The sequence below is a fragment of the Haemaphysalis longicornis genome, unplaced genomic scaffold (assembly GCF_048455015.1).
Source record: "Haemaphysalis longicornis isolate Haplotype H1 unplaced genomic scaffold, Haemaphysalis longicornis Haplotype H1 scaffold_9, whole genome shotgun sequence".
NCBI lineage: Eukaryota > Metazoa > Arthropoda > Arachnida > Ixodida > Ixodidae > Haemaphysalis > Haemaphysalis longicornis.
The window spans coordinates 168297278-168368874 of NW_027526460.1; the positions used below are offsets into that span (position 1 = coordinate 168297278).

The 71597-nt window shown below is 46.2% G+C and overlaps 2 protein-coding genes and 1 long non-coding RNA gene across 4 annotated transcripts; all 3 read left to right on the forward strand.

The window, feature by feature from the left end:
* The first annotated feature begins 3957 nt into the window (after nt 1-3957).
* LOC144152242 (uncharacterized) lies at nt 3958-21194 on the forward strand. 2 transcript variants are annotated; one of them, XM_077683477.1, is made up of 4 exons: nt 3958-4140; nt 4872-5009; nt 20101-20197; nt 20985-21194. In XM_077683477.1, exons 1-4 carry the CDS (start codon nt 4030-4032, stop codon nt 21020-21022), a joined length of 384 nt encoding a protein of 127 aa, XP_077539603.1. In that variant the 5' UTR covers nt 3958-4029; the 3' UTR covers nt 21023-21194. The 2 variants fall into 2 exon arrangements, with proteins under 2 accessions (XP_077539603.1, XP_077539604.1); XM_077683478.1 differs by lacking the exon at nt 20101-20197.
* Nucleotides 21195-33076: 11882 nt separating this feature from the next.
* Nucleotides 33077-46601, forward strand: LOC144153825 (uncharacterized). The gene is made up of 3 exons (XR_013319387.1): nt 33077-33318; nt 33722-33864; nt 44011-46601. It is a non-coding gene; the product is annotated as an uncharacterized LOC144153825 (long non-coding RNA).
* A 4830-nt stretch (nt 46602-51431) lies between these two features.
* On the forward strand, nt 51432-53334 carry LOC144153560 (uncharacterized). Its single transcript, XM_077685181.1, has 3 exons — nt 51432-51674; nt 51759-51926; nt 53006-53334. Exons 1-3 carry the CDS (start codon nt 51432-51434, stop codon nt 53258-53260), a joined length of 666 nt encoding a protein of 221 aa, XP_077541307.1. The 3' UTR covers nt 53261-53334.
* The last annotated feature ends 18263 nt before the right edge of the window (nt 53335-71597 follow it).

The window sequence follows — 71597 nt, forward strand, 5'->3', positions numbered from 1 at the left end:
AACGCTTCATCTTCGGGCTAGAACAGCAGTGATTGTTCTTGGCTTGCTGAACTAAAGAAGCCACCCACATTTACTTGATTTTAATCGGCTTAAATAAATGTTTTTGCAACAACCGGGTTGGCTGGCCGCAAACTCCATCACTGATATCGTGTGATTTTCACATGTTCCTCAAACCGTTATTTTCTTGTGAATTGCATTATCCTGCTATAGCCTTCTTGTGGGGTTTGTTAGCTTGATGCATGATAAAAGTGGATATTGATGACTGAACTTGGGCAGCGACTCCTACGTAGATTCAATACTCTGAGCTGGGGAGGCACATATTCACAAAACGCTGATGTTGCTCAAGCAGCAAACATCACTGCAACGCACCTACATGAACATCCACGTTTCAATTCGAATCAAGCAAGTAGTTCCCTGTCCGCTAAGTATTTCTGTATTTTATTCTAAATTGCTCGCCATTCTTGTTGCCCTTAGTGCAAAAAAGCTGCCACTAGAGTGTGCAAAGAAAAATACCAGACCAGTAACAAAATGCCTGTACGAAGGCATTTGGTTTTGTTCAAGTACTCCTAAAAGCTCTAATAGCCACATTTGTCAAATAAAGGCAGCAGACTGAAATCACAGAGCTTACACATACTTTTATTATTTCTGTTGCAAAGCCTTGGCCATAAAAATTTAAAAAACACTGGCAAAACAAGAGATCCAAACCTTTCAAAGACAAACACGTTTTGGTTTGCCTATGGACAACAAAACTCTAGAAAATCCAAAATGTCGTATGTTTTTGTTTTTAAAAGTTCTTCGGCTGGTGTCCAACACAGTCCAACAAGAAACACCACTCCAGAAAGGACAAGACCCTGACAACATCCTCCTGCTCGCAATACGATAAAATTATCTCTCCCTTCATCCCGACTACACGGGCTCCTGTCGAATTCTCACTCCAAAGCCTGGGCGAGCAAAGTTTTGTCATGCTTAATTTTATACTCAGGAGCTCTAACTCAAGCTCTTTTTGCTGGTTTATCAGCTGGTCCTCTAGCTGTATTTTCTCAGGTGCACCTCCTTATCAGCAGAAGGTGCAGGTTGTGCTCCTCCTGCAGGAGCTCCACCCTCGTGTTATTGTCAGCCCAGAGCTTTCACTCGAGGAGAGCCATATCACCGTTTGGATGCCCTGCGGCCTCCGTAGCGGGCGCTGCTGCATCACTGCCGCTGCAACTGCCGGCTGCGGAAGCTGTAGCTGCCGCCACCAGACTTGGCTCCCAAAGAGACTCTCGTGGTAGACTGTCGTCTTGCGCTGTCACAGCCCATGTTTCCCCTGGAGATGAGTCTGGCTTGGATGAGTCATTTGAAATGAACAAGCAAACTATATCTGTTGAATGTGAAATCTTATGCGATATGTGAGTGCACGGAAGGGTAGGTGGAGGTGATCTTCCTTTCAAGGCAAAGGTGACGCCACTGCCTATTCCACGATACACAAATTGGCTGCCTTACTCTTTACACAGCCATTTGAGTATGTACGGGGAATTAAAGGGGCCATGTGAGTTACCACTCCGTTTTTTCAGCACATGGCCTGGGGCAAAACTTAGAGTTAGCTTAGAGCGTGCCATGTGACAGGTAAATGTGGTGGCATGCAAGTAAAAAAGGTGCGCACTGTAGCTGCGGAGAACTATGTTTGTGGGGTAGCCGCGGCGTGACGTGTCGCCAGCCTGCTTGTCCAAGTAATTCGCACCAAAAGACAAAAAAATTAAAGTAAAGCAGTGTTTGGGTTTTCAACACTGCGTCCTTGTGTGTGTGCAACGTCTATTAGAGAGCAGTATGCCACACGTGAGGCTGGTGTGAAGGACACGTCACTTCATCGTTACACCGAAGTGCAACTGAGGTGATTACGAGACGCACCGTAGTGGATAGCTAAGACAAAATACACCTTTCTTCTATGTTTATGTATTCACTTGTAACTTCTACTGTTTACCCAACACTTGCTACTGCTATAAAAAGCATGTGAACTAAATGTAAATGCAGAGATCTTGTTCTGCTAGCTTTGTACTTTGCATCGGATTTTGTCGGCCTCAGCGAATTGCAGCGAGCTGCCAATAATACGTCGTCAGTTCAGTGCGGAAAAGTAGCTAGGGTATTGCAAACCCATTATCTGTTTTCCTCATTATTTCATTTATTCGAGTCAAGTCTGTGTTAAAATTTGTGCAGTGTTATTCTAACGAGGCAATCTTTCCAGTCAACCAAACTTTAATTTTGTCTTCACGGCCCCTTTAACATGAGCTGACCTTTCATTTTTCAGCCTCAACCAGAAAACAGGCTGCAGCAGCCTGCATTAAACCTGCATGCTAAAAAATGCGGATCACTGCTTTTTCTTTCTTCTGCGGCAAAATGGATTCACACGTGATTAGGCCCCTGTTTAGAAACCAAAGCTAATTAATTCAACCACGAGCCCTCACTGCACTGCAGCTCAGAGATGTTGGACAGTTTTTTTCCCTAAAGATGGAAAATTTGTACCCACCTGTGGCATAAACACGGTGTCCCTGGTGCTGTCCACCATTGCCTGCACCAACTGTAGGACCAGTCGACTCTGCACAGGCAGCAGGTGGCGTGTTCCGACCAAGTAATCCTTGTTTTCAGGCCGTATGCCAACCATCTCCGTGGTCGGCGACATGGGTCGAGGTAGTGGTCCTCCCCCTAGAAAGCAATGCGTAACACACCGTCAGTAAAAAAAAAAAAAGGCTGGAGTGAATGTGAGCACTGAAATGGCTCTAACAGCAGCATTCCAGTGAAAATAGTCACACGCACACACACATATACCTGTGCTTCTGTGGTCACATTTTGACTTCTCTTTCAAACTATAGTAGACAGTAGTTGAAATGTGAAAATGAAAGCTTCACTTTAAGGCTGCTGTGCTATAGCTAGGGCAGGCCTCCACGTACTGCAGTATGCTGGGGTTTCACAGTACTGCCGATAAGCTCTCAGTACCTAGATGTGGACAGATTATTTGTCAGGGTTCAGAAGCTGAATCTGGCTGGCACACATTTCCTTTGTGCACATGATGCGCGGTACACTACAGGTTCGGTTACTAAATTTTGTATATCCTTGTTGAGGGGAGGTTTTTTATTTTGAAAGGCTTGAGATTCAAAATTCGGCTACGTTGAAACGGATTATTATTGTATCCAAGAACGAAACAGGGATGACATAACATCCGCGGCCCTTAAGAACCGGCAAAGTTCTTTTAACACAGGAAAAAAATCACAGCAGGACGCGTGAAAGAAGCAGCTTTCGAACGTAAGGCGCGACGGCAGTAACATCTATCGGTAGCGCAATGCTAGGGTCTTTCAACGAAATTGCGAACGTGTTACTTACCGGCCTTCAATTCCTCTCGCTTTCCGCGGAACCATTCCTCGTTCCACTTCTGCTTCATGTTGTTCCAGCATTGTTCAGTCCTGCCGCGTCGCGTTTTGTGACACCAAAGACGGAGTTAAAATTCCGTAGCAACATCTCGCCACTGGGAAGCTTTCGCTGCAACGGAAGATACGTCGTCCTTGCGCTATAATTTGCTTCGCCGCGTCTTTAAAACCAACACAAGAAGAGTCTTTTCACCTTCTGTGAACCTTGGTGCAACTTTTCTGCGCATTTCTTGGATCCTTTTGCTGCGCACGCACAAGAATACGAAGAAACGAACATGAAACCAACGAAACGCTGTCGAGAACGCCGACACGCCGACGCGGCTCGGTGGGAGCGGATTTTCGCACTTGATCTCACCCCCACTGATCTCTGCGCATGCGCCGCGTTGCTATGGCAACGGAGGCGCGTTGCCTGCATCGTCTGCTTCCTCTCCGCCGACCTGCCCTTCAGGAGAGGAATTAACCAACCTTTTGGGCGGGTGAGGAGCATCGCTAGGCGGATGTGACGTCACGTTTGCTCGCAGCGTTCCCGCGCGGTATGTTTACATTTGCTGCCTACACGGCGTACGTGCCGTAGCGATTCAAGTAGTCGCGTTCGACTTATGCGGTCGACGCAAGAATTCATAAACTGGCGATGGTTGTCGCCCTGTCAGTCGTGCTTCAACAGCTCCAGCGTCTTCTGGCACAACAGCTTTGCAGTTATCTGTTACCATCGGCCGGTTACCAGTTACCATCGGCCGACCAGGTGAGTGTTTTTTGGCGGGTTTGCAATCAGTTCGCATATCTCCTACTGCAAAGCTTGCTTTCTGCTCGCGGCAGTTATATTAGCGACGTTTACGAAATTCTTGCGCGTTCTCCCCGTCTTGCATTATTGTCGCTGTTTATGCTGCTCGTTCGCGTCTGTCGGCGATCGCGAGCTGTTGACGGTTTGTTGCACGGCGCGGAAACTCGCTCGCATTGCAAACCCGTCTCGCCCATGACGTTTCCTTGTCTCTTTAATGTGGCGTCATTAACATCACTTGTTTTCCTCGATGCTTTTTCTAGACAACGTGCCTTGTGCTAACCGATCTTAATATTGTAACGAAAATGAACTTGCAGTACGATCTGTTGGTGAAGTTAGGAGCGTGACAGGTCCCTGTTGGCAAGGTTTTCGTGTGTGCGTGTGGTTCGTGAGGGCGTTGTAACACGCTACTTTAGCCTGTTGCACTCGTTGCTGCATCCAGCACTTTTGCTGCCAGGAGTGCCTGCCAAGGAATGCTTACGTCGTTATGTGTTTTCATCTTTAATAGTGGGGCCAATCGGCGTTCAATAACCGATGGAAATTCAGCGGGAACGACCCGGATAACGCAGGGCGGGCAAGAGCACTGCTTGTGTGGTCTTCGCTTTCGTTTGCCCTTTTTTTAGTCATCCTAGATTGTTTATTACTGCTGCCTCAACGGTGCTTCATTCCTCATGTTCCATTTCTTTCTCTCGCAGCATCTCCTGACTGCAGTCACAGTGCCCCTAGCCTGCCTGCAGCACTCATCCTGCCATTCTAGTGGGAACTGCCATTCTAGTGCAGGCCACTTGTCACAACCAAACGGGTTCCCGACTTTTCCTGGCTTCTATTTGATGGTATACTTTAGATCCACCAGTGCGTTCTCACTCCGTGTACATTCCCAGCAAACCACTAACATCTCTGCGACGTCCCAAAAAGATCCGAACGTCTATGTCCCAGCAGTATCTCTATTAGACATCCGTACAACGTGGGATATTTTTCTGAAAATTTTTGGATGTTGAGATAACGTTGCTGGTACCTTAATGTGGGACGTTATTTCAACTATGCTGAAGACGTACTCTAGATGTTGCTGCTGCTTCATTTGTGGACGGTATTTAGACATATTTTTCTGACGTTGTTCAGATGTTGCTGGTATGTGTGCTTGTTACTTCGTACATGTCTATCACAGTTACATATTTTTAGCTATATCTGCTATACCTTATTTTGAAACTCTCCGCAGCCGTAACCTTTTCATGTTACCGAGGGTTTTGTATGGGTTTTGTACCGAGGGGTTTTTTGCAAGTTTTTTTATCCACCAATATTGCTTTTACAGAAATATAAATGCGGAGGACATAATAAATAAATTATCTTCAACATATGCCTGAACAAAATTTGATGCCTAAAGGAGTTTTCATTCACTGAAACCACCATTTTACTTGGTCCTTGTGCTCGCTCTCTCCGATGTTTCTTCGCGCGGTTGAGATTTTGTGCTTGTCAGCACTAGATCTCGCGTATGCGCAACTTTTTTCGTAACAAAAGACTTAAAATAGCGTAAACTAGCTCAAGGCGTGATTTTAAGTATAGTTTGTGATACCGCTCCGGAAAAAAACATTGTAGGCGTCGCCCATGCATTGCTGTGAAGCTGGCCCCGTGGGGAGCGCGAAGAGTCTGAGCTAGGCGTCAGCCTCTGTATGCCGCAGTATTTCGAACAAACGTAAAAGCCGGAGGCTGACAACCGACAACAGCGGAAATGGAGGACCAAAACAAATTCCAATCCTTCAGGGCTGTCGGCTTTGGCAGAAGGCATTACGATTCCAGCTAATCGTATATGTAAGGTAAAACAGATTTGGCAACCTTGCCTAAAGCTCGAAATTATTGTATAAAGTCACTTTACGTTGTCACGGCATGAGAGTGTGCCGACGTGCACTATGGGGCACAAATAATGTAGGTTGGTTTCCAAACAACCGGCTGTGTCTATAGGCGCGTGCTGGTTTTATACCAAGGAGTATGCAGGCTTATTGAGTATGCAGTATGCAGGCTTATTGAGCAAGACGAGTAACCGGTATTGCAAACATACAGTAAGGCATTTTTGTTCAAATTTGGAGGGATATTTTGGTACATTTGCCACAGCCATATTATCCCAATATTCAGATAGGCGTTATAGTAGAACTGCACTCAACAGGAGGAGGACCAGCCGGAGGAGAAAACTTTAACAGTAAAATCGAGCTGGTTAGTGGGCAGGCTCCTCAGTCCCAGACGAGAGAGAAAGATTCATTCTTCAATTCACCGAACGTCACCCCGAGTTGCCCAGGATTTGTTCTTTGCGCCTGAAGTGGTTGGAAAACAATAAAAAGCTGCCTGGACATATTCATTGGTTTCGAATTGTGTTATACGGAAAATTGGCATGTACACTATTTATTGCGCTCGTTAGCGAGTATATCAAGTTTTCAACACCGTAATCATGGCATAACTGTTCGGGTTGAGATTGAGTTCGTTACGATAACGATGGTTCGATAGAAATTAGGTGCGCGAAAGCTTTCTTCGAGTACTGTGGACAACATTATCTGCGGCGTAGCACAAATCTCATTGCATTGCATATCCACATGAACTTTGTGAGCCTTAAAAACATCTCCAAACCTCCTGGGACGGTGCAGAAAAATGAATGCGTTGGGCACAGAAAAAAAACCTTTCATCTAACACAAGTCAACAAAAACGAAAGAAATGGAAAACACCCGTTTTATTTCCTGCCGTGCGCCCCGCTGCTTCATACGTAGCATTACACTGTTGAGTCTTCATAAGAGCATCTCAGAAATATTTCGGGGAAGCTTACACATTTTCAATACTTACCAAGGAGCTCTGAGTGCTGAAACTCGCAGATACGCTAGGTAGGACGCGTTACGCACGATCGTCTGAGCGGTGCTCTCTGAAAGACGTTATCGCTCTCCTCGTGTGTGGTAAACTTGTGCGGGATAAAGCTTGAAATTATTCAGAGCTGTCGGAATCTGAATAAAAACATGCTTTGTAAGGCCTCAGAGCATCAAAGCGGGCGATTTCTAGCAAAGGCACTGCTGCCAGTCACAACCGGACTATCGCGGCGCGAATGTAGCTGACGACGGAGGCGCGGGTCCCTCAGACGTCACATCCAGGAGGCGCCACTCAAATATCTCACCGTCATTTCCCGCAGTGCCCAAAGTTGAGTATAAATTCCTCCCGCTAAGATAAAAACTACATAAAATACACTACATGTGTACTAACGCTACAGTTAGAACTATTGAAAAGTTTATTGTTGTATATGCTGTTTTGAGACCGCAAAATAACGACGGTGCTATAAAGCCAGATCATATGAGCCAATCCAATCCACTAGTCATGACCTTCGGCGTTCAACGAGTGCAACGGCCAGACGCGTGCTGCGCCGTTCAGTTTAAACGTGTTACAGGATGAGAGCCTTGAATGTTACTCAAATGTCTACTGTTACTACTGTGAATGAAAGAAGACTGTGTGCAGCCGTGTGAATTGTGTTGTGAAGTCAATTCGTCTGGAAGAGCTCAGCGAGCCGAACGCGCGACGACAGTAGTCACCGATGCAACGCTATTTAGACCGTTGCAGTTGCGACCTTGTTCATCGCCTTCCCCTCGTTAGTATTGTGCATTTCAACGTCATTACTAATGAAATATCACGGTTTATTAGTTTTGCCAGCATGTCTCTGAAAAGGCATATGGGTTGTACGTTGTTGCTGCGTTGTGGGAAACGTGCCTTCGAAATAAAGCGGTGGCGTTACATACGGGGCGGAGCGATAAGCAGATAAACACTTGCGCTTTGTTCACCGCAGAAGCACAACGTCGCATCTCATCGCGAACGCGGCCACAACACACACACACCCACACCACTTCGTTCGCATGCCTGGCTACAAAGCTTTGTTTGGACAGTCAGCGATGTCACGACGATACAGAGCTGTGCGAGGGAGATGTGCCAAGCACTTGGAAAGCAAGGAACTTTCTCCATCGGAGGCAAATTACTGTCGACAGAAAGGCGGAACCGTGAATGCTTGTCGCGCTACTTGCCGCCCGTTAGAAACGCAAGCGGCCTTACGTAGGCACGCTATTTCGCTTCCGTTCGCCAAATGCAGAAGCGGCTTAACGTACGGCGCATGCGCAGTGAGAACGACGCAAAGAATAAGCGTTCGCTAACTTTTTGCATACGGTTGCGTACGTTATTCTAAAACTCTCTAGTTTCCGCCCCGTCCGCTCCGTTGGCCTACGCCTTCCCTCGAACCTACCAGTCGAAGTTCAAACTCCTGTGAAGCGTGCCTCAACAAAAGCAGTTGTTGGTGACGTGATCTTCAATGGATTTACAGCGCACGTAGACGAGAACATAAGAAGAGAAAATAGGACAAAGCGGTGAACTCTGAGTTTTATTGAGACACGAAAGACATAAACCAGGACACATCCGATAGGAATGGCAACACCACCTGACGTAAACATCATCTTGCGCCCTGCCAGCTACACCCGTTGCTCCTACTGGCTCCGCAATGCTGATTTGCCAAAGTGGACTAGCTGTGTGGAGGTTTGGTCCATACTCTTTAGCACAGCCTCGTTTCCCACTCGTGCGTGAAGGCACAACGCCTCAGAAGTGTCATCGGGATTTGTTTGCGTTCGCAGCGTAGAAGGCGCCTTTTGTACAGTCAGTAAAAAAAACAGAACGAGAGATTGTGCACCTGAATGGGAAAACTCTGATGTGCAGCAGTGATGTAATGAACACGAGTGGCAGGAATTTTCATTGTTATATCCTCTGCGTATATATTTCTGCGATTTGGGCAGAGAAACTGTCGAATGACAAAATTTGTGCGATGATACTCAGCACACCATGGAACGGAAGCGCCCAACCACTAAGTGCGCAATTGAACGGAAGACGATAGGTATAACATTAAGCGACAAGAAGAGAACGGAGTGGATCAGGGAACGAGCGCGTGTTAATGACATATTAGTAGAAATTAAGAAATGGAGGTGGGCAAGGCATGTAATGCGAAAGAAAGATAACCGTTGGTCATTAAGCGTAATAGAGTGGATCCCTAGAGAAGGCAAGCGTGGCAGGGGGCGGCAGAAATTAAGTTAGATGGGCAGGTGAGGTGAAGCTTGCGGGGGTAAATTGATCGCAGTTAGCGGAGGACCGGGATAATTGACGATCTATGGGAAAGACCTTTGCCCTGCAGTGAGCGTAGATTGGTGGGTGAAGATGATGACTCATTCCTAAAAGAACGCAAAAAAACTCGGCTCAGCCTCAAAGAATGCAATTGTAACTTTTGTATTTTTAACACGCCGTTCTGCTGAATATAGCAACCTTGTTTTCGCGCAAGTTGGTGTCTCTTTTATATCTAGCGCTGAACTGCAAATGCAACACCAAACTCGTAACAAGACTGACTGCCAACTTTTACTTGGGGGAGGCCTACCCCAATAGCATTGCTATACAGTCAATTCATCCCACCTATGCAACGAACAAAGCCTGCTGTATGCCGTAAAATTGAGCCAGTATCAATTGCATGTATCATGTTTTACTTCACGTGCGTCTTGTTTGCGTCCTGATTATCCCGTCTACCAGTCATGTTTGTTGGTCGCCTAAATGCCACCTAAGTCTTTATATTTTGCATGTGTTTCATTGCTGAGACGAATATTTTTAAACTTGTTTATCTCCTGGTGCAAGCCAATGCCGTCCATGCCCCACCCTTCACTGCATTGTAGGATCGTGCGGTGTGGCCTCATTAACTGTATATTGATGCAAAGTTGAATTGTAAAAATATTCGGCTGGCTTGTGTTCAGGGCATAGTAGGTGCAGTAATAACCAAAGTGAGTGGGGGAATCTATTATTTTGGTTTCATTCCTACCTGTTTTTAAGCAATGCCGCAGCCACCACTGTCACATGTCTGTTGTTTAAACGCTAACGCCACTGAAAGAACATAAGCAAAATGCACTTCATTTAATGAAAGCCTGCCAAAACAACTCACTACAATAGAATTCTAACCTCAGAAATTCGAATACAGTGGCCACTGGAAATTTTACATAGACTTTAAATTAAGGGAAGTCTATGTTTAAATTTGAGTGGGCAGTAACTATTTCTTGCACTACCTTGATGTTTCCTGCTGTACAACATATATTTCAAACAAAAATGTAGGCCTAACAAGACAAGCGAACAGGACAACAGGACGAGTTTTTTAGTGATGTGGTTTTTGAAGATTTAGTTATGCATATATACCAACTAGACACACCTCGCCATTGTGCTGCAGGATGTACGTCCATGGCAGAGACGCTGTCTGGGTTTGTGCATGTTTCCTTTTGCCACATTTTGTGGACATGGCGTCATCGGTGTATATATTGTCACTTCACTCAAAAAAGTGGTTAACATAGACACAGAAAAATATTTTGCAAGTTCAGGTCGGACCCGTAGCTGGGCTAAAATGTCCTCAGAGTCCCGATTCACGAAATATAGTGCGTATAAATAGTGGTACATCACATTAGCAGTCATAATTTTAAGGTTGCCTTAGTAGTGCCAATGCTGGCATTAAATTACATCGACTCCGATCGACTCCGCTCTCTTCCTTTCCCTTAATGTTACACCCATCATCTAACGTTCTACGGCCTGCTAAGTAGTTCCTAATTTCAGTTAGACCCTTTTATTGACCCTGGAAGTATCTGCCCCGTAGGTGAGTACCGGTGCGCTGCAGCTGTCATACACTGTAGTTTTCAAGGACAATGGTAGGCGGCCACTCTGTATTAAACCAGCCTTAAAAGCTGTATTAACAACATAGATTTTCCTGTACCCATGCTTAGATTGAAGAACTGGATTGCAAGGGAGGTGCTACTGCAACAGTCCACAAGGCACCTGCTCGAGCTACTTTTGACGGTCAACTTGGCGCAGGAGTTCTCCTGGTTTGGGAAAAAGAGAAGCACCCTTTTTTCCACCTGCGAACGACATCCTGAATTGTGCGTAACTAGATATCTTCGTGTTGTTACAGACATCAAATTCTTTCATTTGACAATGTATAGGGCCCAGATTTTTATTGTCAGTCACATCCTGCGCAAATATCAACATTTGAATGTGAACATCTTCGACAGAACTCTGTCTGGTTGGGTTAAACTTAAGAGGCAAATACACCAACCAAGGGCGTTTATTCAAAGCGGTCCCAACGTTTCGGAGCCAACTCGGCTCCTTCATCAGGGGTGACTATGTACGACAAGAAGCAGCGGTTATATAGGTGTCTTCTTCTTTTTCTTTTTTCTTACTGTATTCTTTCCCTTGCGCGTCGGAGGCCGTGGGCGTAGATGGTGGGAAGGGCTCCGAGGGATCTGTTCAGGCCTTGCCGGTTCCCTTGTATGTGCCAAGACTCAAGCAATAATCTTTGTGAGTAATTCGTTTCGGTGCCAATCACCTGCGCGCCGTCAAAGTTAATCCGGTGGTCAGCTTTTTCGCAGTGCTCGGCCAATGCACTGCGCTGAGTGTCGGACTTGCGAACGTCTCGCCGTTCGCAAGTCCGACACTCAGCGCAGTGCATTGGCCGAGCACTGCGAAAAAGCTGACCACCGGATTAACTTTGACGGCGCGCAGGTGATTGGCACCGAAACGAATTACTCACAAAGATTATTGCTTGAGTCTTGGCACATACAAGGGAACCGGCAAGGCCTGAACAGATCCCTCGGAGCCCTTCCCACCATCTACGCCCACGGCCTCCGACGCGCAAGGGAAAGAATACAGTAAGAAAAAAGAAAAAGAAGAAGACACCTATATAACCGCTGCTTCTTGTCGTACATAGTCACCCCTGATGAAGGAGCCGAGTTGGCTCCGAAACGTTGGGACCGCTTTGAATAAACGCCCTTGGTTGGTGTATTTGCCTCTTAAATATCAACATTGTCGACAACCTGCGGCTTCTTAGTTTTTATTGCTAGAAAAGGCATTTAATTTCCTTCAGCCTTTGGATCATGAAATTTCTACTCACTTTCCAACCAATCCGGTCCGCAACTATTTTGAGTTTCTGGCACCACAACGAAGAATGAAAACTGTTCAAGAATCCCTACCATAACTGATGATGGAGGCATGCACCATAGAACCACCATTGAATTATTTCCTTGCTTCGATGCATTTTTATTTTGTGTTATTGTTCCTTGAGCGTATCACTTGGTGTGAATCATGTAGTTGTGTATATCTGTCTTGTAAATATTATTCAATCATTTCCGTGTTCCGCGTTTTTTCGTTTGTTGCCAAATCATAACACTTTGTGTGAAATATTGAAATAGTGTAACATTGTATTGTTTTCCTATCCAGACTTGAATAAGTTGTTGCTAAAGTTTTTTGTTGTTTTATTGTTGTCCTGCCATTTCGCTAAGTGTGAATTATTTCATCACGTAAATTACTACTGCTCTTGTAACCGCCGTACACTCATTTCTGTATACTCACCTTTTCTAGTGTCTATAACCATTTCCCTAGATGTTGGTTTGTTTAAAGTATCTCAAATTTGTATGGCACTCACACCCACCACTCAACACCACGTTTGTGTGTCCAAGGTGCTTTTGGTGTATTGTTCCACAAATTGTTCACTAGATTTGAACTATTTAGTTCCGTAAATTTGCTTTGTTTTTGTAACCACAATTCAATCATTTTTTTTGTTTCCACACTGTTTTTTTCCACACTGCCGTTTTTCACCCGTTTCACTTAATGTGAGATACTTCAAGTTGCATAACTATCTTGTGATTGTATGCTGGGTTTACATGTTTGCTTTTTTTCTATTTTTGTCAACCTTTTTGCTGTGTTTGACTTATTTAATTTGTCATGAATATTTTTACTATTCTTGCAAATATACAATGTGTACCCTGTGGGCCAGGGCAAATAGGAATCAACATAAAGTGGTTGTGTTGCGAAAGCATATTACATAATTTTGTGAAGTCAGCATAAACTGTGTTACTGAACTCTTGTGTTTTATGTGTGCATTGAAAGCTTTCTTACTACCCAGCTACACTTACTTACATCTAGGTTGGCAAGACTGTCATTTTATAGTTTAATTTTTTAATTGTTTCCCTGATAGTTTATTTTCAGAAGGCCTGTACAGCCATGCTGGTGGTACAATTCGATGACGCTACTGTTGTTGCCTTAGTGTCAAGGTCACTTGTGCTGATCAGCACTGGTTTGCTGTTACTTACTGCCACTTGTTTTCGATGCGACATTTCTTGTTTAGAGCAGTGCTTCGTGTGCTTCTGCAAGAGTATGTGGTCAGCTTGTTACTTCACATATAAGACTTCATGCAGTATGCAGCATTTCAAAAGTGGAAACATTATTCTAGAAACCAGGTGACAAGTAACAGCAAACAGTGCTGAATAGCTAGTAAGACATGTATTTGAAATATTATTGCCTACAACACGTAGGCAGCCTTGAAAAGGGGGCTGGCCAAACATCCAGATATAGAGTATAAAGAATGTAAATTTCCATTATACAGGTTCATCTCTACAATATCATACTAACGTACACTAGTCATGAATATAACAAACTAATTTTTGTGCCGAAGACAGAAAAAGAATGTAGAACAGACGTCTATAAACGTCTTGCATGCGTACCACTACAATATCCATACGACTTACCACTAAGGTAACGTCTCGCAAACAGCATATAAAAGTACCATGAGACGTCTACAGTACGTGATCCTTCGTGTTATTTGGATGGGTTTTTTGCAGTTGTGGGGACGTTGATTATATGTAACTCTGACCCCAACAGTACGTCTCCTGGACATCTGCAATGTCTATTGCTGACGTCTCCGGGATATCTGCACGACGTAACGTGGTTTACTGGGTTTCAAGCGAGGGTTTACAGTAACACGGTAGTTGATAGCCATGAAGACAGCAGCGTGTGTACTAAAAATCAAGTTTAGTTATTTATGCCAATGTCAAAAAACCAACCTGGTCTATGCATCCATTCCAGCCTGACATTTTCAAATACAAGTCTTTCAGTAGCTAGTGAAACAATGAAGAGGTAGGGATAGCTCATGCACTGCTTAATTACTACCTTCATTTTTTTACTGTTGAAAATTTATGGATGATGCTATATGTACCACCTAGTGAAGTCCCACCAGAAATTGTTATATGCACTACCGATATAGCACAATCTATGAGGTGGGCTGGCGTGACCTTCGTGCAAACAGCACCGTACGTGGTTTCCGTCACGACAAAGTTTGCACTGTAGTCTTGGGCGTGTAATGGGTTATGGCTGACCACAGGGCCGTTTACAGTGCTTTCTAGCTTCCAGTGGAGGCAGGAACACAAATTACGTGGTCGGCCAGGGCACAGTACATGGTGTTAGTCAACACCATAGATATACCGTGCCTCGGATGGCCGCGTCATGTATATATATATTTCTTAATTTTACTTTTGAGTTTTGTGTAAGCAGGGATGTATCTAGTGCCCCTATGCTGTCTATCCTTGGTTTTTGTAAACACTAAGTAATATCGCACGGTAGCTTTATTCATCGTAATGAGATTTCTCAGGTGCCAGATTGCTCAGATCTCACATGGTTTCCTATGGCTGCAGGGATGTACAATGTCTTGGGTTCGATTCTTGGCTGCCGGGGCTGCATTGAGTTTATAAAGCCAAAAAAAATAACCTTCTGTACACAATGTCTTGGTTTACGCTAAAGATCCTTGAGCGAGAGGTCTACCACACTGCCCTGTGCCTCATAGTGCGAAGTGACCTCAGTTTACTCGATTATGATGCAATTACTTAATGCCTTCTCATGTAAACTCTTGAGTGCAAACGGGAGAAGGTGCACCTACCTCGCCTTGAGCTGTTAGACTAAGTTGCCTTTTTCGCACGACATCTAAGCTGTGTGAGAAAGCCATACAGGGCTAAGAATGTTGTAAAAAATGCCTCTTACGTGAGGCAGCTCATACATAATGTTTAAAAAAAGCGTGTCACATTATTTTGCAGTAAGCTCTTTAAACGTTTTACACCCCTCCTACCGCCCTGCTTTTATTGTTAATAAAGGCACTTTGCATGTGTAGACACAGGAAAATGAAGCAGAAAGACATAGATATTTTTTCAGCTGCACAGTGTCGCAGGCTATGCACCTGACACAATGCTGTTTGTTCATCACGGTTTGCACTGTGCTTTGAAACAGTTTGTTACCAAGGTCCAAAGATTCACTTGGCTATTTCATGTCAGGAATGATACAAAGGGATCATCTGTGGAAGCAATGCCCATCTTATTCTTGTCCTTTTGTAATTTATGAGAGCTGCTGCAGCCAAGCATTCTATGTTATATTTATGAAATAGAAAATACATGGAAAAGGCAGTCTCTAAGCTGGAGGGAAACTATCGAGTAGCATATGCATTTAGTTTAAATAGTGGCGTGTTGCCCAACTGCTGGGCAACCGCATTAAGTTTATGCCGTGCTTGTGATTTGCTCAAGTATGTGAACTAGTCTTAGGCATTTACGTGTTGATAAAAGAATTCCGTGCTATCTTCATTCATTCACTGCAACTCGTTTGTGCTCATGGGGAGCATTCGGAATATGACCCTTAGCTTGATAAAAATCAGAATACGCTTTACTCAGTTGGACTCAAGATATACCTGATCAGGACACGTCTACTCCTGAATGCTTAGATACCTGATCACATAAAAATTGGCCAACTTAACAAGCTGCAGGAAAAGAAGCAGCCCCATTCCTTCACCATAAAATAAAAAGAAGACAAGAAGAAACTATTTTACATTTGCAAAAGGTCCAGGCGAGGCTGTTGTTTCTTACGCTTTCAAGAATACATTAATACTGTTGTTGTTTTACAATATAAAGTGAATTTTCCTTACACTACTTCCTCGACTTCAGTTGTTTTCCTTTCTGGGTGACCTATGAGACCAAAGGTGCAATGTAATTAACAGTATGGTCATGTTGGTTGTAAACATGATAGAAAAGGAGCACAAAAATATGCATGGCAAAACTCAGGACTTTTGTTGTGTTGTTTTTCATTTATAGTTAATTTTGTTTTGTCCTATGGCACAATGCAATTCTCGAAACCAGCTTTCCTCAGAAACCTATTGAGCACAATTTTTCATACTAGGCAACATTACATGCAATGGCTGCACAACACTTTCTGCCTTAATATAAATGTGGCTAAAAAATGTCTTAGTTATTTTGAAGCAGGCAGTTTTCATTGCCAGTCAGACAAAATGGGGCCAGATGCCATCTGTGCAAAACCGCATGTGACCGCACCATGGGAGGAGGAGGACAAACATTTTATTGAGCCTTTAAAGGCCCCTTAGGGGACGTGGTGACCGGCGTACCGGTGTCCGCAGCAGCCCTCGCCGTGACCACCCGCTGGGTAGACAGGTCGGACCTGCCCAGTGCCTCAGCCCAGTGCCCACCGTCTGCTAAGAGAGGATAGGGGTTGTGGGGACAGTTCCAAAGAAGATGGTCCAGTGTTTCCACTGCTCCACAGGCCGTGCAGTTGGTGGAGGGGTAGACGGAAGGATAAATACGGTGCAGGTGGTAGCGACATGGGAGGGTATGGGTTTGCACCAGTCGCCATAGCCGTTCTTCCCTGTTGGATAAATCCGGGTGTGCGGGGGGGAGCTGGCGGCGTGAGAGGCGGTAATGTGCCGTAATGTCTTGGAAGGTCAAGAGACTGTCCCAAGCTGATAGGGCTCCGTGAAAGGGTTCGAGGCTAGGGCCTGCTTGGACGGTGAGCTCTCGAGCGGCCCTATGTGCTGCCTCGTTTCCCCCCACGCCCATGTGGGCCGGAGTCCAGATCAGCTTTATTTGTATGGTAGGAGGATTTTTGAGGAGAATTTTGAGCACCAGGGGTGAGATCATGCCTCTGGCGTAATTTCGAATGGCCGTTTTCGAATCCGAGATGATAGTGATAGGGGGCGGCCTATGTGTAAGGGCTAGCGCGATAGGTGACCGGTAAAAGGTGCAAAGGCTCATGGGTACGTTGTCTGCTCCAGCCACTTCCGGTTCGAGATCTCGCCTGGCCTCCCGTACGCCGGCGGCTTTCACGCGCGTGTGTGCGTGTTGTTTATTTGTCACAGAGTGCTAGCCTTTCAGAGAAGCCCCTAGTAGAATTCATTGTTGTTACACATTGAATGTGCGATGCATGAGCGGTTTTTTTTTTCAGTGGAAACAGATAAACAACAAGCACAAGCGCACGTGAAAGCCGTCGGCATATGGGAGGCCAGGAGAGCTCTCGAACCGGAAGTAACAGAACTCCGCGGGAGCAGACAATGCACCCATGAGCATTTGCGCTTTTTACCGGTCACCTATTGCCGCCTCTTCCGCCTGAGCGGGTCAGTTGGTGCGGTCTGTTAGGGATTTAAGAGGAGGAGTGTTGGGATGGTTGATTACTACTGCGACAGCGTATGCATCCTGCCGTCGATAGCAAGCTGCGTCCACATAAACCGTAGTGGGGTGGACGGGGTATTTCTCTGTAAGTGCTTGTGCTCGTAGTTCCCTACGCTGCTTGTTGAAAACAGGGTGATATTGCGCGGTAAAGGGTGGATAGTGAGGGAGCCATGAATGTCGGCTGGTACCGGGAGCCTGTCATCACAGAGGATAGGGGCTTTAAGGTTAAGAGTAACAAGGAGAGTGTGACCGGTGGGGGTGGATGAGAGCCTATTTAGCTGACCGATAAGGTGGGCTTCAATGAGTTCCTCCGCAGTATTGTAAATGCCGAGTTTCTCGAGTCTGGCAGTGGTAGTGCTCTGAGGGATTTGTAGCGCCGTTTTTTAGGTCTTTCGAATGAGGCAGTTGACTTTAGAGAGTTCGGTACGCGAGGGCAAGAGATACGGGAGGGAGTAAGTGAGAAGGCTGAGCCCAAATGCCTGTATCAGCCGGATACGCTTCGTTTCTTTGAGCCCCTTGTTGCGGGCAGCAATCCTGCGGATGGGGGCGATCGTCTGATTCACCTGAGAATTCAGCTGTGCTAGGTACTTAATGTTTGCGAAATTGCGCTGTATGCAGAGCCCAAGTATTTTCAGGACTTCCACTTGGCGAACATCCCTACCATCAATGCGGACCATAATGGTGGGTGTCTGGGCTGGGTTGCCGGTTGATTTGGCGGGGAGGATTAAAAGCTCAGATTTTTCAGGTGAGCATCCAAGCCCAACTTGCGCGGCGGCGGTAACTAAGTCAGCTCCCTGTTAGAGAACCTCCTCGATTTGAAAGTGGCTGCCTCTGGTGGTCCACAGCGTAATATTATCGGCGTATATGCTGTGGAGTAAGCGAGGGATCGCGGCGAGCTTACTGGGAAGGTGGATTAGGGCAATGTTAAATAGGAGTGGGGATAATACTGCACCTTGAGGCGTGCCAATGGTTGGGAAATGGATAGTGTCGGATTGTAGGTCACCGAGCTGAATAACAGCCGTGCGGTTCGAAAGGAAGTTACGGATATAGTTGTATGTGCGGCGACCCGGAGTGAAAGTGGCAACGTTACACAAAATAGCCTGGTGTGATACGCGATCAAAGCTTTCTAAAGATCAAGTGCCAAAATGGCTCAATTATCTACCTTTGAAGGGGCAGCGATAATTCTGTGTTTTAATTGCAGGAGTACATCTTCGGTTTCCGCACCATGGGAAGTGTTGTCCAGTTTTTTGCAAATCGCTTGTTAGCCCTACGGGAACCGCAGCACGTGTAGTGACTGCCATAATCTTTGTCTCAGCCCTATAAATTGACGTGAACCTTTTTCCTCCTTACTTAAAACAGATTTCCTTTTTTGTTGTTTGATCCTGTTTACAGCAAGCCCTTTTTTGTAGAGAAAAGGAACTGCCACCTGAAGAAAACCACCTCTGCTTCAAAAATGCACTGATCAAGATTAGTATCATACTACAATGAGAACATATAAATGTTAAAATGTAAAAAATTAGCCATATACACAAATAACTAATGAAGTGTGCCGCTGCACAGATTGGTTTTCAATACATAAACAAAGGAGCGCTTCAAAGAGAAAGGTCAAGAAAAAGGGCAGGGGTGTTTTCTGGTCTGTTTCACTACAACCTAAAATGATGCTTTGGCTCTCGGTAAGATTAAGTACACTATTTATATGGTACTAGGAAGTGTCCAAGCAGCATTTCTGACTCGCCCCGTCTTTCTACGAGCATTACTGACAGTTGCTCTCTTGTTGATCGAAGAAAGGAGTGAAATGCGCTGAAAGCATCAAATCTGCATTCGCACCGTTCAGTTGCATGGTCTGGCTCATTAACAAGGAACCACACGACAAACAGACGTGCTCACACGTCAGCTCAGAGTTGCGTATCGAGAAATTCTGGGCGAGCTACAGAAGCTTGCCAGGTCTTGCACTTAAACATCAGTAAAGCATGCATTATGCGACAAACCAACGACGACAGAAATAGCTACCTTCATACTGGGCAAGTGTTCGAACCACTGTGGCGTGTTAACGCCGCGATCAGAAAGTTGCCACGCCAGTTTGACAGCCCTGGCGCGAATCGTGTGTGTCAGTCCGGCCCACAATTGAAGACTTCCGCGTTATTACTGTGATTTGTGGCAGCCAGATTGGTGGGATCGACCCATGGATGATCGGTCAGAAGCAGTGACAAGCAGCCATTTTACCCTCCGAACGCTTGAAAGTACGTGTAAACATATAAAAAAGTGTTTCTGACTGCAGCTAGATAATGCTATATCGGTGGTGGGTATAGCACTTCATAGGTTGTATTCACTGGTGTGGCCCACAAGTGGGCGACCCTGTGTGTGCGCCGCCATGTATGTGCCGCAGCGTCTGTGATACGTCGGACTCCATGAGATTGCGGTAATGGACCTTTTTCTATTAGCAATCTGCACATGCGCGGGCTGGTAATCCGCCATTCTGGACAGTCGTCTCGGGCAAAACAAACAAAAGGGTGCCCCCTCCACTTGTTGCTGGGGTAGCAGCTATGCTTTCTAGTGATGCACGTTTTTATTTCTTCTTTTTCGACAGCATGTGGTGAGCTGTGCGTGCACACAAAGGATTTCAAAGGAAAGGGGTGAAGACTTGAGGTTGACCACGGTACGAGCACATGGCTACCAGCAAGGGGGTGAGCGGTGCAAGCATGGCACAACTCGGGAGATGGCATCACGTGCACTGGCTTCATTTAATATAAATATAGAATATAACTATAAATTGGCGTGTGCATAAACCATTTCTTCGAAAGCAATATTTGGTTTTGGTTTTCAACTGTGCATTAAACGACACTTGTGTCAACATCGGTAGTCGCAGGCGACTGCAGCGTTGCCTCTGGCATGCCGTGTCGCTTTCGTTCATAGCTGCAGTTTCATTCTACAGTGATGCAAAGTTCTTGAGGGCAAGGAGAGCACCACCACGTAATTTGAGTGCAATTAATAGGTCTTCTCTTAATACTAAGGCCGACAATCGGGCTGAAGTGGTGCAGACGATATGCACCGAGGTTTTCTTTTTTTCTGCGAGGTGTGGGCACAATGCGCAGGCACAGACGTGGTGGTTTCCAGTGTTGTCGGGTGAAGAAATCTCCCTCTGAAATTTTCAGTGAATACCATCTATTGGGTTGCAGTCCAGTATTTCTGAAAGGTTCACTGCTATTGTGACAAATTTTTTAGAGCAGTCATGGTCGCTAAGATGGTAGTCAAGAGAAGCTGAATCACTGTTCCAGAGGAGGCTGGAACAACCGCGCTATTGCTCCGCTTGTTCCCAGGCTTGGGTTGCGACATCAGTGCCCTGACAGCACCACACCTAGCTTGCTCATCCCAGAGCTTGCAGTCTCCTCCTGATGCATTTTTCTTGCTCTTTGCTCCGCCTCCTTTCCATCTTGAGGTTCGTGCTTAAATACTCTCATCATGTCTTTGCAGCACCTGCTGACTGGGCTCTAGCCTGTGCCTGCTGGTGAAGAGAAGTTTGCTGTGAGACGAGGGTCTTGACGAGCACGTAACTCCTGTTGTTAAAGTGAAGCTTTCAGGGCCTCACTGATTGCATTCAATGTGGCTACATAATGCACTGCAGGAAAGCTAACTTTACACAGTGAGTTTCACAAAGCGATGAGGATGATAAGCGAAAGCACATGCACCTCAAGAAAAAATGCTTTCCATGGTCATAATGGAACCAGTGTCCCTTGCATTATGAAACCATTGTCTGTCTGACTGCGCCCTTCTGATACGGTCGAAGCAGTTTAGATTTTGGACTTTTACTCAAGTCGCAAGAGAGAGAGTGAGAATAAACTTTAATTAAATGCGCAAAATGCTTCAGAGAGGTGTCCTCATTCCAGGATGCCTTGAGCTCAAGCCGCGTTGACAGTCCTTTTGATCAGGCACAGCTGACCTTCAAGGCTGGAGCAGGCCAGAAAGCCAGAACTGTGCACAAATCAAGGACTGACTGCCATAAGACTAACATTATCATTATATATGGTCTGTAGCAGAAGTTACAGCCATGTGAAGTTTGGGCCTAGAAAATGGGAACCAGGAAAACTGGTGGTGCCGTCCAGGCCCAAACTTCAAACAGCTGTCACTTCTGCTAAAGACCATATATAATGATAATGTTAGTCTTATGGCAGTCAGTCCTTGATTTGTGCACAGTTCACCGGTACCTTGTTCAGCTGCGCCCCTCCAGCAGTTTTTTTATAAAGGCTGTCAAAAAATCAAACATAAAAGCGAAATAAAGTTGAATGTAGTTGTTTTACACAGAAACAAACTTCATATCTACAATTTCAATGAAAAACCACATGCATCACCCAATTTTTATCGTCCTAACTGTAAAAACCATGTTTTTTTTGTTTAAGACCAGGGTTCCCCCTTAGAAAAAAAGAATTTGAGTTTTTTGGTAGACAGCCTGGTAAAATACCTCCCAAAAGCAAAGATTGTGGTGTGTTTCCACCATACTACTCTAGGGTGCTGGTGGCAACTGCCCTGGATGAACTGCTTTTAAACTTTATTTCAGGAAATGAGTGAAGATCAATCCCCTTTTACGGTGGGGTGCTACATGAATGGTTCATTTTTAGCCACTAGATTCAAATGTCATGTCTTCATCCTCTCTCTAAGGGGTTTTGGCACTTCCCCTTAAGGGTGATTGACCTTGACTTGTGACAGCCACGCAGCACTTTTTTCATTTGTAACATCATGGCAATTCGCAGTCCCACTTCCAGTTTGGTTCCTCCTACTGTGTACTGCGGAGTACAGAGTACTGGGTGGTAGTAGTGTCGCCAGCAAGCAGTCCTCTAGCTCCCACGTTGCTGTTCATCTATACCATCCAGCCACACGCCTGGTTGATAAGAAAGTACAGTGGCTACTAAGACTCCCAACCCTTAATTTTGTCCATTTGCCGTATTCTTCGTCTCTGTTCAGCTGCGTGGGAAGGTTCAGCCGCAGCTCCTGTGCTCTTCTATTGCTCAGTCTCCTATCCAGAGAGTTCCTCTCCACAGTTATGTGCAAATCTGTGGTTGTCAGTTTCATCATTGCTCTCTGTTACTTGTTCTGTCATGTGTTCATTAGTTGCTGTAATTGCAAGGGAAAAAAACGTGCACGCTTTTGTCTTACGACAATAATGGCTTTTTTTAAACGTTTATTGAAATGTAAAAAAAACACCCGGGGGCCTCTTGCTAGTGCATCAGGCCCCCTTAGAAGTAGCGATTAGTTAAAGTTCACGACGGGTATGGGTGGGAAATAGCAAGGGAAAAATAGTGGGTCGGTATATGAAATGCAGGAGTGTGTCCCACACTGCCTCCGCTAAATTAGGTGGGTAGGAGGGACACAAGAGATCATTTAAGGAATTTGGTTGCAAGTTAGTGGGAAGGGTGTCTAGGAGAAATTGTCTTTCAGTTTAACTCAGTTTTCTCACGAGGGATTCCTTGCTTGATTGTCATCTGAGCTTGGACGTTGCCTGTTTGAGCTATCACTTACTTGCATGCTGTTTGGACTTTTGATCGCAGTGGCTTTGAAACTTCGCCACTTGATTTTGCTCGACGAAAGCTTCGCGTTCAAACTGTCGTCGTCATTAGAATGTGAGGTGCACCATTTTTGTCTAATTTTGCATCTCGATGCACCGCTATCCAGATTCAAACTACTTCGACCATGTTGCAATGGTGTCACGGAATAGATGTTGGTTTCACACCGCGAGGGTCCTGATTTGTTTCTGACTGCAGGAAGCGTTTTTTTTTTCTGCACTTCTTTACCCACGATCATTATCATTGTCAGAGAAAGTTGGCTTTTCTGCAATGCCTTTTTGGCATGGCATATTCCACTGGTGAGACATAGAAAGTTTTGCTTTAAAATCAGGGTCTTCAAGCACTTTTGGTCCAGTGAGTAGCAATGTGCACGTATTTGTAACCATACAATACTGAGTTAGCACCCTTCGATCCTTCCTGTCTTGTGCCAGCAGTCTCGTCATCCAACACATGAAAGTGCCCTCGACTTTTGCCCGCACTTTTCACTTATGCCTGACCCAATAACTTTTGTTGATTTCCAGTGTTGCGCATGTCACATTTTCATTCAGGGTCACCTTGGGGCAGATAAGCGCCTGCTTGTATTTTTATCAAGTGGTTTTAGCCATGGAGCATGCTTCGCACTCTTGTGTGAGCAGCATTATGGTGCCTTGTTGCTTGTCCAGCAAGTGATGTGATGCCATGTCAATAAACATTCTTCAGTGTTTGTGATGACTTTGGTGTTTTCTTGGCTTCACTTTCTAATAGTGAGAGTTGCTATCCATCAAGAAGCATACACTTACAAATGCTAGGTATTCGTATTTTTTTCTTAGGAAGACATTTACAAAGTTTCGTTGGCAACACAGCATAACATCAAAACAAATAAAACCAACTAAAATGGCAAATGTGGCATATTTTTAAAATTAATAAACTGGAAAAACAACACAAGACGAGAGAGAGAGCACGAAAAGTGACAGCACTGCGTGTTTGTACCATTCTGTTGTTTTCGTGCTACATATTTTCAAATAAATAAATATGCAAGGAATGCAGTTGAAGTAGGGTAACTTTTTATTTGAGCTTGTCTCTTGGACATACAAGTACATTTCTTGAATCGATTGCTGGATGCGATTTTCGATATTAGGCAAGCACTGGATTCTCGAATGGACACAACAGACGTTTGTTCAATTCTTATTTGCAATTGCATTGTGCAGTTTAACCCGTACAAAACATTTCGCCAAAGTCCAAAGCATTGGTTAAGGTAGAACAAAAAAAATGCCTGTGTGCCAAGATTTCGAAGCATGTCAAAGATTTATAGGTGGCCTGACTTAACCTATAGCCCTACACTGCAGTTACCCTTCATAGCTGGCCCAAGTTATGCTGAGCTTTTCCTCGTGAAACCTAAAAAGTTGAATTTTGATGTTTACAGCTACGCTGTGCAATGTATAAGCCTAGCAAAATTTACTCTTCAGTATTTTTACTCTATCCAGGTTTTATGTTTATTACACCACAATAAAAGTTTGCAGCCAGTGTTGAATTGACGAGCGTCAACCAATTCAGGTTGAAAGCACAAAATGCTCTAACAGAAATCGCAGTCTTCACATGTGATCAAATACGTAGTTCTTTAACACTAAACAAGGCTACTGCAGAATGCTAGGAGCGTAAAATATACTCGATGAGGTGCAGTTGGCCAGTGTGTAATTTAAGCAGCATTGTTTTAAGACAAAAGGGAATTGGTGAAACAGCCATGAGCTTCTGACAGCAGCTATCATCGTGACTGGCCAATTCACCTGAGTGGGGATGTTACGGCTATGTGCTGGCCTAATGAATTGCCAAGAAATTTAAAACTCATTGTATGTCGGGTTGCTTGTACCTGTGGACTTTTTTCAGTTTAAGGTCATAATGCGCTCCCTGGGTCCACCTTTAGTCAGCTAGACCCACTGAGCTATAGTGGTGTCAAGGATGTGGTGCTGGACTTGCACTAGGGATGTCCTGGGTTTGATTCCCATGTGGTTTGAACTCTCCCCAAAGGTTTGAACTCAATCCACTCTTTGCACTGCCGGCCGGTTTAGGAGCTGTTGTGCTAGTACAGCGGATAGTGGCTTCTTAGTCAATGGGCCACTTATTGCTTTCGCGTTGATAAGGTAGAGTTTTCAAGATTGTGTGTTACGGTCGGTTACACTTGCCACATTTAGGGTGCTTAAATCCGACCATGTGCAAATTGCAGGCCTGTGATAAATGAGTACAGGTGATTATCTAGATGCATAAAACTGCGCCTACTGTCAAGGCATGCCGTGAATTTGTTGGTGGAATGGACATTTACAAACATGTATTCGCATGATTTCCACTGCAGCATAAAAAATTGAGGTAAAAAAGGTGCATTGTAATAAAAGGTGCATAAAAGGTGCATTGTAATTTTGCAGCTCCCAAGTAGTACACTATATAAGACCAGCACTGCTTCCCCTCGTGGTGCTTTGGGCGGCTCACAGCAAAGTCCACTAAGCATCAGAATCAGCTAGTGCTTGATGTAGTTGCTACATCTATTCCCTTTGAAACGCAAGCTGCTGGACACCAGATTTCCCTACACTAATAACATTAGAATTGGGTTAGAAAAGTGAAATGAACTGGAAAGCTGTGGGTGAAAAGTATGATCAACATGACAATTCCAACAGGGACAAGACCACCCTGTTTTGGGAGCTTTACCCCAAAAGACCAAGGCACTTGGCAACGAAAGGAGCCCCAGCTGAAAACAGAGCAAGGCCTCATGGCTTGTGGAGGGTGCTTCCCGTGGTAGAATATAACTGCCTGTCATCATGCGATTTCGACTGCCCAGGAGTCTTCACCACCACTGTGGTGACATTGAAGGAAGGTGACAGGAAAGTGTCCGCAAAGTCGCACATCAAGGCTACTATTCCTGTTGACACTGGACGGATAAGAGCCAAAATTACAACTAAACTAGTTTTCTGCACAAGAAAGAGCTCACTTTCTTGTTTTGCCAAAGCTAATAACATGCCCTTAAATAATCCATGCATGACATATGTTCATCACAGATGGGTTTGGGTGCACCAAATTATTTGTTATACGGAACCTTTTTTCCCCGCTGCGAACTCGCAGGAAGCAGTTTTATTTCGTGTAAGGCATTTCTAAGAGCAACGCAATCACTTTGTTCTCTGTCTACTTTACTCATACTATCAATTCGTAAATTTATACCAGCAAATAGAAAACAAACAGAAAGAAGAACACAATTTAGCGCACGAGATATCCCCAGCTGTCCATTGCTTTGACACTCGCTGAAAGATTTGTAATGGTCAAGCTGGCATAGATCTGTAGATCGTTTGGTTTTGTTTTCACTGGCATTGCCAGTACACACGCTGCTGTCTTCATGGTTATCCACTGCTGTGTTAGTGTAAACACTCGCTTTAAATGTATGCAGAGAGAGAACGCAGCAGTGTATCTGAAGTATACCATCAATTATAAGCCAGGCAAGGGCGGGAACCCGTTAGGTCGTGACAAGTGGCCTGCGAACATCAGTTCCAACTAGAATGGCAGGATGAGTGTTGCACGCAGGCTAGGGGCACCGTGACTGCAGTCAGGAGATGCTGCAAGAGAAAAATGAAACGTGAAGAATCAAACAACGTTCACGCAACAGTAAATAATCTACGACGACTGAAAAGAAGGGCAAACGACAGAGAAGACCACACAAGCACTGCCCCTGCCCTGCGTTGTTGTCGGGGTCGTTCCGCCTGCATTTGCATCAGTTATAGAACGCCGAGTGGTTCACTATTAAATATGAAAACACATAACGAAGTAACCATCCCTTGGCAGGCGCTCCTGGCAAGCAAGAGTACTAGATGCAGGAAAGAGGTGCAAGAGGCCAAAGCAGCGTGTTACAACGCCCTCACGAACCACACGCGCACACGAAAACCTTGCCAACAGCGTTCATCACGCTCTAACTTCACGTATAGATCGCACAGCAAGTTCATTTTCGTTACAACATTAAGATAGGTTAGCACAAGGATAACAAGCGATGCTAATGACGCCACATTGAAGAAGAGACAAAGAAGCGCCACGGGCGAGACGGGTTTCCGCGCCGTGCAACAAACCGCCAACAGCTTGCGATCGCCGACAGACGCGAACAGAGCAGCATAAACAGCAACAATAATGCAAGACGGTGAGAACGCGCCGTTAACAATTTCGTAAACGTCGCTAATATAACTGCCGCAAGCAGAAAGCACGCTTTGCAGTAGGAGATATGCGAACTGATTGCAAACCCGCCAAAAAACACTCACCTGGTCGGCCGATGGTAACTGGTAACCGGCCGATGGTAACAGATAACTGCAAAGCTGTTGTGCCAGAAGACGCTGGAGCTGTTGAACGACGACTGACAGGGCGACAACCATCGCCAGTTTATGAATTCTTGCGTTGATCGCAAGTCGAACGCGACTACTTGGATCGCTACGGCACGTACGCCGTGTAGGCAGCACTCGGAAAAATGTAAACATACCGCGCGGGAACGCTGCGAGCAAACGTGACGTCACATCCGCCTAGCGATGCTCCTCACCCGCCCAAGAGGTTGGTTAATTCCTCTCCTGAAGGGCAGGTTCTCCGCCGCGGCTGCGCGCCGCGGCGCCGAAGTCAAACGGGAGCGCGCGGCACGCCGGTCGTCGATGCGCGCCGTCGGCAACGAGAAGCGTGTAGCCAAGGTAAATATAAATGGTAGCGAAGGTTCGGGCAAAAAGCGGTTCAGAACCTATTGACAGCGACATCAGCATGGGGGCTTATGGGAGTGGCGATTGAAGCGCGACTAGGTGAGGAGGGAACAAACACTAGAAACAAAAAACCAAGTTTTGTTCAACAATAAAACAACAATTATATTTTACGAACTATATTTATTTCTGAATCACATTTATTTAGGCACAGTGTATAAATAATTTATAAAAATGCCGTTCATTCTCAAAAACCTTTTTTGTAGCGCCCTCTGAAGAATGGCACATGTCATTGCTTTGTGGTGCAGTCCTTGTAGTGATCGGAAAGGCGCTCCTAAAGTTCGTCTGCTAGGAAACGCCCCTCGCGTGTTTTGGTGGTGCGCCAATTGCATTCCTTTTTCCTTGTTAATTTGATGTGCACTTAATTTTTGCTGTGCGTGGAGTTGCGAGGTGCGTTGTATCGTCGGTGAACACGTGTAGTACCGTGCCCGGCAGGCACGACGATGCTGCCAACGGTTGAAGCGGAGCGCTTTCCTCGGTACCTACGGAAACGATGTGCTGTAAAGGTTGCAACAGCAACTCCCGTACGCCTGGCGTTTTACTGCACCATTTTCCTCTCATTTCCACAGGTAACGCGAAACTATTGTACTGTTAATATGTGCACGGGGGTTGTGTAAGGGGACGTGGTGGTGCTTCGAAAAAAAATGGGTCTAAAGCTTTGTTATGTTACAGTTATCTCTTGATTTCACCTCAGGCTGGCTCAGAGCAAGTTGTGTCAATTACTCTAGGACTTCTCGCCGTAGTACCACTCCAATTTAAACGAGTCGCTTTAATTGTCTATCTCAGTGTCTTCTCTATTGCATTACAACGCTTGTAGTGCTCGTTGCTTCCCGCACTTGTATGCACAAGCACTATTTCCATCGCAGTACTGTGTTGTGCTGCTCCGTGCTGCGCTGCTGCCAGATCTCTCCTGCTATGTGCTTTTACATACTGCCGTCGCTTTCGTTTGCATTGATCCATTTTCCCTCTTTTTACTTATCTGTTGCGACACTTGCCTAATAATGCAACCAGGAAATTGCAGGCGTGAATGCTGAGTGAACTTCTGTAGAAACCCTTGTCTACTTGATAAGACGCCGGGACAGCTGCAGTGTGCTCGCTGCACTTTCGTGAATCGGCATTCCTGCGGCCCGGTTTCCTACGTCAAGATGCAGTGCCTAGTTCTTTTCTCTTGTTTCGAAGTAGTTCTGCTGTTGACGCTTTCATTGCTCATAATGCTATGTGTTACTGGTAAAGTCAATTTTTCGGCGCGTAAGGAAAATCGTAATGCATGTAGTGCCCACGAACATTTTGTACTTATTGTATACGTGCTCATTTTGTGCAGTGTGGTAAATTTGTTTTATGTTCATCCTGGAATAAAATTCAAATGTCTTGATTATAGCATGACTATGTGTTATTTCTTCTCTTAGAACAGAAGTACACAAACTGAGCAAGCGTTATATAACCGTGATCTATACTTAAGGCACGCACGCCTACCTGCGTATGTGCCACGCAATTAAACTTAGCAGTGGCGTTGGTAGAAATTGGTATCGGGGTAAGGAGTGGGCACGTTTTTTATAAAAAAAGGGGGCCGGGGAGAGTGGTCAAGTGTCGTTTTAGGCTCTGTATCCCAAGGCAGAAAAAAAATTCCGGTCGGGGGGGGGGGGGAGGGGAGTACGTTTGCCACCCGCTGCAATCAAGATAAACAACTGATTGCTTTTATACAGCAGTGGAAGGCATGAATACAGAATAAAGGTTCAGAGAAGATGCAAGATGCTTTTATAAACACCGAGGCGAATCATACGACAGTATGCTAAAGTGCGTTTCTCTAGTCACAAGTATAAGCTGGCGTTGACTTGAAGCACACACGCCAAGGGCTCGCCAACTTGCGTCAGATGGCAATGACATGAGCGCTCAGCGATCAGGGTCCTGCTAAGGCTATTTTGAAGTCAAATTTTCCCGCTAATGCCACCAGAATGACGTCACTTTCTGACCGGATCTTGCGTCACATCCTGTTTATTTTTTGTTCCGCCGGAAGTGTTCCCTCCTCACACAGATGGCGCTAAGCCCCATGAGCAGCTTAAGAGCCGCCATTTTCTGAACGTATGGGCTTCTATGGAAGCTTCGCTACCAGTTATATTTACCTTGGTGTAGCCGCGTATGCGATCGCGATGAAAACAAAAACAAAAGCAAAAAAAAAAAGAAAGAAAGAAAAGAAGAAGATTCGAACGCGGAAATCTAGGCATTGGGCACATTTTGCTCAGCCTAACGATGAACAGCTGACCTCACGATTCGTGTCGTATTTCGAAATGCGCTGGTTGTGACTAAGCTAATCGGCGCTAGCATGGGCTGTCATTGCGATGGTCACTTGATAAAATCGGCGCCCTTGGCTGTGCATCCCATCCTTGTAGCGGCTGTTCCAGAACTGTTTACGCAAATTATCAACTTTTGTAAGCTGTGTATTTGATGTGCTTCCTGCTTTGTCGGGGACGATGCTAGTCTCGTACGTGTTGCTCAGTCTTTTTGTTGTCGTCCACGAATTTGTTATATTGACCCTCCTGTGCTGGGCCTAAATAGAGGCCTGCTTTACAAACAAACTAACAAATGCACAAACAAACAAATAAACAATCAAATAAACAAATAAAGAATCAAATAAACAAACAAATAAATAAAAATAAATAATATATTTATTACTAACTATTTATTAAAGACCCGAATGAAAACTGCAGGGTTGAAAGCCTTCCGCGCGCGCAGTGTTTTTTTTTGTTTTGTTTTCATTAGGCCGGGAAAGGTGAACCACGTAATGAAAGAAGCTTCATCCCGTGGTTGTTTTTCGGCTCTTTCATAGACCCCACAAAGCAGAATTCAGCAGCAAGTAACGCGAACGCTCTCAAGCAGACGCCTTCATGCACAGCGCAAGGCGTGTTTACATCGTGCATTTAAAGTTGCCAAAAATTACGCAATAATAAAAATATAATACACGTGCCGTCATTGCGTAGAAAACGGCAGGCCGTCTTAAACATTTCTTTTGTTCGGGCCCTGATCGTTTGATATGGATTATGCCATTCTTCAATGACAAAGGGAGACTGGTTATAGCACAGGATCCATGAATCATTCATTTATTTAAAAAAAAACAAAGCACAGGACATATTTATTACATGCAATAATTAACACCAGTTTTGTTGAATATACACGTATGGTGTACACAGTGTAGGAAAACATATCAAAATAGGAAACTGCTCCTGACTCGAAATTGCTAAACCAGAACAGAGTGTACTAAACCAGAATGAGAGCGTAGATCAGGGGTCTCAAACACGCGGCCCGCGGACCCTTTTATTGCGGCCAGCGGCCCCCTCATGAGTGTCTTGGTTCATTTATTTATGTTTTTTAAGCGAATGCGTGAGTGCGCGCCCTGCTTGTGTAGCCAAGGACGCAAGTGGCCAGAGACTGCTCGAAAACGCGTGGATATTGTCTTTCACGGCTTCGCGTTACCAGAGCGGACACCCCTCTTTTCCGGAGGCCCCTCGATTCGGGCGTCGTTAAGTCGGGTGCACAATGGTCACAAGCAACTGCGACTTGTGGATCGAGCACTCTACAGTGCGCACAGGGCTGGGCGAGCACAGGCCGCGGAGAAACTGCCCGCAGCGTTTTATGACCCTGCGAACGGGGCGGCACGTCACCAATGAGGAGATGGCGGCTTGTCCGGAGTTTTCCAGGCTCCCGCGAAAGCGCGAAGGTTTCCGGGTGTTGTATGGTGTTTGTGGATATTTGCTTTCCTGTTCGTCTTTGTGTCAAATACTTTTACTGCGCTGCAGCTGTAGCGAAAAGGACGCAGCCGCACGTCTAGTTTGGGCTCTAAAATGCACCCACGTGCGTTTAGGGGCGTGTCGCAGCGTTATTTATGGCCTGGGAGAGAGTGGCATCTCGCTGCTGAGGAAAAGACTGCACATTGCCCTTCAAAACTGTGCACTTCCAGACATCAAACGCCACATATCTGTTCGCGTGCGCTAAATTGAGACGCCAAACCAAGCGCCTATCCTCCGACTCGCAAGCTGTTGACAGCACTGTGGATGGTAGCGGCGCCCCAAGTCAATCATGATAGAGCGCACTATATAATTGTGCTCCTACGTGCCTGTCACCTCCGTAAATGTGACAGGTGTCTTTTTGACTTTTTTTTTTGGGCCGTCTGCAAACAGCGAAGCTTTCTGCTGTGGAAGTCTATCGAGCCACAATGTCGTTGTCCAAGCAGTCTGCAAAACGCAATTTGGAAGACGAGATGAGGTGCTTTCAGGAGCGATGGGAACTTTCTTATTTCTTCACGGAATCAAGAGACAAGGTGTTGTGCTTAGTCTGCCACCAGACTGTGGCTGTACCGAAGGAGTACAATGTTCGACGCCACTTCATGTCTTGCCATCACGAGAAGTATGGTGCTCTTACTGGCAACGTTCGCGAGCACACCGTGACTCAACTGAAGGTGGCGTTGGGAAAGCAGCAAAACCTGTTCAAAAAGCTTGCTGCCAAAGCAAGCGACGAAACGGTAAGGGCAAGCTTCGTCATTTCTGAGCTTATCGCAAAATCATCCAAGCCCTTCACTGAAGGTCTGTTCGTGAAGCAGTGCCTGCTCGGAGTCGCTGATGCTACCTGTCCCAGCATGAAAAAGACATTCGAGAAAATAAGCCTCTCTCCAAACACAGTCGCCCAGAGAATTAACGAGATCAGTGGAGACGTTGAAAAAGGATTAATCAACCGATGCCACGAGTTTGAAGCATTTTCTATTGCAGTTGACGAAAGCACTGAGATAGTGAGATCAGCTGTTCATTGCTAGGCTGAGAAAAATGTGCCCAAATGCCTCGATCTCCGCGTTTGAATCTTCTTCTTTTCTTTCTTTGTTTTGCTTTTGTTTTTGTTTCCATCGTGATCGCATACGCGACTACACGCTTCTCGTTGCCTACGTCGCGCATCGACGAGCGGCGTGCCGCGCGCTCCCGTTTGAGTTCGGCGCCGCGGTTCATTCTAGCCAGCCGCGGCGGAGAGGAAGCAGACGACGCAGGCGACGCGCCTCCATTGCCATAGCAACGCGGCGCATGCGCAGAGAGCAGTGGGGGTGAGATCAAGTGCGAAAAACCACATCCGACTAAAACCCGCCCGCGACCGCCGCCAAATCGGCCTAAACGCACCAAACTATGCTGGCAACGCTGTCGTTTTTGCCTCAAAATGTCTCCAACTTTGGTCTGAAAAATCGAGGGCCTTTGGCCGTGCTGACAACATTGTTTTGCGCATTTCTTGGTTTCTTGCTTGTCCGTCCGCGCGGGCCGTGCTTCTCCCTGCTTCTCCGGCACCGTTTCGACTTAGCGGCCGGACGGCCTGTGCGCCTTCGTGGTTTGGAATCGCAGCTTTTACTCCAACTGAAGTTCCTAGAGTCCTACCGAGCCTCACGTCAGTCTGCGCCTCAGCTTCGACGGCGCAAAGTCGGAGACTTCGCTAGCTCGGTTTCGTGGCCGTCAACGTCGGTGGTAGCAACAAGGTCGTGAGGAGGTAAGTGTTTAGACTTGTCACATCGCCCTTTTCATACGGAGAAGAAAACACACAAGGTGATGTTGCCTTTAGTGTTCGTGGTAGAAGTGTAGACTAATTTCAAAGTGGATAAGCTACGTGCCATTTCTTGCGAAAGCACACCCTAAACACACGCTAGTGTCGTAATGTTTTTCTTTTTTAACTTACAGGCTCATATGCGTAACTGTTGGCTAGAATCTTCTGTGGTGTCACTATGCTTGCCACTAGTGACAGTTATTACATGGGGGCTTACTACGTTAACAGCCGTAGTAAGCAGAACAGGGGTTTTAGATTGCACGCACAAATGTAAAGCAAGCAATGTTTCGGAGATATTTATTTCGTATCATGTGTCATCAAGACGCCGCTCACTGCGCTTTCGTTACAGGGGCTGATAAATTTCCACCACAGTCCCAGCATGTGTACGAGTCGCTGATCGGTGACCTGCTCCGTTTCTAAGAGCCAGACATACCTCAAGATACTGCTTGTCCATGCCTTGGCATACAGGGTGCCACTGTTCTCATTGCGGATGTAAGTGTTTCGCCGAATCTGCGCTCCCGATCCTGTTTTTCGTAGACAGTGCAGTGCAAGTATATTTCTGTTGAGGAGCCACATATATATGTGGCGTGCGTGCGTGCGTGTGTGTGTGTGTGTGTGTGTGTCGATACATTTGCACCTGTCCTCACAATTTCTGTTCTAATTTTTTTTTAAAACAGAATGGAGAATTTTCAGCGTTTGTATGCAGGAGTTGGAAGATGGAATTTATTTCACGGAATGCATGTCATGACTTATTCTGTTGGAGGGAAAGTGCAATAGAGATACTTGATGCTTTCAATGAACAAATACTGTGTAGCATGTGGTGGGCCCACTTAACACGCTCACGTTTGATTCCCGACAGTTGGTGTTAAGTGTACGTAATGCAGCTGCTTCTCTTTTTCAATTGCTATAATCGCACTACAAGGGTTGCTGAGCATGGTCGTTTTATATGTTATTGAATTGCTAAAGATGGCAATTTACTAATGTAATTGCACTTCAGCAGAAATTTTCTCAAGCAATACAAGTGTGGTTTCAAATTCCAGGAGTCGTGTAGGTAATCAAAGAATAGGTAGCAATCGCTACTTTTCGCTAACACGGGGCACTTCTTGGCCGGTCTCACATCACTAGACGAGAATTTTTCTCGCATTGCTCATGCTATAGTCATCGTCCTGAGCCTATTTGTGTACACTGTAGAACAAGAACTAAGGCCTGCCTGCTGCATTTCCGATTGCTGCTATCTTGCTTTGTCCAGATCCATTTGTTGCCCCTGGGTTTTCTTCTCTCACACCCCTCCACCGAGTGGTGTCTTCTTCAGGTCTCTCGTTCCTTGGTGGCATTGTCATAGGTGTGAGCAAGCTTTCATGCGACAAAGGTGCTTTCGAACGAGTAGGTCATGCCAAGTTCTTTGATGAAACATTAATCCTGAAAGCAATGTTTGACTTCGATCTTTACGTACAGGTGCCGTCATAAGTGGAGCACGGGAGCTGCGGCCGAATTGTAGCGGAGCGCCGTGTAGCTGCACCGGCGGTAGATGAAAGCACGAGAACACGCATGCGCGCCTGCCGACGGCGATAGCCCATCTGTACTTCTAAAACCACTTTTTTTAACCTGGCTTCAAGCATTGTTCGCAGCATACTGGTCTCGGCAATGGCGCTGATAGCATACACGCGTAAAAATATTTGAACGAAAAACTCACTACAAATTCCCGTGACAGCGCGCCGCTTCTCCGGCAGCTGGAAGTGCGCCAGAGACGCTGCCAGAATCGTCTCTGCTATCAGCGCCGTCGCCGAGAGCGGCACTGTGCTGCGAGCAATGCTCGAAGCCAAATTTAAAAAGGGGTTTGAGGGGTAGAGATGGGCCATCGCCGTCGACAGGCGCGCATGCGTGTTTTTGTCCTTTCATTTACCGCCGGTGCAGCTACATGGCGCTCCGATACAGTTCGGCCACAGCTCCTGTGCTCCAATTACTTATGACGGCACCTGTACACAGTCACAGACTGATTTTTTAGATTATCCAATCATTCAGACACGTCAGTGGCGCTGCCGTCCGCTCTATTGTGCCAGTGTATAACGACGTCTGAAACTTAATGTGCTGAAGCCATTCACCATCTGATTTTTCTGACTTTTTGTTTGCCGTGACGAGAGGTTAAATTGGCAATAACTGGATCCCTATTGCTGTTCGCTTTATCCTACAGCCTTCAACTAGAATTTTCATGTACCACCCTCTGCTGACCTCTTTTTTTTTTACTTCATATTTTGGCCATGCAGGATATGAAGAAAAGATAAGACGGTAGAAGAGAGAGAAGGGGTACAAAATCACGGGTAGTCAGGAAATTGATGCCCACAACGGAGAAACTTGTGATGCTTCCATGTGAAGGAGGAGAAAGAGCAGGCTCAGAAGTTGTCCAGTGCCAACCTCCTCTGAGCCTGCTCTTTCTCTTCCTTCACATGGAAACATCATAAGTTACTTCGTTGTGGGCATTTACTGTGCCTTAGATATCTGCTTTTGGCATTTCTTTTTTTGCTCCGACCCTGGTTTCTACACACGATTATTACCAGTGAGATTTCGTTCTCTGTGTACATTCGTTTTTTCAACTGCTCTCACATTCCCTAGAAAGTTTGAACAATTGGTCAGCTTGTTCATTCATTTAATCTTGCATAACATATTAACTAGAGATGTGCAAAAAGGAAATTTCGAACTGTGCATAAAATACAAATAGCAAAAACTGACTGGCTTGAATGAATCAAATATATTCGAATACAGATATCTTTTTCATTGTTTATAGTGTTTTTAAAACAAAGTGACAAAAAAGATAACTTAGGCAGTCATCAGGACCTGAGGCATTAGAATATTTATGTATCGCTAGAAAAATGGTACAAAAAATGGCAAGTAAATGGCAACCACATGCAGCGACAGCAAAACGTAACCCAATGGGTACAGCAAACTGGTAGTGTGGATGACGGCGACAAGCGAAAATGTTTATAATCAGGTTGCTAAGGGAGTCGACAGCAGAAGGCGACGGGCTGACGCCGCCGCTTGCTTTTTGCTGTACAGAAGCAGCCCACAAGTGAGCAGCAGCGACAAACGACGACGCCGGAGGGCATTGGCGGCAGTTTGATCATTTTTTTCACTTGTTGCTGTCACTCGTGCTGTCTGGTGTACCCATTGAGTTACAGTTTTCACGTTGCTTCTCGCTGTCGCTGCATGTGGTTGCCCCTTAAAAGATTCAGACAGTATGGCAAGGCAGCAGAATGAAATTTGGCACACCCTGCCGTGGAAAATGCGGTTTCCTCAACATGTTGTGACCAGAGAAATTATACAGTTGGCTACCATTAGTACAAAGTCCGCAACAAAAAAACACAAGGCACAATAGCGCATTGCCATTGGTCCGCAACAATCTTCTCTTCTTGGTTTTGTTTTGTTGCCTATTCGAATGTGACACAGCTTGCCGTGATAGTTCAGATTTGTGGTGAAAATCGAAGCCTGAAGCTTTCACCACGCAAACTGTTGCACGGAGCTGTGCGCAACAAAGAAAGTTGAGGGCCTCAAAAGAGAGATGCTTACACTGGCACAAGTCTCAAGTGACCGGCTGCTTTATCAGCTATGCGCTGCCTCGGTTGTGATGGTGCCAACATTGCAGGACACGGCGGTGTTTTGACGCTTTAAAATTTCCAATTTTATGAAGATGTGATGTTCACCTTGATGCTTTTTATTCGAAATAACTTTCAATTAATAGAAAAATTGGGTTTCAGCTTTAAATTACCAAGCAATTTCTTCTACTGCATTGAATGTAACATTGGTGGGACCAGAGCATTGCTTCCAATTACCTGAAAATTCCAATTAGGTGATGATCAAGAGTCAACTGCATTTGAATGGCTTGCTCCAAGCATTGAAAAGAGGTTAGGTACGTTAGTGGTTGGTATGACCTTTACTTTAATGCAAGCATTTCCAGCAAGTATAAAACCTTGATTTCTCACTCATACCACCATATTGATGGGAAACTTCTTTCCAGTTTATAAATTTTGCCCAGGTAGCGTTGCACCTCAGCCAACATTGGCTGCCAGAGTTCCACTCTTGTGCAAGGCTTTTGTGGTAGGCTTTCTTGCATGGCTTCGGCGTCGTGCCAAAAAAGCTAACACTCAAGAAAATGCCATGCAGTGAAGCTTGGAATTTTGCATGTCATGTGGCAGAGCCAACTTTTATTTCTGTATTAATGAGCTGCAAACCTTATCTGCTCCATGAGGATAAATATTTAGTGTTATAAGCAGTGAAGAGCCACTATATTCCCTGGGTACACATGGAGCATGGCTTACAAGGAGAAATAACATACAAAACGAAAGCAAGTCCTTGGTGGCTCCACAACACTGCAGGGCTCCATAGCCTCCCAGCTGAAGCCATCAGATTGCGTGGTTTCCATCGGAGCTGTCGGGGAACCTCATGACTCGTGCCTCAACAGTGCACCAGGCGAACCTATCAGTTTACGTGATGTTTGTCGAAGGTATTGGAGTTACTAGCACCGTGTCTCGGTATGGAATGTGGTTCGACATCGGGTGTACTGCTAGATTCTGCGCCAGCTAATACAACATATAAATAGACATCTCATTTTTTAAAATGTTTATACCCATGGTGGACTTACTTCTTTTACCCATTTTTTAACTGTAAAACTGATGCTTCACTTAATTATTCTACTACTTCGAGTAAACTGGATCAGGAAATTTGTAATGCAAGTGAAAGGTGTCGTGACCATACCACTTTTTACATGCTGTCTTGCATGCTCATGCTCCCAGCGCTGCTTCAGCAGCAAAAAAGAAATGTGAGGAAAAACAGGGAAAAACACTTTTCAAAAATGAAAAAGGGCCGGAGTTATACAGCTGTATATCATACTCTTCCTGACTGGGTAGATTGAACAAACTTCAGAACCAACCAAATTTCAGAACTGTTCAGCTACAGAAATAATTTCTTTGCAACGCAGCTTGCTAAGGCAATCTGCTTGCCATTTCTTTTTTAGAGCGCACCTCTTAAGAGGCCAACTGCACTCAAATTTCACCTCGACCAAATTTATTTTAATGTCTAGTAAGTACCCCCACATCATCTGGGACACGAGTGGTAGCCCCGTGAACTGCCTCCTTAATCAGTCAGAAGCGTTTACAAAAGCTCCACCGCAGACCACGCTGCACCTGCCGGCAAATTGCGTAAACAGCCATGACACGCCTGTGACGCTCCAGCTGACGGTGGCTTCTTCCTCTGGCCAGCCATGCAGCTAGAGAACCGGTCAAGCTCTGCTGCGAACACTTCACCCGTTTGCTGCCCCGCACGCCGTCCGGCCGCTCGCTGGATGGCTGCAATGTCATTTTAATGGCCGCGCTCTCCTCGATTTCGGTTTCAAAATCGCCGGTTTTTGCTAACCGCTTGCGGCGTCCACACGCTTATTTCAGCTGTTGTATTTTGCATCTTGCTTTCTTTTTCAGCAGACTATACGGAAATGGTGTTTTCAAGAGATCGAAATTTTGAATGCAGTTGGCTTTAAGTGCCCGCTTGATTCCTGTGGTTTCGTGTGGCCGTCGACTTTGTTGTAACCGAACAAAGAAAAGGGCGCTGGAGATAGGTAAATGAGATAGAGCAAGCAGGAAGGCGGAGGAGGAAAGTAAAATGAAAGTGTGAAAGGGAGGGCAGTACGCAGAGGCCACGCGAGACATGCTCAGTGGCACCGAGGCGCTGTGAGAAAATGCCAGAGTAGCGTCTGCGTCGTGTGTTCACTGATGACACGATCACTTCCTGAGACACAGCAGCTACACGCTGTCGCCAAGAAGACTGCAGTTTGCACTGCGCTCCAATTTTGCATTAGGGAGTATCGTATTCTTGAGCCGTCTTTTTTTCTTTGATGATTATTCCTAGCGCAGTATTCAGAAAAGTTTGCAGTATCCTAGTTTTGTGTCATGTTTACTTTTACCGCACCCAATGCAGATGTGCTGCTACCAATAATCTCAAAATCACACACCGTAAACAACAGCTCACTGCAATTGAAGAACAAAACACACTTGGTCTGCCGACAGTATTCAGCACATTTATTTTGCATTCCGAGTTTTCGAATGATACTTCAGCTTTATGGGCACAGAGGGCAAAGGTATCATCAGGCTGGACTCCAATGTGCCAATGTATTTTTCCAACAATGCTCCAACCATACACAAGAAATCGCTGTTTCTGAACCAGAAAAAAAAAAACAAGCTATTCTTGGTTGCTCGCCGCTTTTCTTGTTTTTTTTTTTTTCTTTTTGGCAGATTCATAGCTTGTTCTATTTCACCCGTTTGGAGAATGCAGAAATTTGTGGAAGCTTACCTCAGGTGTCACATACACCTGATGGAACATAGCTTGCACCACATGAAAAAGACAGTGAAAACGTGTCTGTTACCAATGGCTGGCTTTCTTGAAAGAAAACTAGCAGCAAGCCACACAGTCAGCAGCAGCGGCATGACGGAAAAAAAGCGCGCTTACCAACCGAAAGACAGCGTACCTAAATAACAATATGTTGTCACCGATACTTAACAAGATATTAGGTCGAACACTGTATACAAATCTGCTTGTATGCATTTAAAATTTGCCGCCAATCTACCATGCTGAAGCAACTGCTACAGGCACATTCTACAATTGCTACAAGTGCACCATGATTTGCTACAGCGGATTTCGCGTTTTTGTGGATTAATACCATGCTATTTTGGCTTTCTCTATTACCATTTCATATTTGCTTTCTTTTGAAGCTTAACAAGTACTCAGATCGCAATATTGTAAGTGGCCGCTAAATTTAGCGAAATGTCGATGCTGGTCTGGTAACATTGATGTAAACAAACATTCAAGATGGCGGCGCCCATGTATGCTTACGGCAATTGAGTTATCGAACTCAAATACCGCTTATTCATTAGTTACGGTCTATATTACGCTGTTTTTGAGCTTACGTGATGCACCCGAAGCCGGAAAAGCTTCGGAGCCTAGCGGTTCTGTACAGTTAACCTGTGTAAAGCACTAATATTAGCCAGTGGAAGAGGCCGAACTGCTTACCGGCGTTGTCGCACGTCCCGTGGCTGTAATTTGGTTGCTTCATTGGGGCTCTTCGATTTACAGTCTCAGACTCACCGTGGGTAGTCCGCGGGTAGTCCGAGGATTCCCCGAAGTCATAGGGATACATGGGAAAATCGAATGCCGGACTGCTTCTCGGGGAGTCCGCGGTGAGTCCGAGACTGGAAATCAAAGAGCCCTACTGTTTGCGGTTGCGCCGTTGTTTTTATAGTACTCCTTGGATGTTCAGGCATGATTTGCAGTCAGTGTAACTTGCCTTGTGGCATCGATTTCGTTAAAAACTACGTAGAATGACCGTTACGATGTGCCGATATTCGGATCAAGAACTTGCAGTGACGATGCGATGACGATTGGATGTCTTGCGAGTAACGATTGTGCGAATCAGTCAGTGATCGAATATTATTCTCTAAACATTTAAATTTGATTAAATCTGATTTTTATGGGGTTAAAATTTACGAGTAAATTTGTGTTAACGTATGATCCTATCGGACCGCGGTAAGGCGAGGGCGACACTCGCAAAAATTGCTCACTGCATCGGTGGCGCAGCTGGTTGTGGTGCGGACGTTAAATGGGCGTGAGTAGCGAAAATAAGAAGTTCATTAAACACTGAAAGCGTGCGTAATAGCCGAACATAATAGACAGGACGAGATTGCAATAGACGTTTGCATGTTTCGGAACATGCAGTGAGCACCTTGCTTACACATTGGTTGACTTCCACGACCAAACGAATATGGTGCTTTTTGCTTAAGCTATCACGTATTACTTCACATGGAGTAACCTGGAATGCTATACTCATACACTGCAGGGTTTCGTTACGTTCCAATGTCCATGCAATTCATCCAGTACCAGCACCCCACTGTCGCTCGGCTGAATGCTGGGAGTGCCACATTTTATCAGAAAATGTGATGTGTACCTGACTATATCAAAATTTTCCTGTATCCACAGTACAAACGTCAGGAGTTCCTCCACCACAATTTCATCTGGCTAGTCTTACCTTCGGGTGGTGTTGTAGTTGCCAGGGCCAAAATGCATTGGCTAGGAAGCTATGCACAAGTTTATGTATCTTGCCTATGCCACTAGTGCATATGTATACAACATAAGCTGGCACACATATATACATGCACCAGCATATATGCTTACAGAATGCAATGCATGCCGGATGAGAAAAATTTGTTTACCTAATGTGAATCGATGTGGTAGCGCTCGAACAGTCACTAAGCACTGCTTAGGGCATGTGTAGCATGCTAAGCACTGCTTGGTGACTGTTACTTATCTTGCTTTGTGCAACTAGTTGAGCCACTATTCTGGGTTCAACACTTCATGATGACCTTGGCATTTTTTACTCTGCGAAGTTCTAAAAGCGTGATAATGACCACTAATATCAGCTGAATTACATGGCCTCTCTCCTTGAAACTATTGGAAGGTGATAAAGGCGATACGCTGCCCTACCACCAGACGATAAGGCCATGTAAGCTAAACTCTAGCCGTCCAGCAGCTCGAGGCTGCTCTCGCCAGGCAGAAGCGGAGCGAGTCGCAGACGGGGGGGGGGGGGGGGAAGGGACGAACGCCCGAGTACCTTTCGCGCACCGCTCACGCCGACGCCGGCGGGGCCTAGTCCCGAAGACGTCGTGAACGTGGGTGGGATGTGGAGGCTCTGCGCATCCCGACCTCCCACTCCCTGCTGGCCATAAATAAAGTCTTTCTCTCTCTCTCTCTCTCTCTCTGGATCCTGACTATATATACCCTAGCCTCCTCCTCTTACTGCCGTCTCTGTGCAGTTACTGCACTCTCCATTGGTTCTTGCAGCAACTGCTGTACCTAGCATACCCGACGCCCCTGGGCATTGCCTATAAAAGCTCGTTTGCTCACTTAACATTCTTTCGCTCTGTGAACTTTTGTTTTGCCCTGGATGCGGTCTAACAGAAGGGAAAATGTTTGGGCGTGTTGGTTCATACTCTCACGAGAAACATAGTGCAGTAAAAACAATAAGTCGAGGACGGGACAAGTGCAAGGTTTCAACAAATGCTTTATTGCAGGGCCAGCACATATAAAGACATCTGGCTCATAAGAGGAGAAAAGAAAAAATAAATAAACAACAAAAGACGAGACGAAACCCGCCACATGCCGCCTACACCATGAAATCAAGCTCTGGCTTTGATAAAGCCATAGACAGTCTACGGACACACTGATCACCAGAACATGCTATCTCACTTGCTTCCACAAGTTTCTCGTCAGCCCAGAGCAGTGGTAATGCAAAACAATTGTCTGGTCGTACATGGGATAACAAAGGTTTCCCGATACACACATTTTACAATGGGCAGCCAGGTGGCTGTTAGTGGGATCAATGTCTTGTTCACAGCCCCGAACAGGCTTTTGGGCTTGTGCAGGTTAACCTGCCTAACGCGTGTGCAAAAACCGGTCTGCTCTAAGCTGGTACGCTGTGGGCATCATGCTGTCTACAAAATTTCACTCTCATGTGGCAGCGACTATGCTGGCCAAACAAGCAGATATTTGAATGTCCATTTAAGAGTACAAGAATAAAGTAAGCAGCATTGCCACTGACGGCCAGCGGGCTTCCCATTGTAAAAAGTGCGTATCGGGATACCTGTGTTATCCCCTGCACGACGAGATGATTGCTTTGCATTACCACCAGTCTGGACTGACGAAAGAACTTGTGGAAGCAACTGAGATGGCATGGTCCGGTGATCAACGCATCAATAGACCATCTATGGCTTTATGAAAGCTAGAGATTTATTTCTTGGCGTAGGCGGCGCATGGTGGTTTTTGTCTCATCTTTCGTTGTTCGTTTTGATGTTTTCCTTTATTTCTCTCCTATTATGAGCCAGATGTTTTTATAAGTGCAGGTCCTGCAATAAAGCATTTGTCGAAAGCTCTTGCCCTGGCCTCACCTTGTCCTTTGTTTCTACTGCACTGTGTTTTCTGTGTGGTCTACGTTGTTACACTCTTTTTTTTCTGTCTTGCACGTCACTTTTTTATTCCATGCCCATTGACTCCACACTTTGACATAATGACAGATGCGATTCGATAAGGTAGGGCACCTACCAAGCTTGGGCTAAAATTTATCCGTACTACTTGTATCACTACACACCGTCAAAGCCGCCACTGACTCGGGGCAGGAGCCGCACCCCGCTAAGGAGAGGGTGGGGAACAATGGGCGGGATCGCAACTGTGCTTACAAGAAGATGTGGACCTCACTAATGTAACAAAGTCATGAAGTAGTGCAGCTTCTTATGTGCAACAGTTACGAACTAGTAGAATGCCACTGTTTCTGTTCCACATCATCATTCCTTCCCTCGGTCTTGTCATCCTTGTCATGCTGGCCACGCCATCTAGCAAGATGAAGAGAACACACCTCCCTTCCAAAGGGGCAATGTTATGTCACCCATGCCTCATTGACATGAAGCCTCCATTAAGGAGTGCATGTGTGTTTGCTTATGCATACATGAAATCGCAGTGTGCCCTGCAATCCTTTAAAAGGAGAAATTGATTTTTTTCCCCCTGCAATCCCTTGTCTAACTCTCACTGAACATTTTTTTTTTCTTTTGCCAGCAGGGAGCCACAAGCCAGGTAGCAACAAACTTGGTGCAGATTGGTACCACTGGTGTTGTGTCCCTGGAGCGAGCCAAGAACTTCTGTTCGTGGTCAGCGGGGTAGAGTGTCTCATCTGTTTGAGCAGTGGACTGGAGCCATGGCACTTGCAGAGCAACAAGAAGAAAGCGATTGTTGTGGAGCAATTCAGTGACATTTTGTTGCTCATGCCCTGCCAAAGGGCACAAAGAAAAGTTTTACGAAGAGTTACTGACACTGCTAAACTTTTTTCTTAGCGTGTACATATGACAGTACTTAGTGGTGCCTTGCATCATTCAGCACTGAATTTTATCATTTTAGCTCTGAAAGAATTTCTAGCTCTGTTATAAGGAATTTTAAGTTTACATTGCTGTCAGCACATATATTTAATGAAGCTTGCTTTCTTTTCCGTACAGCAGTTAAAATTTGTAGGTTAATGCACGGAAGCCATACTTGAGCTGTAATGCATACCGTAGTTGCAGACTATCGGCTAATTAAACCAGTTGGTGCATTAATGTTGTCTAAGACTTTGTGCACGAAGGCAATTTTGTTTGCCTTCATAAGAAAAACGGCTGCTCTAGAAATGCACACCTCGTGCAACTGTTTTAATGACAGCGGCGGAGTGAGGAATGAGTTTAAAGAAAAATTGAGAGGGGGTTTATGAAAAACAGTTTCGCTCCGACCGACTTTATATACAGTGACCTCTCATGCTCGCCGATGCCAAATGTTTTTTTTTTCTCCTTGTTTGGCCTTTTTTAGTTCTTTCCTATGCCAGTGCACCAGCTTGTGCTGCTTGTGATCCCCATTGAAGCATTGTGAGCTACTTGTCCGGCCTGTTGTCAATGGTATTTCGCCTCCTCCTCAGTTTGTTGCACTTATTATAGGCTTATTGACACTGCGCCAAGTACACCTGTGGGCTCGACAGTGTGCTTCAGGGAATCGCTTTCTAAATGCGAAAATATTACTTGCTACCACAACAGCTGACAATTTCCTAATGCATTCCTAACATTCCACGTCACAGAATGGTGCGCACATCCATGGCATTCCATGGATGGTTGTTCCATGGCGTGGACCAGGAAGAAATAAACAAGAAGCACTTGGTGTGCACTGTTGCATATACTGCTACAGAAAAAGAAACATTTGGCGCTTGGTCAATTCCGATTTCCTTGCAACACGCTCCGTAAGACGTGCAACACAAATATAAATGTGCATTCAAATAAATTGCTCCCACAGTCTTTGTTGGCCCTCTGTTTCAGTCGAGGCAGTGCCGCAGCAGCATGGATAGTGATTCTGTAATGAGTGGCTGCACCGAGTGCACTGTCGGGATTGTAGGCTATAGGCGGCATTGGCGGAACGCTCGACAACAAACCAAGCCAAAAAAGAAGCTGTCGGGCTCTCATCCTGTTTAATATGATGAGATCCTGTGCAATTTTCTTGCGTTGCACTTTGAGTCAACCCGATGGTTTACTGTTGCATACAGCTGAGCAAGGCCAGCACCGGCATGGCAAAAGCATTTTCTTTTTGTTTGGTTCTTATCGCTTTGGTATACGGGCGTGGCTCAAAAAGATATCACAAAGATAACTATGTGTACGGTTCTCATCGTCGGCCCTGACCAGAGCCAACTCTCGTATACCCAACTTTGCCATTTGTAGGGCTGGCGAGCCACCTTGAGGACGGTGCTACACGAGTGGCACAGTTTATGTGAAAGAGCCGCAGCCCCTGAAGAAGTTTGGATCAACTAGTGCTCCTGCAGCTGGAAAATTGTTATGCTCCCGCGCAAGAATGACGGCATTTCTGTGCTTTAAATGGCCAATTTGGAAATGCTTTGCACGAAGTCAAGCGTTTCCTGTCAAATTTCGCACGTGCGCAAATGACCGTCACGCCAAAAGAAAGCTTCTCCATGTAGAGCCAAGGTCGGTAAAGGTTACGAATGTTTGAATGAATGGGAATGCTCAAAAATTAATAATGGTAGTCGAGCCAGACAGTGTGGTACCCGTCTGGTTTAGTTGTAATCGTTGACTTTTCCATTGGTGAGAGTCAGGTCTGGACGAGCCATTGTATTCTAGGTGCTGACCGGTGATATACATACTAACAGAACGGTCGGTTGTTATTGGTACAGCCACTGCATTTCGTGCCAACAGTCACTCTGTGAGCAAAATGAAGCTGGGGAGGTTGGAGACTATTTAGCACCACCTGATGGAGTGCGCTGTCCCTACCCAGCAATTTTCAGCACGCTGGCCCTCATTGTCGCCGGCTGCCATGGGAAGGTCGCTATCTATGAAGCCAGCCTGGTTTTAGCCGCAGCGCAGTAAAAACAACAGCGCAGAAGGAAAGATCCTTTCATTCATCCTCTTCACCTGACCATACACATGATCCACATGGATTATATGTGTATTGTTGTTGAAGTGCAGTTGCAGCATGCCAGGATATAATTTTGAATGGGTACGTGTTTACCTCTCATGGCCATTGCTATTCTTTCTGGTGCCTATAGTTTTGTTTTGTACACCTCATTGTAACCACACAAATGGCGTGTACAGTGCATTTGTGTAAATAAAATTTATTTACAAGTGCGATTCCTTTTCTTGTGTTGCACCTTTTCAATATAGTTTGTATCTACTTGTCCAATTGTCAGTCCTACGAGTAACCTTCACCGCCAGGTCCTGCATAACAGATTAAAATGAAAATATGGCAGCAAAGCAAGCCATCAAACCTACTTTATTTTTCACTAAGTGCATATAGAAAATTTTCACTGAAGAACTATCTGTCGGTCTGTGTACACTAGCTGGCAGGAAAGGCCTCCATGGCAGTATTACAAATTGAAGGAGCTCCCATTCGTAACATGACTGGGACAACAACTCGACCGAAATGTTTACAGAGGTGGCACAACTTTGCACTGCTACTGAGAGCGTTGCCTACCTGTCTGCTATTTTTGTCTGAAAAGGCAATATCTGGTGTAGACCATGGTTTGCTCACTGTTGAAAACAATACCCAAAATTCTGAAAGGCTGCAATAAAATAACACTGGCCTGTCAAAGCAGCACTAAATTTTTTAGTCTTAATATTATAAAATCTGAAAGTAAAGGTCCTATATTGGTCTATGTAATTTAGCGACCCCGACAGCTGAAACTTGTACCCTTTTTGTGTGTGTGGGAGGGGGGGAGGGGGAGAGAGGCTTTGTTCAACTTGTGTGCCGAAGCTGCACATGCACCTTGAAGCACACCATATTGGGGGCTATGGATCAATTCTGACCACTTGGGGACCTTGAAATGTGCAGCAAAATCTCTACACACAGGTTTTCTTTTTCGCCTCTACCATTATAATGGCTACCATGGCTGGGATTGAACCCACATCTTCGATCATGGCAGTGAAACATCCTAGCCGCTGGGCCGTTACAGTGGGTAGTGCATAATGGTTTTAATTTAAACTGGATCTATTTCTTGTTAGCAGAAACGTAATTTAAAACAGAAAAAAAAGTGCCTTTGGTAATTTGTGCTTGCATCAATAACCTGCTAAGGTTTCGTACAGAACGCACAGCTCCTTAAGTTGTATCAAGCTATTGAACACATGGCAGATCCTGAAGACGTTTTTCAGAAGATCGCAAAATAGAGACCCACAATTAAGGCAAATGTGTCATCCAAAATTATATGGACCGAGCTTTAAAAATGTAAGTAGTGAGAAAATGCGATACCCTGGAACACATGAACGCAATAGTCTAGAAACTTCTAACAGCACCTCTAAAGTGAGTGACCTAGCGTAAATTATGCTGTGTTTTTCCTGTTTTGATTATGCCTCAGGCAGGGCCACATTTAGTCAGCAAAGCCAGCTTGCAAATGTGACGTCCGGCTGGATATCACAGGTGCCACGCATGTATACCTCAGTTAACGCTATTTTGCTACTGTAGAGAGCAAATGGCAAATTTATGCTGTACGCTTCTTCTATCCGAAGTGCAATTTTACCGTTCTAGGTATTCAAAATTTACGAACAGAGCTATAAAAGTTTGCTCTGCCATACAACATGCAATCCTTCAAGCTTCACCACAACGAACGCCTGTTTGGGTCGGCTTTTCTGCACGACGACTAAGCCTTGCAAGAAAGCCTAATGCAAGCAACACCTTGAGCAAAGCCAGAGTGGTAACTCTGGTGTACAGTAACTGAAGTGGAATGTTACCTGTGCAAAGTTAATAAGCCGGAAATAAGTGTCCGGCCAATGGGATGGCATGAACGAGAAATTAAGTTATTACTTGTTGGCTATGCCTCGGTAGCATACTGGTCCTAGTAGGCATGCATAGCAAGGGCCTTATTTCAATGACTGGAGGGGCTGCAGCCCGTCAAATATACTTCTATTCAGAGCACGTTAAAGAACCCACATGTCTCCAAGAAAATGTGTGCCAAACTTTTTTCACTAATCCACTGTCTCTTATTCACCTTTTTTTTTGTACCATTTCTAAATCAGTGCACAAACTCTACATGTCAGGTTGTGATTAACCAATTGATCTTTTCTCTCTGAGCTCTGCTTTCAAAGCTGTAAGCACGCTAAAGCAATGATATTCAGTCGAACATATTTTATTCCATCTGCAGTCACTTTTTCTATTCGTGTGTGATTTGCGGTACAAAATTTGATATTTGTACACCCCTGCAAAAAGGTGTATCGCAGGAGTAGTAAATCTAATTTCTTTGGAGGAAGTGAAAGTTTTTTTTCCCCCAATCTGAAGCAGCGCGCACAGCATGCTTTTTCTGTAAATTACATACCCTCCATTATAGAAAAAAAGAATTTGGCAGTCGTTTGACTTCAGTGTGTGAGTAGTAGCACATGAGCGGGGGAAGCATAGTTTGATTATCGTTCTGATTTTTTTTTTCAGACTGACGAGTGTGACACTGAGCATTGATATCAGTTGAAATACTTTGCCTGTCCACCCGTGAGACTATTTAGCTTGCAGAGCCAATGCACTGCACGAATACGAGGCAATAAAGCCGCAAAGGCCGGAACCCGGATATATATATATTGTAAGAAAACTGAGCTTGAGCTCCCCGCTTCTCACAGTCGGCGGCTGTCCTCTTTGCTGTCTTAGTAAATTGACCACTGGCTGCGCTCAGCTCTCTTTTCCCAAACCTTCACGCCTCTATTCCAGTTAAGACGAACTCCATGAATAGGATGAACAACACTTTTGCTGGCTTGTAACATCCACAATGCAAAAACCTCAGCTTAAAACAAATTTCTGGTAATACATATTTTTACGGTTTCCTCGAGTTTGTCTTAATGAGCGTCTACTGTATACATGCTCTACCCTGCTCTCCTTACTGTCATTCTCTGTGTATCCTGTGCAGCTACAGCCCTTACTAAGTGGGCCCAGATGGAACCCGCTGGTCTTTAGTGTGTAAGTTGCTCTTCCTTTGGTTTTTTTCTTTAAATGGCCAATTTGGAAATGCTTTGCACAAACTCAAGCGTTTCCGTCAGAGGGGTTTGGCTTTTGAGGCACCAGACACGTGCATGAATATCTCGTGGTCAGCCTCCCTAGTGCGTGTGCACTAATAATACCCTGCCTTTGCCAATCCTCGAGTGGGCATGTGCCATTCTTCAGCACACTTGCACACAGTTTGTCGTAAGAAGCATGCTAAGCTCCTTGTTAAGTGTGTGATGAGACACCCTTGACTTGACAAGTTTACATCAGCCAAACGACCTAATGTATTAGGCACCATTTGAAAACGTGCACTTTCGGTAGAAAATTACCCAAGCTGTTTCATTGCAAAGGTTGTAATTGTGTACCCAAATTGCTAAACAAAAATAGTGGAAGGAAGCTGTGGTGTAATGGCACATTAAGTTTGTATCAAATGAAGGAGAACAATATGTGTGAGTGTCTCCCTCTTTATCAATCTACTCCAAGGAATGTGCCTGTGCTCTGGTCGAATGCTTGTGGCCTTTTGTTATTGCTTCTCTCATACATGATGGACATACCCTAAATAAATCAGTTGCAAGTAGCGTCCGTCCTGTTAGTTCAATCCTGGGCGATTTGGTATAAAGCAGCACCTCATCCTAACGCCAAATACAAGCATAAAACAGCGCGGCACTTTTCTGCTGTGTATGTCTTTGTACCTACCTTGCTGAAATTAATAAGCGATGCAGGCATCATAGTGGGTAGCACAAGCCACATGCAGTAACTAGAGCTTCTAGGTACAGTTAAAATGCATTGTCCGTTTCCTTGTTCACCCTTCGCACTAACTTAAGATTACATGCTTTTTTAGATTCTTCTAAACGGAACACAAATGCTGGCACACGTCAAATTATGCAACGACTAAAGATCCCACAGGCTAGAATACACTACAAATTCAAACAGACTTGACAAGCTGATACACTACAAACATACCGAAGCGGAGCTTGCAGGCTCTAGTAGAATGAGGTTATTCATAGAAGTCCTGAGTAATTAGTCACTATTGATAGGCATATTCCATCACAACTACGAGATAAAAGTGACGGCCGGAAGCACGCCGGCTAATACAAGAAGAAGCACAGGCACCAATGTCGAAAGCTTGCAGGGAGCGTAAAGCTCGCCTTCTACTCTCAGATTCCTTGGCACAAACGGGTGGCGGTGCTGCACCAAATGCACCAAGCTGAGCCAACTTCACACAAGGATCGCACGGAGAACACTCAGCAGCAGTTTGATGAAAGCAACCAGCAAGATGGGCACATTTCCGGCGCTGAACAGTGGAGATCGGCTTCTTCTGTAGATCGGCTGATGCGCGATACCCGGTACTAGGTTCTGTAGTGCTGGGCCGTGCTGGGCAGCATCACAGCAGACCGCAGCGACTAAAACCCACGACCGGAGCCGGTCCGCCGGTCGTGCTAAAACCCGCCCGCAACACGGTCGTTGTTCCGGGCGCGTTGCAAGTGTTGCCAGCATAGCCATGAGGGGCAGCGTCCAGCGTCGGTCGCGGTCGGAACAAATCAGTGTTGCCAGCACGCGTTTCTCGAGTATGCTGGCAACAACGTCCGGTCGGCGGGCGGGTTTTAGTCGCTTCGCGAAAAACCGCTCCCCGGCTCGGTCTGGCAGCCACTAGGGTCCGTCCGCGCGCTTTCTCTATGGGAAGGCGTGTCCGCGCCGCTGATGCACGCACAGCGCTGCGCAGAGGGCGCTGCGAGCAATCGGAGCGCCCGAGCGGCCGGAGCAAGAGCGGCCGCAGGCCGGCCTGTGCCGCGCGCTATTGGCGGTGAGCGACAAGCATATCGGGCCAGCAGGCACCGCACCCTGATTGGTCCGTTAAAATGACGTCACACACACATTAACCGGATGTGACGTTTGATTTTTTTTTCTCTCGCCAGGGCAGTCATTTGGCAGCGTGAGTTCAGAGAGGACGGTTCTCTGTACCGTGGTTCATCGTTAGTGCAACGCCAGGCAGCCAGGTTCGAGTGATGTCGTTACGCGGAGTTCTAGTTGGCGACAGCCAACTCAAATTCATGTGCAGGTTGCGGCTGCGGTTGTTGCCGTTTGTGGAGACCTGCACATTTAGCTTCGGTGGCCACAACACTCCCCGGCTGTCCGAAGCAGTGTCGCGCTTGCGTTGCCGGCCGGCAGATTTCGCCGTTCTCTATGTTGGGGGGAACGACCTAGATCGGACCGGCGCAGATCCGCAGCGGATATGTGACAGCATCAAGGTGTGTACAGAGGAAACCCTCGGACTATTTTGTTTGTCTGTGAAGGCGGGATGGACATTAAATGTCGCCCTATTTGTGTTGTAGGCCCTGGTGACCCAGCTGCAGCGCGAGGTGGCCCCTGCCGTGTACGTCTTCACGGTGCTGCCTCGTTGCTTCCAGTCGGCAAGCGCGAGTTCCACTCGTCGCTTGCTGAACAGGAAGCTAACGGCCACCCTGAAGCGTATGCGGGACGTCTACATACTGAACGCTGAGGTAACAATGGACGAGCTCGTATAGGCCTACGTGTATTGTTTTGTTCTCTAGTGGCTACGTATAACTATATTTCTAACGCTGTCTTAAAAAATTAGAAATTGTACACAACTTTAGCCAGTTTTGCGTGGAAGTATGTCTATAGAAGGTACCATTCTGTTGTAAAAACATGTTGACCGACCACGTGATTCGCCTGCGACGTCGCTGTGTTCTCGAAATGCATGTTATCAAACTTGCCGTACCCCCTCGCGTTTGCACTGAAGTACGTTTATAGAGTCGGAAATAGGAGCTAAAGTCCCACTTTGTATGAAACTTTCGAGAAGTCCGCCTTACAAAATTAGTAATGGCAGAGTGACACTAAATGTTTGCGATATGGTTTAATACCCCGGCTACATTAGGATCCGAATGTCATTCAGCATCCGCCGTGCTACACTACAATTTCGATGGTATTTGAAAGATTTCACAATTGCTCGCCGTGCTGTAGTGGCACTGTTGTCGCCCCGTTCCGTTTTCGTACAATAAATAATACAACGATCAAATTTAGGAGCAGTCTAAGGCAGTAAAATGATGTCAAATTAGAAGAGGCACCAGTTTTTACTCTAATGTGGCGGCTGTCTTGCGTGTTTTTTTTTTGCGACTGACCCACTGGTTTTGAGAGTATTAAAATTAAATATGTCTGTTTCATATTTTAAGTAAATCAGCAGTGAACAAAGTTCCACAAACAATAATATTTTGTTTGTTTTACGTACGGAAGTATTATATTTTATTGCTGCGTTCGAGACTGCTAGAAATGGCATTTGAAATCCCAAATGTCTCTTTTGGTGCTTATTTGGCTCGAATCTCATTTGAGCCGAATGTCATTTCAAAACATAGTGTAGCAGGGGCATAAAAAGAACATATTTATGGCAGAGGCACACTAAATGTTTGCATACATGGTTTAAAAAGAACTTAGTAGTGAACCGATGCCTGCTTCGCATTTCTTCGCGAGTCCTGTTGTTACCAAACATTAAATATCTGTACTGTGAAGTGTGCTTGCATTTTCCCTGACAGTCTGCTTGCTTTGTTGTTGAATTTGTGCGCAGCACCGTTTCCTGAACGCGACCAAACAGCCGAAGCGGTCCCTATTTGCTGCGGATGGATACCACGTGTCGAGGGATCGTGGCATCGACGAGATGTCCGCGATCCTTGTGAAGGCGCTGGCCAGGCGGTACGGGCGGGGCATTCTCTCGCCAGACCGAGCTGCACCTGGTGCCAAGTACACCTTCTCCCGCTGTGTCCGCTGTGGAGCCAAGGGCCACGAGAGGAACGACTGCCTGCAGTACTGCTCGCCATCCTGAGGTGCAACAAGGCACCACCGAAGACCATCGGCTTGCTAAAACGGCCCTTTTCAGGGCCACATATTTGCCTGCCATGCGGGATTCGCTGCAGCCAACCCTTCTCACCCCGTAACCTGCTCTCTCTAGTGGTATGGTCAGCATAAAACGCTACTTGGTGAATAGGTGGTGGAGAAAACTACTTGCACATTCATTGCAGTACAGGCAGCCATGATTTGTGCTTGCCCTAGGCTGAGAGTTGCACTTTCTTTTTATATGCTCTTAATTTCAAAATTCTCGACTTGCATGTACACCTTCTCCCAAACACGAATCAGAAATGGTTTGTTCCACCCAGTTGATGAAGCCTCAGTGCCACCCGCCGCGGTGGCTCAGTGGCTAAGGCGTGGCGCTGCTGAGCACAAAGTCGCGGGTTCGATTCCCGGCCGCGGCGGCCACTTTTCTGATGGAGACGAAAAGCAAGAACGCCCGTGTGTGCAAGATTTTGGCGCGCGATAAAGATCCCCAGGTGGTCAAAATTAATCCGGAGCCCTCCACTACGGCGCGCCTCATTGCCTGCGTTGTGTCGGTGCGTTAAACCCTACAATCAATCAAGCCTCAGCGTGTCCTCTGCCCTAGGGAAATTTGCTGCTAATAGCCATGCCACATTGTTTCTTTCGGCAACCACTGATTTTCACAGAAGATGCCACACTTGCTTCCATTTACTCAATGCTGCATGGCTGTGTCTGCTTAACACATCATTTCTGCTTGCATGCTATATTTCTGCTATACATACTCTTAAGCATCAGCTAACCTGAACCAAAGTAATTATGGCTAGCAATTTTGCAAGGAGTCCTCTAAAATCAGGATTCAAGAATAGCAGTGCATATCTTCGTACGAGACAGGCACACTTCATTGCACGACATCCTCATTATTAGCTTTAAAATAGCTCTCTATTGCTGCTGTTCTGCATCAGAGCTTTAGGGCAGTTTACATTGGCATGTTGTAAGCTTTACAGTGCATCTCGGAAAGCTCACGCATTCTGCAATTAAATGTAGTTGCTGCGTGTTTTTGACCCCCGTCATAATTCTAGGCTTTGCTGCTGCTTTGGCACAAATACTTCGTTTGGGCAATTTTATTCATGCTTGCTGCATGAATATTGCCTGTACTGTACTCTTGCCACTGCAGAGAAAGGAATAGATTCAGATGACAGAGCATGCATTTGAAGTCTGTGGGAGGGGCCTTTGTGGTGCAGTGGACAGTAGGAGGCTGATTATGCACAAATATTCGTCATCGTGACTCAAAATGGCCATGGCAGCTAACCTGCACCAAGCCATTCTGCTAAGAGACATTATTCTGTTACCTGTTCATGTGCGCTGCATTCTACCATTTAGGATACCGCAAAGTTAGGGGGCTACTATGTAAGCTCCTTTTGCTTGAAAACAAGCGCCTTGATCTCTGATGTCTTGAGGTTTGTTGCCTTTTACTGGGTTTCATGATGGTTCTCTAAACACTTACAAACCACTGCATTGCACACACCCTTGATAAGCGTCAAAGTTTCTGAATAAATAAAATTAACCATAAGGCTACCGCGTTAGGACGACCCGATTGTTTGGTTGATCATTAGCGAATAAAAAAATTTTGCAACACACAAAGTGATTATCTATCAACACACCATTAGGAACAATTGTTGAATCATTGCTTTGACAAGTGGAGTTATCTGAAGGGGATTCCTCTTGTTGAAATGTTGGCTCTATCAAGGTTCCCATTGTGGTGCTCAAAAATCGACACATCTGTGAAAGACCTTGAAAACCCTCGCATTTCCATCATGAATGTAATTTTTATTGGAATGCTGCAGGTGCACAACGAACCACCATGTGGAAAGTTAAGTTGCAGAAGTTCATAATCAAGCGGTACTGTTGCTAGTCTTTCAAATGAGGTGTGCTCGTGGCAGCCTCCACCATGCACTCAATAGTTCCCATTTCCCACCCTGGCCTATATTGCTGTCTGTAGCAAAGAGATGTCTCTGAAGCGAACTTTCCAGGTAAATCATGTTTATTTGGATTAGTATGAATGCAGTGTAGGCCCCATTGCCAAGGTAGTGTGGCAACACTCCTATTAGAGCACATCTCAAGCAATAAGGGAAACACCAACTGCAGCCCAGGCAACACATTTCTCAACATGTCTTCAGCTCCCTCAGTGTTGCATTCACAGCTCAAAATTAAAGTTCTTGGAGCACCAGTGACTTGTCCAGTAACAGGTGCAGCAGGCAATGGGGATGGAGCATCTTCATGACAACAGGAACTTGCTGAATACAGAAAAACGAAACACATACATGAGTGACCATACTCTGCAGGACTGCATTTTAGTAGTTGGACTGACAGGTAATAAATGAGTTTGTTCTCAGCTCGCAAAAAAAGCCTAGCACATGTTTGGGGAGGGGGCGGGGGTAGTGCACATCCAACTGCAGGCAAAAGTGGCGACATTCCAAGGCACTGAAATTTTTGTAGCACCTGTGAATGTGGTCTCCTAGCAAGCGAAAGAAAATGTACAGAGGCTGTAAGTGAGCCTTCACATCCGTCAACGGTAGCGAAACCCAAATGTCAGTCTGAGCAGGCCACGAGTTCTTTTGTAGCATGCTTTGGCAGCATGACAAGCTAAGGAGGGTTGCAGCATGCAGTAACTGAGGACAGCCAGGCTGTAATTGCAGGGAATGAATAGGCAAAATACGATGCTGCCGTTGTGTCAAGATTACGGTGCACATTAAATAGCCCCAGGTTGTCTAAATTAGTCCGTAGCCCTCCACTAAGCTGTGCTTCGTGGCCCAGGTGTTGCTTTTTTTAAGATTAAACTGTAAGCAAAAGCATGCATTTTCTGTTGTACAGGAGTATCTGTCCCCACAGTTGGCCTCTTCTAGCACTGCTAGTTTAGCCGTGGTCAATTGTAGCAGCACCGAATCCCTCCCTTCCCCCCCCCCCCGGCTATCCAAAAAGAACCCATGGCAGCATGCTACCGAAGCGAGAGTGGACGGGGCTGCAGCACCGGGTGGGCCATTGTGGGCCGTGGCCCAGGGTGGAAGTCCTCTGGAGCTTAACGGGCTCAGGCAGGGTTGGGTATGCACCATCCCGGGGAAACGGGCACTGGATAAGGGGTGCAAGAAAACATACAGGCAGTCCAGAGCAACACTTTCAGCTCCGAGACAAGCTAAGTAGACGGACGGCATGCACACACGTAAGCATGATATAGAACTAGCTTTCATTGTCGCGTCACCTGTTGGTCCGCGGGTGCAAGCACCACTCCTACCAAGCAGAGGCATGGGCTTGAGTTGCTTGAAAACTGGACTGGGTGGTTCATCTAGGTTGGCCCAAGCATGTGCTTGGGCCAACCTAGATGAACCACCCAGTCCAGTTTTCAGTCCAAAGATTACCAGTGCGGGATGACATGCAATTTGAATGCAACTGTAGTGCATACCATAATCGCAACACATTTATTATTAATGATACTGCCATCTTTTACCAAACAGGAATGTGCAGGCTGAGTTTTTTAAATGAAGTATATGTTGTGCTGGTTGAAATCTGCTAATACTAGCCCGCCTCCTTGGTAGGAGCCTCCCTATCCGCCACCTGGGAGACGCGCTCTCTAGCAGGCAGGCTCTGCTGAGAGAAAAATGTTCTGGCTCACTGCCAGATGCAGCATAACACTGCAGCCTCACCATGGGAAGACCCGAAGGTGTGGGGGGGAGGGGAAGAGAAGGGGGTGTAAAGAGGTGGCACATGTGAATTGACACGGTAGATGCAAAATACATTCTGCGGGCTGAATACATAGAGAAAATGCATGCATATTTACAGTATATACATATTTACACTATATACAGATGCTCACTAGCAGCCCTCGGCAAGAAGGAGGCACCTCTTGTGTCCATCCGAGCCCATACAGTGTACCACGCGTCAGCCTCAGCATTATTTAACACTATATACAAATACTTACCAGCAGCCCACATGGCCACGCTCGGAGGCACCTCTGGTGCTCTAACACATGTACCATCCAAGCCATGGGCACGCGGCTGCATACCTTAAGTTAAAATACTTACCAGCAGCCCACATGACCACGCTCGGAGGCACCTCTGGTGCTCTAACACATGTACCATCCAAGCCATGGCCACGCGGCTGCATGCCTTAAGTTAGACGTAGAGACGCGGCAGCTGCTTGGGTAGGAGAACATGACCAGCAAATGACCTATTAAAAGCTGCCACCGAAACGTTGCCACTCTTGCCCTTTTGCACAAACGCCAATATCAACAGTATTCATGCCCTGATGATGTGCTTATCACATCACTTGCCAATTCGCCATCCATAATTTGCTTCTTCAGTATTTCTTTCTGATGCTCAGTTGGCTTCGAAAGGCTACTAGATGGGGCTGCCAGCCTGCGCTTTTTTGTGGAGTAAAACCTAGGCTGCTGCATAATCTTCTTGTTCGCTGGTTCTTTTGGCAGATCTGAAACCTTGGAAACATTACGGTCCTTTTCCCACATTTCCAATCCATGGTCCAAAAGCTTGATCATCTTCTCTTGGGTTTCTGCAGATGTTGAAGATGCATAGCATGCTGCGTAGGCATCCAGCTACGGCGCGTTCTACACTGGTAGATGCCTTTGTTGTTGCTATGCTGTCAAGCACCCGCTTTGCCTCATGTTCTTTGGATACACTGTCAGGCAGGTCCTGCACATTCTCATCATCTGTTCTTGCAGCCTTACTTGCTATGAGCACAGCATGAATGTGCTTGCAGACAGTTAAGTGGATGAGATGTTCATCACAACTGCAAGCATACATGTGCACACATACGTTGCATTCGTCACATTTGAGGGGACAGCAGACTTCTTCAGCTACTTTCGAAACAGTGTAGAAGACATCTGGGTTCACCTGGGAAGGCACGCTCCATGTTCCATCCTCATTTGGTTGTACACTGCTAGTGAACTTCTTTGCAGCTTCGTGGCTGTTCAGGATTTTGCTCATTTTCCGAGTCCTCCGACCCTTTAGAATGGCAATGGCCCTGTTCCTGATATTCCTATACGTCATTGTCATCAGAGCAGAAATTAGCCTGTCTACACGACGGTTCTTTTCGCCTTTCATCACATCGTGCTTCAAAGTTCTATGCATCCTCTCGAGATGCATGTTGGTGTTCACACCATTCCGAAGTCTATAGCAATAAGGCCAGAGTTGCAGGCGGCCTGGAGCTGCGTAGTACCTACTAAAGTACTGCATGAAATCTTCCAAGGCAGGCTCATTTTCTTTCAAGGCTATGAAACCCTGCAGGAGGCTCTGGAACTCATCTTGATCAGTGCACGCCATGAGAACACGAACGGCTTTGTAAACAACTGCTTGAAGCTCATTACCTGGTATAAGGCTGTGGATCTTCTCCCTCCAGTTCTTGTCCACATGCCAAGTGCAAAGAAGCCTGTGTTCTGGCTGTCCCATGACAGATTTCCATGCGTCGTAATATTCTATGGCATCATCGGACATGAAGACGTCAGATGTGATGGCTCCTGTGGCTAGCTTCAGACTTTCAAAAAAGGCCTTCAGCGTTTTCGCATTTGTTCTGTTGCTTATCAAATAAGCTACGGGCACACCTTTCTTATACTCATCTAAAACTAGAAGCGTGGTTAGCTGGAAGTTATAAATGTTAGTTCCATGAGTGGAATCGACGCACACAATGCCAGACCCATATTTGTTTAGCATCTCTTCCTGTAGCTCTGTCATTAATGCTAGAGCAAAATCTTCCTTGCTGAAACTGTCATCTTTCCACTGCTCTCCCTGTTGCTTATACAGCCGGACAACTGGCTCATCTTGGGCCTTCATGGCTTCCACCCACATGTGCACGCTTGTTGCGTCGTCAGGATGGCACCGTTCTGGAGCAAAAAGGTTGAATTCACGACTAATGTTGTGCAGCTGTATGCGCTCTGTTGCCTGTAAAGGTGTTAAATCATCTCCAACAAAGATGGTTGCGCTGATCCTATCCAAAATTGTGTTTATAGACACACCTTTTGCAAGCTCTTCTGCTATTTCCGCTCTTTCAGCAGCAGTCATCATCAAGTGATTAACATCTCTGTCGTGCCCATAGTGGAGCTTTTGATACGACACTTCAACAGAAGCTCCAGAAGTGCCGTCAGCATTTGTGGTAGCAGTTATAGAGGCTAGACAGATCTTGCCAGACTTACAGGATCCTTGACTTTTCATCAAACGTACTCCTTTGCCTCGCCTGGGCGCAGCCGTTCCTGACCTGTGGCAGCGATAGTAGGTCCGCAACTTGCCACCGGCAACGCTTGAGGCACCATGCTGTTTAACGAAGCGACAGCGCTGGCTTTCCTCCTCACCTAATCGCCATTTATCAAAGTCTGCAACAGCGAAAAAAATGGGAAGAACAGACGCATTAGAGAGCCAAAGCATGATGACAGTTTCTATCAGGTTAACAGAACACATCGTACTGCCTCATGACAGCCAATGCCTGCAAGCCAACTCATATCCTTTTCCTTTCCCTTTCCCCACCCCTCCCCAAACGAAAACAAGAAAAAAGTGGGGAACAAAACCAGCATTAGCAAAACTATGTCTGGTTTACAGCCAATTAGATTTTAATGAGCAGGGGCAAGTGCCCAAAATGTAAATTTCAGAAAAACACAAACAGTCGATTAAAAAAAAGCACCAAAATACATGAAAATCACAACACGAAAAGAGCACAGGAGCACAACACTGCAGTTTGAAGAGGTCCTAAACCAATGCCTGCAAGCCATGCAAAGAGGTGAAGTGTTACATAATGCTTGTAGTGTCCACACATGCACGGCTGCTTTTCGAAATGGTATCAAAACACAAAAATGTCGGCCAAGGGCACTTAACTTTCTAGTGAGCAGTGAAAAGGTACATTTAGCACTGCTTGCTATCTTCACCGATAAAGCCTATTCAACACCGCTCACATTCAGGAACATATGAAAGCTAGATCTGAAACACTGCAGCAATAATTGCACTTTAATACGGTCGTGAATGTGGTGGGCTTTGGCTTTGAGTTGCGAAGGGTGATGCACCTGACCTTACGAAGAGGGGGAAAAAAAAGAACGAACACCAACGCGCATCCCCGCAGGCTTGTCAAAAGCAAGGCATGCCCTGCGGGTGTAACTGCAAGCGTCATGCGCATTATTAGGCAGTTTTAGCATATCGTTACCGTGTTTGCGTTACCAGAATCCGGAGCTTCCATTTACCGCTGAAAACGGTGAAACACGTTTTAGACTCGCCGCGGTGGCTCAGTGGCTAAGGCGTTGCGCTGCTGAGCACAAGGTTGCGGGTTCGATTCCCGGCCGCTTTTCTGATGGAGGCGAAAAGCAAAAACGCCCGTGTGTACGAGATTTCGGCGCACGTTAAAGATCCCCAGGTGGTCAAAATTAATCCGGAGCCCTCCACTACGGCGCGCCTCATCGCCTGCGCTGCGTCGGTGCGTTAAACCGTGCAATCAGAAACACGTTTTAGCTATCCGTTTGCGTATCCCGGCCGCCGTAGCAGGTAGCGACGCCTGTTGAATTTGTCTCAAAGCAAATTGCGCATAATTTTGTTGCTAATAGCTATTTGCATTCGTTTAAAGGGGTCCTGAAATGCCTTCCGCCGATGCATGGATGTACATGTAACCAAATAAAGCAATGTATTAGCAATCTCCTCCTGCAAGAATTTTGTTAAAGCGATGAGTATTAGCTGAGAAATCGTAAATCAAAAACCGCGAATTATCGTAGCGCCGTATTTCCTCCTCCTTTCAACTGTTTCTTCGCTGTTGGCCTCCCCTCCCATGATGCTCCGCTCCTCAGCGGTGACGTACTTCCGCTATTGCGCTCCCACAGACTGCCGTCTGCTACGGGCCAGCTCTTTCGGCTTTTTCATCTCTGTAGACACCATGGACACAGGCTGGAAAAGCGAACGAATGACCTGCCCGCATGTGTGCGGCCTGGCCTTGCCCTTTCGCGGTGTACGTAGCCAACGTAGCTGCAGTTGGTACCGGCGGCGAACTCGCAGCCGCGTGGGGAGAATCGTGCGCTCGTTCCCTTTGGTGCACCGCGCACTGTTTATCCAAAAAGCGCGGTCTCAGATGTGGCCCCGCTGGTGCCGGGTGTTATTTTGCGGTGGTTGTAATTCCTACTACCGGCGGCATGTGAAAAAAGACATTTTCAACCGACACAGAACCCGTGCACAAAACGCGCCGGATCGGATCGCTTTATCAGCGGCGATGAACGTGAAGGCGAAGAGCAAACCAACGCTGCACTCGATCAGCGAGAACCCGTGTTCTGACAAGCTGCACCCATGTGTTGCATTCAACACTGACGGGAAAGCGTTTGTTTGCACTTGTTTGGATAGTCGTAAAATGTCCAAACACTCCGGCACTCCGCTAGCAGATCAGCCGGCGAGACATTTCGGAAAACATTTGACAGATGGCGCCGTATGCATTAGTGTGTCGCTACGCAAAACTGATGAGACGCTCTACTAAAACTCCCATCGTGGTGTCACGTAGCGGGACGCAAAAATTTAGCGTTTAGAGTATGCAAAGGCCACAAACGCTGTACTAAAACTCTATTAGCAGCAAAATAGCGTGCGTATGTGAAACCGCTTGCGTTTACAAAGCTGCACGCCGAGCGCGTACGTTTCAAACCTAGTGACATCGTTTAAATACACTGGCAAGCACAGTGTAACGTAGTCAGATATCAACCGTATGCTCAGGCGACAAGCAAGAGCTTGTTTTATGTGGGGCGGAGATTGCGCATAAAGGCCCGTTCGCACTTGCGACGAAAGCGAGTGAGAGCGGCAGGAATAGACCTTATGCGAAATTGCTTGGTGATCTAGCAACAATGATGTAAACGAGACCGTCGGCCATATTGGTACGGGCGCCGATCGGGGAGTCTCGTATTGTTTACTGTGGAAGAGTAGGTGACGGTAACGCGGTATGGCTCAAACTGGACGGCGTTTTCCGGCTCCCGACCGCGGATTGTGGACGAAGGACTTGTCTGCGCTGCCGACTGTGTCTGAAGACTTATACCACTCGGGGTGCCGCGCCAAAGACCCATCCGAGCGGCAGCGGAGCAGGGCATGCCGCCTAGCCGCCGAGGCGCATTGCTCGCCTTCATCGGTGCGGACAAACACGTGCGACTCGCAGTAAGTAAATCCTTCTTTGCTTTTTACTTGACGCGAGTTAACCGGTATGAGCATTTGTATAGCACTTTGTTCACCGTTGTTTACCATGCAAATTCGCAGCGGCGACCCTGTTGCAGTAACCCTGAAAGAGGAAAGCGACAATCGCCAGACCAGAAAATAGGACGCAGCCAAACTCTAATACCGGGCGAACGTAACTCCGATATATAATGCTGTACATCGAATTTACGGGATGATTTTTGGCGAATATGTTTACGGAAAGGTTGCGGCCGTTTTCCGTGACGGTCGTCCGCCCGCGCGTTTGCCGCAAAGCAACCGCGCTTTGCGGCGAAGTCAACTACAAAAGCGCACATACGACTTGAATTTTATGTTTTTGTGTGTTTTCATTATTTATTGCGCATGTTCTGCCGCAAAAATCTGTTTGTGTGTCTTTATTCACCTTTTTTGGCGGTGGGGTGGTTGTGTTTGTTTCTAAAGCGCATGTTTTTGGTGTGCACGAATAGATAATACAGTAAAACCTCGTTCTCGAACTCACTGAACTAGAATATTTTTTTTAATTCGATTGGTCATCCGTATAGCCCGAATGTTTACCCGTTTATCTCGAAAGGTTCTGGAAGTGAGTTCCAGATAATCATAGTATTGCTTGCTTAAGTTATGACGAACACGATTATGCGGGTACTGGTATCATTACCCACGGTGGGGTTTTTAAATGTTAAACTTCCTTCTCTTGAAAATGCATTAACAAAGCATGCAGAGATACTTGCACGCTCGAACTTGACAAACAATGTTGACATCATTGCTGTTTGAGGTGTAGATTATTGCCCTTGCAACAGTGTTAAGCAAGACATAAAATCTGGTCATTTTGAGTCTGTTCCTTGCGGCCACTTCTTTCTGCTATGTCCCTTTACCTTAAACTGTAGCGGACTAGTCCTGCTCTTCCCTCAGTGCTATGTACTGTTACTCTCTCTGTTCTTGCAGGTTGGGCCTCATCCATGTGCTCAGCAGCTGCTTTCGCTCCCAGAAGAAAAGTGGCCGGCCCTATGTTGTGTGCCTCACGTTTGAGACGGACAGCGGGGCGATTGTGAGGCAGCGTGCGATTGCCCGGCGGGTTGCAGTGGAGCATGGAGTCACATCCTGGCTGCTGTGCACCTACTCGCCTCTTGCAAGCCGAAGGTTTTAAGAGGCGCCACCGGAGCTTGCGTGTACTGAGCTGCCACAACAGTGAGGACGTCCGAGACAGCAGGGCATCAAGCCAGCGAGTGTCCAAGACATTGACTGGAGAAGCCCGTGAGAAAATGGCCCGTCCCTTCCCTTGCCAATTCGTCTGTTCGATGCACGTCGAGTACAGGAGCAATGCGAGCAGCAACCAAGTTCCGTGCGGGCGCTTGGGAGAAACGTTGGTAGCCTTGGGAATGGGTTTTTTGCCCCAGTTGTGCTGGCCTCACCCCCCACAGTGACAGAAACAAGATCTGGCATGACACCTGAAGGGTCACCTATGAGCTACCAGCAAGCATTCATGCCACATTTCGCCGTGTCATCTCGCGAGCACGCAGAGGCTGGGCAACGTCGTGTTTACTAGACCGCGGCATGCATGCAGGGGTGCGCGAATGCTTCCCTTTGTTCCATTTATATCCACATTTGGCTATACTGTACGCGCTATAAATCAGCGAAGTAGTTTAATTTACTGGGATTTCCACTGTGGATACAAAAAATGCAAAATCACTCAAGCTGATGCGCGGAAGCCTGATGTAACTCTGGCTGTTTTCTTTTTTTTTTTTTTGAATAAAACTTGAAAATTGATACCTACATCAATGGCCACTATCATTACGTCGGAGGCATGCATGCAGCATGTGAGAAACTAGAGGAGTGAGTGTGTATTTTAGTCGCAAAATATTCGACAGTAAATACATTGTGGCTGAAATGACAATGGGCACCAAGTTAACTTGACATAACAACAAACCTTTCAGCCCGGCAAATCTGGAACCAAGTGCAAAAGCTCGAATTTTCCACCGTTAGATCATCATAAAACAGTATGCGCCACTTCTGCAACGACACGCGGCTACATGCAACGTAAAAGAAACCAACAACACACTCCCATACCGTGCGCGCCCGCCACAGAGGAAATTTTCAACCGCGCCGTGACGGCGTAGTGCGGCAAGAAAAGTTTGTTTACAGCCCTAGGTAAGATAAAGGCTCGTGTAGGGGCTAAGCGGCAACATTTAACAATGAAATGAAGCGGGCGCAGAGCCACAGGGACGAGTAAAGAAACAGCCTAATTTTGGCAACGTGTGGTACTGTTTTCCCGGTCGAGCGCCGCTGTCAGTCGCATGAATAGGTAGTGCACGCTCAGGCTTCATTTAGAATACAAAGGCTGGACTACAGAACTCCAACGCAGCTGTATTTTTCATCCGGACAGCGACTACGGAATACCACGCTTAGCGAACCAACGACAAATATTCGCTCCCAGCGCACCGCGCCCAGCGTGTCACAAAGGTTGCTCGCGCCGGCATAGTTCGCGTCAGAAAGTTCGTTCAAAAGCGTGGAACTTCACGTACCTTTTCTCCATTTGGACCGGTATTTCTGCATTGCGTGCACTGCGGCACAAAGCAATGCTCCGGCATTGTAGTCCATCACCAAAAGCAGTCAATGCCCGCCTTCTATGTTTTGCTGATTGGTTTCGGTTTCAAACGACCGTACCAAAATGGCGGACCTAGTTACTGGAGTCGACGTGAGATGGCGGGGCGCATTTTGCATAGGGTCTATTCCGTCGCTTTGTCGCGCGACGATCGTTTTTGTCGAATGGTCGGGACAAATTTTGGTTGCGCGACAGAATTCCCGTCGCTTTCGCTCGCTTTCGTCGCAAGCGGGAATGGAAAGTTCTGCCGCTGCCGTCTGCTACGCAGCTCGGAGGTAACCGCGCACACTCCCGCACGGCAGCGCCCCAAGCGGCAGACGGCCGCGTACATCGCTCCCGGCGTCCGCCTGGAGCCCGCGCTCGGCACACTAGCCAGTATATTTCAGGCACTATAATGGAGGAAAGATTTTTTGCTTCCGATGAACCTAGTTCTTTGCCCCTGTGTTTTTAAATACGTGAAGTGGTTAGCACGTCGTCCTCACGCAGCTCTGTATCGTCGTAGCATCGCTGATTGTCCGAACGAAGCTTGCAGCTAAGCCAATGCAGCGACCGAAGCTGTGTGTGTGTGTGTGCATCGCCTCCTGTGTGTTGTGGACGCGTTCGTTTCGCGATGAAATGCGACATCGTACTTCTGCGGGTGGATAGTGCTTCCCATGGTCTGGATTATCTTTCTTGAACGACGTACCACTCAACCTCGCATGGGGTATGTGCAGTGTGCCTGGCTAAAAGCCTTCTCGCTTGCGCGCCAGAGTTGTGACTTGCTGCTCGTCCCCGCAAACCGGGTGTGAGGTGAGTGCCGTATTTACGACGGGCAGGAGGAGGCAACTCGTCGTCTGTCAATCGCGGTTCAGACTTGCAACGCATCTTGTGACGTTGCGTTCGTTCGAAACGCATCTCTGGATTGTTTTGAAGTTGAATAAAATGTACGCGTCAAACCCGGGCATTCGGCTCAGGGCGTTCTCTGCGATTGCACCAAAGAAGTGCCACGGGACTTTCTTTATGGTACGTACTCACGTAAGATAAAATCCACGTCGTGTTATGGCCGTGTTGCATTCAATACAAGCGGTTAAGCGTTTGTTTACACTTGTTTCGTTGTCGTAAAATGTCAAAGCACTCCGGCACTCCGCTGGCAGATCAGCCGGCGAGCCGACGCTGAGCAGACGACTCATCTCTTTGCCGGAAGTGCGTGAAAAAGCCGCCCAATAGCAGGATGTCTAGCTCATGACGAACATCTGGGAATCGATGATGTAGACATGTGAAGATGGCGGCGTCCAAAAACACGAAGGAAAGGGTGAGAAAAAAGCGACAAACTTTGCAACAAAAGCGTGAGCTTTCCGCTGCGCGTAAAAGAGTAATACTTGGCACAGGTGACGTTGGCGACCCAATCTAGCGATTGCGCTAGTTCATTTAGTGTGCTCAAAATGCCTTTCAGGGCCCCTTTAAGGTAACTTGAATATTTCACATTTCAGGTGAAGCATTCACACAAGCTGTAATTGTTTTGAAAATACTGTAGCCATCACCTGTACAGCTTTAAAAAGAAAACGTGTTGGTGGCGCCATCTACTTAGTAAAGTTAGAATCAAAGTAAAATAGACTTTGCCCCAGCGCTAAATATTTAGGCAAGAAATGAGTAAAATATGTAGTAATTACTCAATAACCTACACTACGTTGCCCAGCACAATTTTGGAGGCCTAAAAGCACTTTGCGAGCTCGGAAACTTATCGGAACTGTTTGAGGCGGGCAAGGCTTAGCACGAGTATGGATAGCCATTTTGCTCGCTCATCTGAGAAAAATGGTCGTTTATCGCTTTCCTGAGCATTATTTAACAAGAAACACGTAATAAACAGCATCAAGTAAGATTACTTTCACAGGCTGTACCAAGCATAGGTACCAAGCATAAAGCGCCGAGCGCACTGCATTTGTTGTATTCAATACGCGACGGTACACTTTGTCTGCTAGAAGATCGCTGGCGCAGTTACCGTTCACGTTAACTCTCGCTCATGCGCAGTCGACTCCCGCAAACACGGTAAACGGTAACGTAAACACGGTTGTGTCGCGTTGCCTTGATTCCAAGATTTTTTTTTTAGCGCCGCCACGACGGTGGACCGAAACACAAAGACACACCGTGCGCTGTGAGTCTTCCTTCCGTTTCGTTCCGCCGTCTTTGCGGCGCTTTTAAACCCTTGCAGTGATGTACCATCTCGCCAGAACCACGGCTCCGCGTCGTAATGTTGTTGTAATATGGTGAATGCGCGCAACTGCCACTTGCGAACGTTACCATGCTAATACGTTAGGCCTAGAAATTTGGAACGGTCACAACATGAAACAAGCGGAGGTTGATTTTACACGGTGACGAATATACGTCGGCTTACATTTCATTTGATTCAGTTTAGCTAACAGCAGGAAAGATACCGCCCGGCATTAATTGCAACGTCGCTGAGCGTGGACTTGACACTTGATAGGCCTACGTTGAGGCCTAACCAAAATTTGTAATACAGTCGCAAACAAAACAATGAAGTCATCGTTTCTATCTAACACTAATGTCCATTCAATGAAATATGAATATCTCTTCGCTCATATTTACATTTTCTTCTAAACGCTGCTCACAGCTATTCAAGGTCACGTACGATAAAAGTCCTTAAATCACTGAGCACAATACTAGATGAAGCGGATTAACGTAGGCGAAATAAAAGCAAACTATTCCAAGTTTTCTTACCTTCAGCGCTGCCGAAGACCAGTTGCACAATCTCAGCGTCGAAACCGTGCATCGCTCTGTGGTGAAGGACGAGGTTGTCAAAAGTTGTAACGCTGTGACCGCATTTGTCACACTTCATGTGGCTTTTTGAGCTTGTCCCCTCTTTGTGGTGCACGTTTCTCTCGTGTTTAAGCATGACTTTTCGTTGCGAAAACACCTTGTCGCAGTCAGAGCAGCGCCGACGATCCTCATCGGTAGGAGCAGCATTCGACGAGCCCGCCATGCCGCAGAAAAGTAAATGCGCCGCAAACGTCGGAGGTCAGAGCAGCGCACCTTCAAGGCAGCACGTCTTTCTCCCATAAAAAAAAAAAAAAGCCATCCTTAAAAATGACGTCACATCCGCTTGTAAACCAACCAATCAGTGTGCTTAGAATTGACCAATCAGGGTGCGGTGCCTGCTGGCCCGATATGCTTGTGGTGAGCGCGACCACGGGTGGCGCTGCGAAGGGCGCCTTCGTGACGTCGGCTTAGGGATTCTCGCATTTGTCGTCTGCTTCACTCGGGCTCGCTCTACCTGCTGTTTCTTTGCGCTCCGTTGACGTTTGATGTTCGACCGCACCTGCTTTTGCGTATGCGCAGCTTTTTATCCTAATAAAAGACCTAAAATCGCATACACTAGCTGAAGTCGTGATTTACAGAAAGTTTTCGACGCCGCTTCGGAAGAAACTTTGCCGGCGTGGCCCCATTCCTGCGAAGCCGGTCCTGTGCGGAGAGTTGGAGCCAGGCGTTAGCTTTTGTATTCAGAAATCTTTCGAACAAAGGGAACATCAAGAGTCTAAAAACAGACAGCAGCGAAAAGGCAAGACGAAAACAAATTCGAGGCCTTCGAGGCGGCAGAATGCACTAAGATTCCTGGTAATCGTATGTAAGGTAAAACAGTTTTTGCCACCTTGCCGAACTCTCGAAAGTATTGTATCAAATCACTTTACGTTGTCATAGCATGAAAATGTGCCGACATGCACTGTGGGGCGCCAAAAAATGTAGGTTGAGTTCCAAATAACCCACGGTTTGTATAGGCGCGTGCCGGTGCAGGCTTCTAACAAGTATGGAGGCTTATTGAACAAAACGGGTAACGTGTGCTGCGGTAAAATACAGTAACGATATGTTTCTTCAGACCTTGAGGGACATTTCGGTACATTTCCGACAGCCATGCTTCCCAATATTCAGATATGCGGTATAGTAACACTGCACTCAAGAGTACGAGGACGAGGAGGAGGCGGAGAAAACTTTAGCAGTAAAACCGAGCTGGTTAGTGGGCGGGTTCCTCATTCCAAGACAGAAAGTAAGATACATTTTCCTCAGTTCGTGGAAGATAATTCCGAGTAGGCCAGGATTTGTTCTTTACGCCTGAAGGGGTTGGAAAACCACAAATAGTTGCTTGGAGATATAAATCGGTCATGATTCTTCATAATACTTAAAACCGGCACGTACACTGTTTCTTGCGTTTTTAGCGACTATATCAAGCCTTCAACACTGTAATCATGTCATAACTGTTTGGGTTGAGATTCAGTTCGTTAGTTACTATAGTAATTCGGGGCGGAAAAGTCGCCTTCAAGTACTCTGGACAACGTCGTCTGCGCCGTTTCGCGGTGGCGTAACACAAACTTTCTCATTGCATTTGCATGTGAATAAACAACGCACGCTGCGGACATGCCCATTATTGTACGATGACATAACGAAAGCCAATGTGTGAAGAAGGGAATGTATGCCGTACAGCCTGAAGAAAATATCCACACGAACTATGTGCGCCTCTCAAACATCCCCAAACCTCCTAATAAGACGTGTGGGGTGGTGCATAAAAATTAATGCGTCGGACACACAAAAAACATTCACGTGATACAAGTCAACAACAACGAAAGAAATACAAGACAACCGCTTTGTTTCCTGCTTTGCGATGCGCGTGTAAGGACGCGCTGCTTGGTGCGTAGCATTACACTGTTGGGTCTTCATAAGAGCATCTCGAAAATACTTTAGGGGAGCCTACGCATTTTTCATACTTATCAGGAGCTCTGAGCACTGAACCTCGCAAATAAGCTAGAGAGGACGAGTTACGCACGATTATTGACCGATGCTCTGAATAAAGTTGCTCTCTCTCTCCTCGTTCGTTGCAAACTTGTGCAGTATACAGCTTGATGTTATTAAGAGTTGTCAGAAGCTGGAAAAATAACTGAATTACGGGAGCTATGCTTTTTAATGCCCTAAAAGATCAAAGCCGGTGATTTTTCGCTTAGGCATTGCTGCCTCTCACAAGCGGACTACGGCGGAGCGAGTGTAGCAGCGGCGCAAGTGTAGCAGACGACAGCGGCGCGAGTCCCTAAGCTGACGTCAGAACCAGGGGGCGCCACTCAAACATCTCACCGCCAATACTGCCGCGGAACGCGGGCGCGCATCGGGGTTTGTCGGCCACTTAGAGTGGTGAAATGGAATGGTACGAGGTACATCAGCTCACAATTGAAGGTACGATAGTACTATAAGACCTTTTAGTTTCACGCCTCGAGTTTTTCGCGAATTGGGCTACGGAGCCTCTTTGCGGCCGTTGAATTTCGCGAGTGAGACCGAAGGATGAAACCGCAGCAACCAGCGTAGCCGTTTCACTACCACCGCTTGGACCATTATTAAAGTAAAGCTTTCTATGTCTCACTGATGGCCTATGTCGCCTCGAAAAAGCACTGCGGGAAAGTCAACTGTCTCTGACGACGGTGATGTTTGTGAGTAAAGTGAGAGGGGGAAAAAAAACGCTTCCCGTGATCAGAATCGAAGCTGTCTCCATCGCGTTTTGAAGCCGACGTCTATCTCAATGCACAATTCCAACATGGTCAAAGCAATTTGGATTTGGAGAGGAGTGCAGCCAGAAAAATTATCCACTCCTCCACTCCGCAACGATGGTTGAACACGAAGCTTTCTTCACGTGAAATCAAACGGCAAAGGGTCGATTTCAAATCCGGCGCGATCATAAGTCCAAAATGCGTGCGAGTCAAAGTGAAAGCTAAATGAGTCAAAGTCAAAACTCAGACGACAAGGACGCGCTCACAAGAAAGCTTCGCGTTCAACCACCAATGTTCAGACAGTGAGATCCCGTTCAAAAAGAACTCCCTGCGGCACCAGAAGCTGTGTTTGTTCCACATAGAAACTACCGGGTCATTCCCGAACGCCATTGACGGTGACAAGCACGCAGCCGGCTGGTAGGCTGACAAGAAGAAAAGCGAAAGCTTGAGTAAAATGTTGTGCCAGCAAAAACTTGTTCCTATATACTTTGGGCAGAGTGCGGGGGGAGGGGGGATAAAGCAAGGTATATATGGTCATGACAGTATAAATAAACCTCAATATTTTTACTCCTTGGTTTCAAACAGCCACGATTATACGAATGGCCATAACACAAATATTCTCCCGTTTTGCTTTTCCCGCGTGCGTCTCGCAATTCTCTCCGAGTGTGTGGGTGATCAAAAAGAACCTGTGTAATGACTTGCAAGCGAAGTTACTGATTTGCAGCCGGGTTTTATTAAAAATCAGTTTCACGTACCCAATGCTGGCGAATGTTTCAAATCGTGGTATTCACGAAAATTACAGGCACGCAGAAGAGGTTTGATAGTACCCAAATTTTTGAAAATTTTGAGGTAAGCGGAGTGTTGGGTTAAGCGAAATGCGAAAAATGTATGGCCAGATTACTGGAATAAGAGCTAGTGCTGGTAACAAACGCTCCAATGCACAGGGACGCTTCCGGAATACAGGCAAAAATAATTTGCAGAAAAAACAATTTTTTTAGGTATTGCGGAAAAAGAACTGCGTGATGCTCGCCTGTTTCGCGT

Bases quoted from the DNA above. Each gene is read 5' to 3' on its own strand.
- LOC144152242 (XM_077683477.1), top strand. From the start codon at position 4,030: ATGGTTGTCGCCCTGTCAGTCGTGCTTCAACAGCTCCAGCGTCTTCTG. The intron at 5,010-20,100 runs GTATACTTTAGA...CTTTTTCGACAG, and splicing joins TTCCTGGCTTCTATTTGATG to CATGTGGTGAGCTGTGCGTG. The intron at 20,198-20,984 runs GTGAGCGGTGCA...ATGTCTTTGCAG, and splicing joins ACATGGCTACCAGCAAGGGG to CACCTGCTGACTGGGCTCTA.
- LOC144153560 (XM_077685181.1), top strand. From the start codon at position 51,432: ATGTCGTTACGCGGAGTTCTAGTTGGCGACAGCCAACTCAAATTCATG. The intron at 51,675-51,758 runs GTGTGTACAGAG...TTTGTGTTGTAG, and splicing joins GGATATGTGACAGCATCAAG to GCCCTGGTGACCCAGCTGCA. The intron at 51,927-53,005 runs GTAACAATGGAC...ATTTGTGCGCAG, and splicing joins TCTACATACTGAACGCTGAG to CACCGTTTCCTGAACGCGAC.